The 72,089-nt window shown below is 37.6% G+C and overlaps 1 long non-coding RNA gene across 1 annotated transcript; it reads left to right on the forward strand.

The window, feature by feature from the left end:
* The first annotated feature begins 42,133 nt into the window (after window positions 1–42,133).
* On the forward strand, window positions 42,134–45,755 carry LOC114463880 (uncharacterized). The gene is made up of 3 exons (XR_003674129.1): window positions 42,134–42,315; window positions 42,540–42,764; window positions 45,625–45,755. It is a non-coding gene; the product is annotated as an uncharacterized LOC114463880 (long non-coding RNA).
* The last annotated feature ends 26,334 nt before the right edge of the window (window positions 45,756–72,089 follow it).

The following is a 72,089-nucleotide window of genomic DNA, read 5'->3' on the forward strand; positions in this document are numbered from 1 at the left end:
TCAGGACTAACAAAGTCTCCCATTGCTCGCCTCCTTGTCAAGAAATTCTAGTAGAGTAGAAAGATGTTTTTTGGATAATTGCAGAGAGAGGCTCCTGTCAGATCCACAAGACAGAGACAACAGGGAGAGATGGGGAGGGAAAGTGGGGAGTGAAGAGGAATGCGACTACCTCTAGCAGAAGCAGAAGATATATCCAAGACCAAGTCAAAACCACGACCAAGACAAGTCGAGACTGCGAAAAGATCAAAACTATAAAATTCTATTTTCAAAACCATGACAAGAGTTTTCTTTGATTTTACTTTTATTTTAAATACATTTGACATTAAAAAAAAGGGTTTCTTCCAAGCAAGAAAAACTCTTTCAAAGCACAACATGCAAAAATATCAAATCTTCACAAATTTATTCAACTAAATAATAAAAGTATTTGTTTGTAACTAAAAATGCACGGAAGAGTAACTGGCACCAGAAAAAGTCACTTCTTGAGAACAAAAAAAAAAAAAAAAAAAAAAAAAAAAAAAAAAAAGTAGCTATGGGCGTGTTGGTTAACAAGGAGAGAGGATTAGGGGACAAGTGTCAGGTTTGATTAGTTCAGGTGTGGCCACTGCACTGTGCAGCCTGCTTGACACCTACAGAGGAAGCTACGTAATAGAAGCTTGTGTTAAGCTAACCAGAGCTAGCTACAGTGAATAAACTTTGCTTTTGGACAATAAAAGACACAAGTTATTATCACTCTAATGAGGAAAACATAAAACCAATGCACTCCCTTAAAAACTCCCCATCGACTAATTTAGTACCACAATCATTTCACTTGAGCCAAGATTCCATCTGTTCTTTTATACAATATTGTATTAAATTAGAGTGACCGTATTTTATTAAGAGGATACCAATTGAGCCAATGTCAGCGTACTCAAAAAGTACTCAAAACCTAGTATTGGCAAGATACAATATAGTAGATAGAAAAGTTGTTCTTGTCCATAAGGTTGAAACAGCAGAAAACATGTAAAGACAGGCTACAGAAAAATAAAACATTTATTCATTCAGAAATTAAATTTGTTTTACCCATAACTTCCTACATTCTAAGTTTCTCCCAGTGGCTCTTGAAACCTCTCTCTGAACCTCTCAGGAGGTTTTATCATCCAGGGTCTTCCTGCTTCGTATTTTTCATTAAATCCACCAGTGTTTGGTCTCTTTCAATCCATCTTATTTCTCTTCTCTCTGCTGCATGTTTGACCATTTTGTCAAAACAAAGCGTCGTCTTTAATGATTCCATAATGACTCCTTAACTTTCAAAAACTGCGAAAATTTCTCCAATACCGCAGTAGTTATGGTATTTTAAATCAACTATTCCCGAGATGCGTTCAGGGTCCCTGGGAAACCTGGACGGTTTTTAAAATCCGGTCGGACGGTCCGGACAAGATGTGAAAAGAGGACATGTCCAAGTAAAACCATACATATGGTCACCCTACACTAAGTGGAAATCTTGTGAGTATTATTAGAAATGAATCTCCTCCATATAGTTACATTGCCCGAATAATGAATATTTGTTATGACTCAAAAACAGTTTGCATATCAACAGAACACTGGGATCGGCAGATACTCAAAACTTAAAAATCTGTTTGGGACCAGGAGCCAGAAATGGTGTTAGGACATCGTCACTAATTACTGATGAACAGTGAGCACATTTATACAACACGGAAACTGTAAAACGGGCTTTAAGTGAGGAAGACTTCCTTGAGAGGACTGCCAGTATGGATTTACTAGATTAGTGTTTCGGGGCAGTGATGCAGAGTGGCTGAGTTTGTGTTTGTGGCCAGAGGGAAGGTAATTAATCAAAACCTCATGTTGTAACACACGGTGCTTCATTATCCAATGCTTAATGCATGTTATGAAGGAGGAGATTATGGAATCGACCCCGTCTATAGGAAAGAACTTGTTTAATTAAACCCAAACAGGTAGAATCTTTTTTCTATATCTCTCTTGCTCTTAACATTTATCTTTTCTACACAACTGGAGAACGTGTTTTCTTAACAGTCTCCAACCTCCACTACTTAAGATTCATCCCATCAAAATCCAAAGCAGTCGATTTACTGGTGTGCTTTAATAGATGAGTCAGGAGGCAGGACATAGCAGGAGATCGGAGCTGATTACACCCTTGTTCTGTTCATTTGCACAGACCACAGTTAATTGACTCCCGAGCAGCGATCCGTTGGACACACACTCTCTGCAGCCAACCTCCTCCTGACCCGACGAGCGGCATGGGGCAAAAACAACAGCAGGTGTTTGTGTAAATGTTTTCGTCCATGGCGATGAGTGTGTGTGTGTGTGTGTGTGTGTGTGTGTGTGTGTGTGTGCGTGTGCGTGTGTGTGTGTGTGTGTGTGTGTGTGTGCGTGTGTGTGTGTGTGTGTGTGTGTGTGCGTGTGTGTGTGTGTGTGTGTGTGTGTGTGTGTGTGTGTGTGTGTGTGTGTGTGTGTGTGTGTGTGTGTAAAACAGAGACGGGAGTGGTGGAAATGGTGGAAAAGCCAGAGGCTGCAAGTTGATCTGCTGCAGGAAAAGTCATGGGAAGATGAGCACAGACTCAGAGTGGGAGGAGACTGATGTGGGTTGGAGAATTCAATTAATTTCAGACTGATTATTGATTCACAGCTCTATAAAAGAAGAGTATTCAATTAACTCTTCCTTCTAATTTTCTGATGAAGCATACAGTAGATAAGTGCGGTCTCTTTAACAGTTTTTTTCCAACAGCTGTACATGAGTCAGCTGACATCGCAATAGAAGAGGAATGCAGCTTCTTGTTTTCACTTCTTGTAATTTTCTACAGTAATCCATTTTGTTGTCAATGGTTTTCTTTACCTAAAGTTGAGTTCACGGTCAAGGGCCATTGTTTTTTTTTGTTTCTTTAACAGGCACATCTATGTCCAAAGAAAGTGAGAATATTCTAATTTCCAGTTTCAGAAGAGAAATTCTTTCTTAGGATCAGATGCTACAAGGCGATTCTGAAACCTTGGCGTGTAAAGCCAGCTCAGTCCAACAAAGACTTCAAGGATCAAAGTCAGACTCTAGCAACTGTCTGAACTGCCGTCTGCAGTACTTGATCATATCGTTAATAATGTGTGGAGGACAGAAAATTCCTGTCATTGATTTGACTCTTATATATAATTTGGTAAGACTATCTATATCAGTAGTTCATGCACACCATTAAGAGCTAAAATACTGCAACTTCTTCCAATTTATGACAAATTATGTTCTACCCAGCAGGTTGTAGCCCTACCCCCATAGGCGGAGTTTGAGATTATTGCCATGGGGGGGCAAAGAAAAAAGAATCGAGTTTTCACGCCAACCACAGTGTATGTAACATAAACAATAATGTCAAAATGATTAGTACCATAATTGATAATGTTGACTACAAAAAATTGCATCAACGCATCGTTTAATGTTATAAATTCATGATAAACTTTGTGCTTCGTTTTTGCTGCAGTACCATGCATGAACTGCTGCAATCCAAAAGGCAGCTTGAATTGTTGAGCATCCTCTTGTAACTTGAAGAATAAGATAGTAAAGTTGCTGAAATTAAGCAGTGTTATTATTTATGATGTTCTACACATGATATATGATCCAACACTGGATAAATGTGCTTTAATATGGGAGAAAGACCTTAACATGAAGCGATAGACTTTCTGGCACTTGTAAATCACCAAGTTAGACACAGGTAGGATAGAATAAAGGAATATATGAGGATGAAAAGCATTTAAAAGACCAACAACGTAGACGATGGCCTTCGCTGAACGCATGCGCACTCGCATGGTGGCCAGGGGACGCCAATTTTGTCGGGGAGGGGGGAGTAGATTGGACCAGCACCGCTCCATCCACCGCTTTTTATCCGAACAAACGCGCACTGAGTGAGGTGTTTGCTCGTTCTCCAGATGGCTTGTTTTCTCGGTGCATCACTACAAACAACAGACTTATGAGTCTACAGCATCCACGGTGTCCGCCATGTTGTAAGCAAAACTCTGAGCTGCTACAGGAAGAAAATGTCAGTGCGCTACTGAACTCCTTTAAAACTTTATTTTGTGAACCTTTGCATTTTATAACCCAGTTTTTTTTTTTTTTATTTCCTAGTCACTGTGGTTTTTGTCACTTGAAATATTTATATATGATGTAAATCATATTAAGAATTGGGAAAACTGTAATTAAAACTTTTGACCACTGGGGTGGGGGGGGTGATGCCCCCTGTCCCCCGCAAACTACGCGCATGCCTACTCCAGTTTGGTATTATCTCGAGGATAGTGACCAAAAAGAAGCTCAACTAGTTTATCTACTTTGTGCTCCTCCTTCAAAGCTGAATGGCACACACAGGATGGAAGGAAGATCTGTTTTGCTGCTTGTACTCACTATCTCAGTTATGACCCAATGTTCAAGACATTAATTGAGATAATTTAATAAGGTACAATATTCAGTACATAAAGTTCTTGCCTCGGGAGTCACCTCTATATTTACCACAATAGACCAGTACAGTGGTTGCATCTTCATTTAGCTTTACAGTCTCACAATTTAACCCTTCAACCTTAAACAGAATCATTTTCATTCATTCTTGTTAGTTCTTAACACTGTAAAATACAGTATGGAAGCCTTTTTAGACTTTGAGTGCTTTCACATATACTGTACTTCTTTGATAGTCTGGTCCGTTTGCGGTGGTGTGAAAGCTAATTTGGAGTCTTCCCCTCTGTAAAGTGCGTTTCTGGGTTCGCCTCAAGTGAAGCCTGGGGCAGTTTTTCGATGTGAGAACACAAACCCGGACCACGTATAGGAAGTGGGACCAAATATAGGACGTGATGTTGAAACGTAAACAACTATGGGGTCAAGATAACATGTACAAAATTGCACGTGTGCTGGAATGAGTGTGTACAGTAAAGAAGAAGGGCATGGAGTGCTGCACCATTTTTACTTGTATGTTGACAGTATGTCATTTTGGCAAAGAAGGCAAAAGTATTCTATCCAATAGGAGAGCGTCCATTTTTCCTGTGTGCCGTTGTTTAGAAAGTTTGGTATGCTTGGCAAAGAGCCGTGTGAAAGCGAACCCAGCCAAATTATAATACAACAATGTTGCAGATTCACAGCCTGAACCACACCGAGTCCACAGAAATATATGTGAAACCATCCTTAGTCTTAGTTTTGGTCTTAAGAAGAAATTGTTTTCTGGTTTCAGTCACATTTGAATGCTTCATTGTTTTAGTCTAGTTCTAGAAAAGTAAATCCCTTTTTACGTCACTTTTAGTCAAACTTGGTTGTCCGTCTTAAAGTTATGAAAGACATTTCATTAGCTTAACACTTGTTTTATAAACATTGATAAAAAATAAATTCATATAATAACAACAGTATTTTATAGTACGGCTTCAACGAACCCAGATGTTGGCCTTTTGAGATTAATTTTCTTTTTAGATTAAACTGTTTCACATTAGCACATTAATAATAGTTCAAAATTATCAGGCATGATAAGATTTTTTCTAATTAGCGCAACAGTGAAAGGTTGTGGGCATGGTGAGTGTTGTTAAACATTTTGTCAAGGCCCGCACATCCAGCCTTTGATTGCCACCCAACCGACCCACTATCCATAGTGTCACATTTCTCCAGTGTCTGGAATAACGGCGTTTAAAATAACGGCGTTAGGTAACGGCGTTTGTTTTTCAGTAACGGGGTAATCTAACTAATTACTTTTTACGCTGTTACAACGCCGTTATCGTTACTGAATAGGGATGTAACGATTAATCGTAAGGCAGTTAAAAATTGATTCATAGGTATCACGGTTGATATTGATTTTCTGAAAATTGAATCACAGTACTTTTTTTAACCAGCAGAGGGCGCTATCCACAAGTGTAGGCGGCGGGCGGAGTCTGCTAATACTTTCTTTCTGGCTGCCTTCTACTCTTAAATATGTTAATAAATGATTCCTTACCCCTTTAGCACCAAAAGAATATCTGTAATATTACTTGAATATTTGTAAAAGTCACGTTTTTCTATTAGCTCTGTCTGCTAGCATAGCTTCTCTTCTAAACTGCAAGATATCTACATGCCAACCGACCACTGGGTTACCAGCGCCCTCTGCTGATCCAAACAAATATGATGTAAATCAGTGTAATCACGGTTTGTTTGTTTTTTAAAGTCCAATTGTTAAGGCACAAAATACATTTTTAGTTGCACTTTTAAAAGAAAAAGAACTATTATGCAGTTTTGCATTGTTTATTATAGAACCAGAATTTAAATTTATAGGCTTCATTTTCATTTGTATTATTCCTTTATTTATTTCATTCAAGATTTATTTTTAGTTAAATTGCATTGTTTTGAGTAGTTTATCAAGGAATTCTTTTGACAATGAAAAATAAAAGGAAAATAGTACAGTATTTTCTAGTATTTTTCCCAAAAAAAAAATTTGTCTACAGTCCCATTTTGTAAAATAAATCGTGAGAGAATCGTATCGTGAACCCAGTATCGTGAATCGAATCGCATCGGGAGTTGAGTGAATCGTTACATCCCTATTACTGAACGTTAAATGCGGTGCGTTACATGCATTGATTGAATCAAATGTTATCCGAAAGCATCCCCGGCTTTTGAATCAGCTGTTGTGAGAAGGTGGGTTAAAAACAAGGTGAGCGATTATGATTGGCTAAGGCGACGTGCCAGCACCCGCGACACACACACACACACACAGCAGATTTGATGAATCAGCAGAGATGGTGAGCGTGGAGCAGTCTGATGAAAAGTTGACATTTTTAAGGTGACGATACAAACACTATTTTAAATTAATTGTGGTCAAAGTTAAGAACGTACATGTGAAGTGTACATTATATCCAGGAGTGAAGACTTTGTCCACATCTGTTGTAAGCAACTCAAATTTAATGAAGCACCTCACGACAACACACTTATATAAAAAATCTGAATTCTTTGACATAGAGCATTTTTTTTTTTTTTTTTTTTAATAGTAATGCAAAAAGTTACTTTCCTTGGTAATGAGTTACTTTTATTATAGAGTAATTTAGTTACTAACGCAGTTACTTTTTGGAACAAGTAGTGAGTAACTATAATTACTTTTTGAAAGTAACGTTCCTAACACTGCATTGCTCAGTAGTGTAGATGCTTCTGTAACTTGTTTGCTATATAATCATGTAACTGGTTTGGTATCTGCACTTATCCCAGTCATTCAACCAATTTAACCAATGACCAGTAGTCCCGTCTAGTCTCATTAACATTTAGTTATAACATTTAGTTGTTTTTTTATTATCAAAGATCTATTTGTACCTATCATCATTGCGTTTATTATATATATATTATAGAGTGTGTAATAAACCTGTAATTGTATTATGTATGATATAAAATGTATATTTCTATATTGGTAACAAAAAAAGAAAAAAAAACACAAAGTTCTGTCACCTTCCTATGAATGTGCCTGACATCCAAAAAGCCTATCTTTTCAAGCTGTACTGATTCATACTTCAATCAATGTTTGCTTTGTGTCTTTGCAAAGTCCAAACATATTTCACTGCATTGTGCACAGTAGAGCACTGCTACTAAGTAACACAATTTTTAGGAGCATGGCATCACATTTCACTCATAAACATTTTAAAATTCAGAAATATTTATGATGATCTACTTTTATGGCTAATCTATAGTGGGGCCCATTAGGCATGCATTAGTGAGTGAAGTATATTTGACCCAATCCTGGTCCTCGCGGAGAAGTCAATAGACTGCATTAGGCCTGCCCAAATGAAAACTATGGGCCTTGCAATGTTTTTAGCACTAATACCACTTTGAAGAATCTTGTTTTCCCCTGTCTCCTGCTAATTGGGACATTCATAATTTGAACTTGATCCCTGTGTGACTATTTTAAACCTCAGGGTTGGAAATAAGGGCAGGAAACAAGAGAAGAGACAAAGAAGAGAAGGTCAATAAGAACAGATGTATGACTATAAGAAGGACAAAAGGAACTTTCTCTACTGCTAATTGTAATTCACTGTATTTCTAACTGTGTTAGAAATGTCATACTAATGTACTACTCATACTAAGTTTGACGTCAAAATGAGTATGTGTGACACATTAGATAGTATGAAAAGATTGAGAATGTGAGAAATACCCAGATGTATACTATAATGGGACATTTTTTAAGTATGCAATGTGGGCACACTAGTCATACTCTACACATGACTAGTGTACACTTCATAATGCATTATGAGGGAAATGTAAAATTGTCCTTGGACCAGCTTCAAGCTAAAAATCAAACATCCCCTTTTTTCAAAACAAAAACATCTCTTCTTGTGTTCCATTATTTTTTAAAATACGGCTCTTTTTTTTAAGTTAACCAGAATTTTTGTCAGTAGCACAATGACGGGTCTTCGAAAATCTTTGTAATGTCAGAATTAAATGTGCATAGGCAAGTTTTATTGATCAAATGAACACATGCTGATATTCTACTTGGTCACTTTCTCACTTAAATAGCTTTCAGAATTTTAAAATCAATAGAGATATTTATATATACTTCAGTGGAAACACTCATCATTCAATCATACTTTTAGTATATAGTAGACAGTATACTCATTGAGTATATAAATATATATATATATATATATATATAGCATAGCGTATAGTACGGAGTGTGCTACTGCACAGCCTGTCTCCCACAAACTATGTTTTATGGGGACTCACTAACTTTTTATGTTCCTTTAGCCACAGTGCTACTGTTTTGAATTTGTGATTATATAATTACATTAATGCAAAAAGCTAATATATACCAGTGTGTGGCGCTACAGAGAGAAATTGTCAATTTGTCCTTCTTTGTGCAAATGGAATGTAGAAACTAAACAGAGAACACAGACGTTTCCAGACACATGGGGTTCCTACTCTTTGCTGTTTACCAGCAAGACTGTGAAAACTGTGAATTACAACAAAAGGTCCAAAGATTTTTTTTAAAAAAGTGGAATTTTCTCTATTTACTCAAGAAGAAATCTGTCAGGATGCTACTATGGTTTCTATTTTGACAGCAGTCCGGAACAAACCAAAGGGCAGATTCACTAAAGGTTTAGGAGTATTAAAACGTGTGCAAACGTCACTCCACGTGCTAATAAGCCATACAAACCCTAGGGAATTTGGAGTGCGCTGCTGCTGCTCGTCACAATATGCCCTCAATCCATTTAGTGTGTTTCCCTTTAATGAATATGTATAGTAGGCGGAGCTCACGAGGTGAGCCAAAAAATGGGAGGAGGACATGCAAATAAATTAATGCAGGGGACGCAATCCAATTCATCAAACCTGGACTTCATTGCTGCCTCTGTTTTTCCGTATAAATATAGCACGGCCCACAACCAGGTGGTAACTGACTGTCAAAGCTTTTTGCGCAGTGATTACAGCAGTGATATTTGTGAGGAGAAGGGGCAGGGGAGAGGAAAGACGACCGAGGGGAATGGCTTTTTTAGACCTCGAGTTAATATATTTGGGATGAATGAATTCACAATTTGAAGAACGTGTTTGAACCATTCCTGTATCTTCTCCCCACTGTGGCTGGGAGGACACAGCCGAGATCCGCATGTGGGGATCACTATTGTACGCTTGTTAAAGATGGAACCGCGTAGGAAGAACAGGATGTTTTGTTGTTGTAGAGCTGCACTTTATTACTCTATCTGGCTACACTATAAACATAAGCTCGCTACCTGTCCCGGTTGCCTGTCGGATTCTACCCATAGACACGCACACACTTTTCTCCTCCGCGGCTCACTCTCACACACACACGCGCATCAGCTGCCCGCATGCACCCCCACATCCACGCACATTTCATTATCTATCTATCTATCTATCTATCTATCTATCTATCTATCTATCTATCTATCTATCTATCTATCTATCTATCTATCTATCTATCTATTTGTCTATCTATCTATCTATGTCTTTGCTGTAATTTATAATTTTTTATTAGCTTCCTTTACCACCCTTTATTTCAGATATTAGTGAATCCGACCTCAAGAGTGCTGGAATATAGTTGCTTTGGGCATGTGTGCTGTGTCTGAGAGATAAAAGTAACACAGGGAAGATTTTCCACAACACTCCACCTCCTTTGTCACCTAGTCAAACTCTGGGATTGCTCTGGATCAGCCGTCTGGCGGAATAGAACGAAGAGACAGAAGGATGGCTGTCAGGAACGGTTCCCAGCAGCCCCTTGGCCACGGTGGCTTATCTATAACGTTCCCATCATGCCCAGGGATCTGTTGACGAGTACAAAGGAGGAGAACCTTAAGCAAAAAGATTGCCTCAGTTTAACAACGAGTTATGGATGTTTTTCCAAAAAGGCACAGGATAGATTTAGGTTACGATGACATTTAAGAGTCAAACTAATAAGAAGCGCTGCAATAAAGTGCTCAAAGTTGCAGCCTCTTTAGTGGTTATAAAGTATGGTAATTGTTGCTGCAGCTTTTAAGTGATTTCAGATTTTACAACTTAAACCAAATATATTGACATGTTTTAAAAATGAAATTGCTATGCTCGAGAGATCAGTCATGCTCTGTCTGGTTTAGTCTCATGGGGTATCATGAATATGTGACTTAAATGGATAAATCAATTGTTCTGTGCGTACCAACGGTCATATTTTTGGTGCTGCTTGAAACAAAAATTTTTTTGTGCTGCTTGGAATCAATTTCCAACAGATGTCTGTCTTTTTAACAGGCAGCAGGGGTTCGATTCCCGTTGTGATTTTTTTCCATCTGAAGCATTTTTTTCATTTAAAGCAGCACAAACGGTATGGGAAAAATTGTGTTGAATGCACAAAACAATAGATGAATTAACTTCACTGTACGACAAACCCCGGTGAGATCAGGTTGGGTTTTGGTGTTTTAAACGACCTGGACATCAGTCAATTTCTTTCTTTCATCACCTCACACAGATGACTAGAATTATTAACATAATCAATAACCCTTATGTTGTAATAAAATACTCTGATAAATGTTGCAATCAATAAACTGATACATGTAAAGCGACAAGCTCGATTGAGGGTCTCTGCTTCCTTTGCAGCAGACTGCTCCGGATGTCAGACATCTTCCCCTATCTGACTCCCTTGTTCTTCTGGTGATTTTCAACTACAGTTGTGTGGTCCCCCCCACCCTTCCCACCACCAGTCCTTCTTCAACGTTTGCTAGTCCTGTGATAATCAACAGAATGACCACCTTGGTCTTTGTTCTCTTCTGGTTCCGGTTCCTACTATCATTGTCTTCACCTCTCATTGACTCCTGATACAATTCTGTGTGTATGTGTGTTTACACATTTACCAAGTCTAGTTCCCCCAATAATTATTCTACAAAAGCATTCAGGTGTACAGAATCTGACAGTTTAGAGGGAAATTCTGGCAACAGGTCAGAAGTTTCAGGTATAGCCAATGGATGGCTGGACAAGAGCTGCCTCAGACCCTGGGCTCTTGACTCTGACTAGAATAGAAATGCTAACTGGTGAAGAGCAGGCACTGGGTGCCACTGAATGGCTTTCTGCTCGGCCTCTGACAGCAGCATGTTCCTAATGGGTTCAGCCTGACTGGGTTCAATCATGTCCCCTGATACACTCAGTAGACGATGCAAATTGTCAATCAGTCCCCCTTCTCTCTCTCTCTCCCCCTCTCTCTCTCTATCTATCGTTCTCTCCCTCTCTCTCTCTCTCTTACATGCGTCTTCATCCTCTAGCTGTCTATACCTCGTTCCTGCAATCGTTTGCCATCATTCTCCCTGCTTTTACCTCTCATTTCCTCCTTTCACAGTTCTCATGCATTAGCCCCACTTTCCCACTCTCCTGATAGCTCTAGAGCTGGTCTAACAAATTGAACATCTTCTAGTATAGGTGACATAACAAGCAAAGAGAAGATGGCAAATCCATAAAATCCATTAAAAGCAAGTGCTTGAAGAAATTTGCGGTGAAAACCAGATCTTTACATACACTATGTAAAAATACACATACAGATTTTTTTTTCTCACTGTGTGACATGAAATCAGAATAAACTTTTCCTATTTTAGGTCAATAAAGATTTTTAGAATTATTTATATTTGCTAAATGTCACAATAATGAGATAAAGAATTGTTCACGGTTTTTTTAAATAAACATATGTAAAGATCTGGTTTCCACTGTATGTTTCAGACTTTGTCTTTGATGTGAGATAATGCCAAAAGTAATTTTCCTATGATAAAAGAACAGGGATCAACATGAATTGTTTATTGATAGTGAGGCGTAAGAGGTCCAGACAAAACGACGATGCAGTCCACAAAAATTTGCTTCATTCCTTTATCACACCAACTTGGGTTTTTAACTGGAGACAAATGGCATTCTTGAGTATGTAAATGTTCACATTTTCACTTGAATGGCTTGAAGTATTAAATTATCATGTGAAAAGTAAGGTGAGAAAGGCTCAACAAGAAATATTTGGGACACATGCTTCACACCTTGTGTGGCCTTCAGGTAAATATAAGTTATTGTCTTCTTGGACAAATTTCACCATGATTTTCTATTTTAATTGCTACAAAAGTCTAAAAAGTAAATAATTGGTGATTGTATGGTTGGATCATGATAATCCCATTGAATCCAGCACCCTAACGATTACTGTATTTGTTTTGTACATTTTCTTTATTGGTATATTTTTATTATTTTATTTGGGAGGGACAACACACATTCACCAACATACACAATGCAAGTATTGGCAAAGAAGGCTAATTTACATTCATAGTCCCTTACATTAATTATGAAACGTCACAAAAACAACATTAAATACGTATGATGTAAAAATATACAGATAGAACTAAGAAAAAGGCTAGGTTATAAAAAACACACTGAGAAAAAAATATATCCATCAGTGAGTCTATTCATTTATCTTTTATTGGTTATAGGTTGATTCTTCCTGACATTCGGTCCATTTGTCCACTTTTTTATCCTGCTCATTTTGATCGAACAGATTGGTAGAATCTACTGAAGCTTACGCCGGTTTTAAGACATGCTTAAAGCAGGACATAGTTTTAATCAGGTGTAAATTCCAACAGATGCAATTTTAGGCAGAAAAACTCTAAGAGGAGTGTTATATCAATTACTGCCACCAAGTCGGACACTGCAGTCAAGTCCCATGTTTTTGCCCACATGACATGGATATGATTTTTTCATGTATATCTGAACAGTACAATTATGATTTTTTCAAATGCTACCCAGACCTCTTTTGTATGCAGATATGTATCCGATGCGACTGCAGTCTGGACCCTTAGGTCGTGGTCATCCAACCAATATGTCATCAAAAGGCAACAAATGTCACAATTGTATGGGCGCGAAAAGCAATGACAGACAAAGGAGCAGAAAAGTCAGTCATGCTTTAGAACTGTTAAATATATGGGGGGACCGGTCAGCTCAAGTAAAAATAGAGGGATTATGGGGTATGTGGGACGTATGGGGGCCATAATTACTTCCGCAAACACACAGCACCTTGAGTTTTGTGCAAGTTCACATTGTTTAACTAAGTAAAAATATGGGCATCAAACCCTACAGTGTGAACGTATCCTAATGGTGCGTTCACATTGAACAGGACACCAGCGACTCTGCCAACTAGATTACATATACCTATAAAAGCAAGGGAGGTCTGTGTGTGTGTGTGTGTGTGGATGTGTGGATGTTTGTGTGTGTGTGTGTGTGTGTGTGTGTGTGTGTGTGTGTGTGTGTGTGTGTGTGTGTGTGTGTGTGTGTGTGTGTGTGTGTGTGTGTGGAGCAAATATCTCCCCGACGTGGTTTGAGTTCGACCTGAAACTTGGTCAACCGGTTCCAAATACTCCGAGTGTGTGTATCTGTTATTTTGGAGTAATTTGGTCATTTAAAATTATTTATTTTAATTTTATTTCACTTCTGGATGGTCCCGAAATGAAACCTATTCAGCTTTTGACCTCAGGGTGTGAGGGGGCGCTAGCGCACCATCTGTGGAGAGACGACTTCCGGCAGCATCCGTCTTGATCACAGTTTAGACGACTTCCGGCATCCATTTTGAAAGCGAAACAGATGAACTGTGAATCAACTGCTATTCATCCACGTTCCAAATACCCCGAGTGTGTGTATCTGTTATTTTGGAGCAAAACGGTCAAAACATTAATTTTATAATTACGGCTCCCTTGGTATTGAGCTCGCTACTTCCAGTTATGGGTTCATGACGTCACCGTGTCGCAGGTTGTTTGGGTTAAAAAAAAAAAAAAAAAGGTCAATATTAAAAACGTTTTGTGCTAAAAGTCATTAAAGTTAATATTTCATGGTTATTTCATATTATTCCCGTGATTCCAAACTTCCTTTAAATCTCCGGTCACGGACTTCACTTCCTCCTTCGTCTCATGACTGTGAGCAGTGGTTGTGCTAACGGACGTTAGTCGACCTTATCACAAACTATCTGATTATTCAGACAGAGGAATGTATCGTTTTTGTGGGTCCACAACACGGCTCTACTTTGATGATTGTTTGTTCTGTGCAAGGGTAAGTGTTCTTATATTATTCTATGTGCTAAGAAAAGATGCTAGCAGCTACAATGTAAAGCTCACAGAGCCGTTTAGAGAGAGTTGCGACTTTGGTGTTGCAAAACGTTTTTTTTTCGCGGTACTTCCGTGTCTCTCTTAGCAAAATGCGTGCATGAGTGTGAAGATAACGCACGGAGGATGATGGATGTAGACACACGTACACGTACACATACACATACACATACACATACACATACACATACACACAGTATTTATAGTAAAAATATACTAAATGAGTAAAATAAAACAAAAAACTAAACAATATTTATACAAAAAGTACACAAAATTACAACAGAAATGCATAAAAATATACAAAAATGCATAAAAATATACAAAAATGCATAAAAATATACAAAAATGCTCCAAAAACACACAAAATTACTCCAAAAAACATACATTACAGAAAAATACACCAAACAAAAAAAATAAAAATGAGTATAAAGAAACAACAAACACATTTATCATGCACATGTCCCATAAAATTAAACCATTTGCAAAACTTTTATTTTTCGTGGTACTTCCGTGTCTCTCTTAGTAAGACGAGCGTGTGTGTGTGAAGATAACGCACGGAAGAGATGGATGTAGACACACACACACACACACACACAGGTATTTATGATAAAAATATACTAAATGAGTAAAATAAAACAAAAAACTAAACAATATTAATAGAAAAATGACTCCAGAATAACACTACAATGGCACAAAAACAATAATTATACAAAAAATGCACAAAAAGACAACTGAAAGATAAAAAAATACACAATGATGACTTCAAAAACATACATTACAGAAAAATACAACAAAAATATGAAAATGGCTCAAAATACACAAAACTAAATATTATACAAAAAATACACAAAACTAGATATTATACAAAAAATACACAAAACTAAATATTTACACAAAAAAATATACAAAATGACTCCTGAATCATACTACAATGGCAAAAAAAAAACAATAATTATACAAAAAATGCACAAAAACACAACAGAAAGATACAAAAATACACGACTCCAAAAAACATACATTACAGAAAAATACACCAAACAAAAAAATATAAAAGTGAGTAAAAAAACAAACAACAAACACATTTCTCATGCACATGTCCCATAGAATTAAACCAGGAAAATTGCACCCACATTTTGCACCCGCAATTATACCCCTTATGCTCCCACATGAATGCATACTTCCGACGGGCACTGTACTAGTTCAAAATAAATGTCAATGACCCGACGCCAAGCGACTTGCATGATTCCTGCAACTCAATAGCTCAATCTGTTGATCAAAGTTGAAATATTTGAACTTTTCAAGCAACTTCGAGTGACGCTGTGTTACGACATCCAATCGCGCAATATGTTCAAGTGACTCATCATGGGCAACTAGTGGCTTAAGTCGTATTCAGTGTGAACGCACCTTTACTCTGCCACTTGTTTATTGTAAAAGGACTTCATTCAATGTGCAAGAAGAACGTAAAAGCTTGGTGTTCCTTTAGGCTTCCCAGTGTACTGGAATGGAAACTCATGTGCTGTGTGATTTATTTCTGTTCGTTTGACTTCAACTGAAGGGAAGTCAGTTCACTCACTCGACATTAGGTTATTTGCATGACGGGCCTTTCTTAGTTGGACTGCCAGTGAACAGTAAACAATGTAAAATCAATGACTGCGAGTACCATCAAAAAGGCCAATGATTGGCAGACACTTTTTTGCTCTTTCCTTGCCTAATGGGGCTCAAATGGATGAAAGCTAAATTGCTTGGCTCACTCTCTTCCATTTCACAGTTGACAGTTACAGAAAACATTCCCTACCTGTCTGCCATTTAAAACAAAGTTGAAACCAATCAAGATGGGGATGGTGTGATCGATGACAGAGGTGGCACACTGCAATTAGCCCTGATGAATTGCAGGACTCTTTAGATACTCTGTGAATAATTGATTTTAAAAGCAACATCAGTTGTAGGCATTGTAAAACTACAAGCATCAGTGTCAGGGTGATGTATGGAAACATGGGGCCCATTTCCCTCTCATTCCATACAGAGACTAGAGAGCATGGTAAATAACCACTCCATTTTCAGAGGGAAGAAGAGCAGAGAGGAGTAAAGAGAAGATTACAAAATCCCTTTAACTCTCTTTCTCTTTTTTTTTTTTTTACTGTTTTCTACTTCTACAATACTTCATGCATTCATTCCTGCCCACTTCTTTCTGCCCCTTCATCTCTTCTCAGTCCATCTCAATCTCCTTTGCTTTCTTGCCCTCTCAATTCTGCCTCTTTCATTCCTGTGTGCCTGTCAGATGATTGCTGTGAGGAAGGTGGAATTGGATGCCTTCGTGAGAGAGCTTCCCTTTGAGACTTGTAGAAGATTTTGTTTTACTGGAGAGAGTTGTTACAGCTCACTGGCTCACTGTCAACCAAAACCTCTCCTGTCAGTCACAGCGAGCAACGGCTTTTAGAAAATTCAAAGCATCCAGTACGACAAAAACTGTCTATTGACCATTCAAAATGTGGACCCAAGAAAAAACACCTGTGATGATATGAAGATGACATTTTCCAAGAAGTTTCAATTGAGCTCTGTCTAGTTTTGTTGGAAAAATATTGTTAGCGATACAAAGGCAAGTCATGTAAACATTTATAACACAACAACATCCTAGGACACTGCTAGAGGTCGTACGGTCCATCTATGTAACCTGATTGGATACTTCATGTACCATCATACGTAACTGACAATGATTGGAAGATGAACAATTCATGAAAACTCGGTGAACTCAAGTGTCTGTTAGACCTCCCTCCCACTGTAAGTAATCAACATTTTTTTCTATCAAAGATTACATGATTACCAAAACCCTACAACTGTTATAGTCCTTGTAATAAGAGAGAACAAATTGACCCTCATTTATCAACTGTTCTTTCATTCATATCTGAGCATATGATATGCTTTTGAGCTCATATTCGGTATTTATCTATTCTGACGTGAGTGAACACAAATCTGAGTGTGTGTATTTGCGGTGCAGCACAGCCAAATCCAAGACTGAAAATAAAGTTTTAAACTAACTGTAGCTGTCTTTTAAGTATAAGCAGACACACTCAGAAAGGATTATTAAAACAAATTAAACAAAATAAATTGAATTTCCGAAAATCCCACATTATTTTGTTAAGTTCTTTTAACGTGTTATTTATTGCCTAAAGCGTGCAGACAGATGCAGATGTAAAATGTATATTTTTGTGTGTATCTCCAGGATCTCTGCGCACACAGGGGGACAGACATTATACGGTGGCCGATACGGGCAAACAGCAGAACAGCTGCAAACACAGGAATGGTGCAAAACTATACCTTTAAATCCAGTTTTCACACTGTCAAGAAGCACGTCTTTGTTTTGCGCCACCTCAGATGTGAAGATTTCCTTTCTTTTCTTGCCAATGTTTGTTTGACCCCAGTGGGCGAGGCTTCTAAACCAGGAAGATTTAAGGGCGGAGCATGTTAATGATTATCGAATTCAGCCACTGCATTTATCAACATCTGATCATTTGTATATTTTTCATAAATCATACGTTGGTCCTGTCGTATGAATGTATACTCAAATTTACACCAGTATTTACGCAAGGTTGATAAATGAGGGCCAGTGTGCTAGAAATCTCCTGATATACTGTAAAGCTATCATAAAAATGTAAATTAATTTACATTGATTTTGTGTAACATCCCTGTTTTATGTATTTCCAAAACTACAAAGGCATATGCATTTATTCAAAAACATATCAAAAGAACTCTCACCTTCTTTCTTTGAATTTTGTTTTCAATTCAAGTTAAAAGTTTCTATTGTTTTCATTTATTACTACGAAAAACGCAAAAATGTGTGTCAAAGTACTTGTGATATACCTAGAGCTGTTATTAGAATTGTCACCTGAGTAGGCCATAGTTTCGGGACATGCTGCTAAATGATTTGGACCAATTCTAGTGATTCTGAGGAGGAAAATTCCACCAGAGATGTGCTTGATGGCAGATCTAAAATAACAAAGGTTTGATCGTTTCAGACTAAACCTTTATATTCTGCATGAGCCTTTGAAAGAGCTTGTGATTAAAGTTCACTACAAGGCCTTGTGGAATAACATAAATTTGACTTTTTATCAAAGACAGCAAATAATAAATTGAGTGTAAGGAAATCTGTTGTACAATCCCCTTTAAAATGTTTTTTAAATGCAAAAAATCAATAAATGATTCTGCCTAATATGAATTTGCTAATGTGAAGCTGCACCATTGTCTCCTATACAATTCTAATGAATGTAGTTGCAGAGAAAACCTTCAATCACAGTTCACTTTCAGAGTTCAAATTTTAATGGCTCAAACTTTTCAATGAAATCATTTATTGAATAATTACTGTGTAGGCTTCTTATACTGGATGAAGGACATATTCAAATCAATGTCAGTGCTGTGTCCTTAATATTTATGAATATATTGTGGTTAAAATGAAACAAATTAACTTCAATGATTTTAAAAGAATAAGAACAATAATCGAATGTAAAGTAGAATCTATCCATATATTTAACTTCTAGACTTACGTACTCCTGATCAGGTTTGAGGATACTGGTGGATGTTCCAGTACAACCATTAAACAAGTGTGTAATGTTACTTATTTGTTCAATTTAGTGACACTCAAGCTAAACATGTTCCTCTCAGGAAGATGTATGACTTAAAACTGTAGTATGTAGAATTGTGAGAAACAACCACGCTCCACCTTCCCCTCGCTGTTTCAAAAGCTATCGTCCCTTACTGGTATCCTCGTGAACTGTGGAGTTATTCATTCAATTCAATTCAACTTTATTGATATAGCGCTAATTACAACAAAAGTCATCTCAAAGCGCTATCAAAATATAAACTTTGTAATAAAAAGGAAAAAAACAACATTAGCGACTTTTTTCTCAAGAGACTAGTGTCAAATATAGGGACTTTATCTTGTGTTATTGGAGAGTTTTCCGATGTTTCAGAGAATCTGACATTATTTCAAGTATCGCTTTGCAGTTACTGCCCCTGAACAACTGGCCCCACACACACACACACACACACACACACACACACACACACACACACACACACACACACACACACACACACACACAGCACACAGAGGCGATCTCTGTGGTTGAAGCTGCCTGCCGCTCAGAGCAGATTGACAACCATCACTCCGCATTCAGACTGCAAAATGGATTGTGTCTGTTCTCTCCACCTTGGATGAGTTTGTCTTAGGTTAACACTTTTACTATTGATGGTACTTGAACTACTTGACTTCAGTCAAGCAGCCAATAGTAATGCCCAAAACGGCTAATGTTTGTTGAACGATCTCTGATTGGTTGAAATCCAGCGTTACACTACTGGATTTCTAAAGCTCATTTACAGGGCCAAGAGAAGAAGAAGGGATTCACTGTCTACTTAGAACACTTTGAATCACAATAGGCTCAAAAAGGATCATGGATTTTTTACCAAATGATGCCAAACAATTTACAAACTGCAGCTTTAATGCTTAATGAGACTCCATTAAACACTAAAAACTGAATATTCAAATACAAAAATTGGTGACTTAAAACCATCTAATAGCACCTTATCTGAAGGTGTCCTCTCATCTCCACTGACCTGAACAGGAAGGTGATATGTGGTGTGAGTGGACGTCTGTCTGAATGTTTCAGTTACACTCCTCTGGGCTTCCTTTGATGGATCATAATTGTCAGCCCAGATAAAATGTTCAACCCTCATGTCTTACGGTAAATGAAAAAGATCACTTGAGTTCAATCACATTACTCTAACCTACTGAGTCGTTCACCAACACAGATGGTGGCAGATGCAGCAGGTGAGAACTTCAAGTTTGCCTTCTCCAAATAAATGTTGTTTTTGTTTTGTTTTGTAAATTGTTTTAGTAGTTGTTTGTGTTGTTTTGTTGTGTGATGTGTTATATGTAATTGTATTCTCCACTAAAAGGACAGTGGAATTGGGTGTGGACTAATGGAGATCCAAATAAAAAGATACAAAAAAAGATTCAGTTTAATCCCAGTCAACAAGTAGAACCCAGACCCAATAACCCATCCCTTCTTTAATCTCCCTCCTCCTCTGCTTATGTTTGATGGTGGAGAAGCAGACTAGTATCAAAGGCAGGCAGACAGGTTCAAAGGTGGCAGAGTGAAATAATCCGTTTATGAAACCCTCCCTTGGTATTGTGGTGAATGCGGCTGTATAGAAGGTCAGCGTATGTAGGCTCTGTCCCTCCTCAGCATCAGCTGAGGAACTTTTCTGCTCTATTCACTATCTTACCTTGAGACGCGCTCCGCTGTCTTATCGCCCTGGAATTGGCTGTGCAGCATGAATGCAACAGACGAGCGCAGGCTGATGAATGTCTGAATGGGGTTTGAGTGTGAATGCCATTCCTCCTCCTCTGCTGGCTTCTCATGCTTCTGTATCTCTTTTTTTTGCTCTCTACATTGATCTCATCCTGTTCTTCCCTGTATTCACCTTTTTCAATGCAGTTTAATCCATCACACGTCTCGGATTGTGTGGGTTCAGGATGACCTAGAATGAGAACAGTTAAAAAAAAAGAACATAGCTTTTTGTGCTGGTCAGACCTGAATCAAACCTGTCACACTGTATCCAGAGTCAACAAAATGGACCAAACATCATAGAGAGGATAAAACAGAGGAATGACATTGAAGAACAAAGGCGGATTGATCTTGATACCATACAGTTGTATTGAACGCTAACCTACAGTTAAGCAAAACCTAACACTGCTCTTCTGCAGTGTTAGAAATTCTGTGGGCGCATGTAAGGTGTGCCCACAGACACTCCATTGACTAGTTTGCAGCTGTGTAGAGTTGAATGCAGCCGGATCATATACACAACACACTCCTCCCTGCCTACCAGCTGAACCAGCATGGACAAAGACAGGTAGGACCCATTTAAAGCACTTTTCAGAGAAGGCAAAGAAACATGAACAAACTAGGAAAAAAACGAAATTTGATGATTTCAAATCTTGAATATGTCCATATTTTGTAAACTAGGTCTTAAATTACATTTAGTCAGTTTGAAATAATGTATATTCATTTACCACTTCCTTTGTCACCCTCGTTTGTATTATATTACTTGTTAAACTAATTAAAACAAAAAAAAATTGTTAAAGTTGAAAAACAAAATTAAAAAAAAAAAACAAATTACATTTCAAGAAGTATAATAACCCTGACACACACTCACTCAATCTATTGTATATACCAGTTCCTCAAATTAATAGAAATAAATCTATTCATGAAGCACTAAATACTGTTTCTTTCCACTTATTTACAAAATGAGAATCTTTAAAATTTGTGTTATCACTCATTAATTCCATCATTATGATCTATAGTTGTTTGTTTTGACAGTGTTCTGAGCAAAATGTTGCAGTTGGACATAAGGGGGTACTTAGATTCAGGAATGAGAGAAAGGGGTACTTGGGCCAAAAAATGTTGAGAACCACTGGTATATACTACATTTGTTCTAGCTTGTTTATGGGTTTTGTAGAAATAAATGTTAGTTTGAAAGCAGTTCTGTGACTACAATTTTCCTAAAAGCTAAACAAACCCTGTTTTTGGTGTATATCTTTTTTGGAGTTGTAGCCCCCCCCTGAAGAAATATGCACCAGCCTTCACTGATCGCTTCATCTATCCCAGTGACTTAGCGACCGGGCGAATGATGTGGAGAGAAAGTCATTGCCGATTGCATGTCGTAACAAGTTCTAGACTTTAGACTCAGAACGCGTCACTAAAGGGAGATCACTTGACGTTGTGCTATTTGTTTTGATTTTGAATGTAATCTAGTTGCCAGAGTTACTGAAGACACGTTCAGTGTGAATGCACCTTTAACTCAACTCAACTTCATTTATAGAGCGCTTCAACTGGTTGGGGTTAGTGAACAGAAGGGCAAACAGAACAGGATAGAAGGATAGTCCATTCGAGTGCTCCAGACTAGTTGAGCATTGAGAGGAAGACTGTTTTTAATGAGTAAGAACCAAGCTTTACATCATTTAATCAATCAATAAAACACAACAAAAACAAGAATTAAAAACTAAGTCTCACAGATCGATCTGCCCCATCCTCATAGTCCTCCGTCAAACTCACACCTTACTTGCACACAAATATTAAAATATTAAATATTATATTATATATATATATAAGGACATGGGTTGGGAACCAGAGGGTTGCCGGCTCAAGACCAAAAATACGGAAGTTGTTCTGGCAGCTGGAGAGGTGCCAGAGCACTTCTAGAGCACTGCTGAAGTGCCCTTGAGTAGGGCACCAAACCCCCACACTGCTCTACGGACTACGATGAAAAATAGCCCTTAGGCTAATTCTGGCATATTTGCAGAAATCTATATTAATATGCACTGTCCCTGTAATAAATGTTAAAAAAAAAAAAAAAACATTATGGAACACAATAATGGAATACACCAATAGATGAATAAATACATACAAATCACTCTCGAGCAAACAAAAATGCTAAATGCTGTGGTTGGCTGTAACAGGATCATAAAGAAGCCCCATTGAAGGGAGCTGACTGCTACATGACATGAAAGGTTCAATGTTGTTTTTGGGTTTTCATTTGGAAGAATATAAGTCTCCAAGCCTCGAAACCAAACACAACATAAGATAAATCAAAGATGTCAGAGTTGTTGATAATAAGGAGTTCCTTCACTGTCTCAGGCAGAAGACAGCACATATTTAATTGTACAGCATAAAAAATACATCCAAAAAATGCCAACATAGCTCCAAAGGTGTCATGATTTAGTGAACAACACTTAATGCTATCCATGCTAAAGACAGATAATGACAGCTTAATGTCAGCCTTATGTATAAAACTTCAAGTAAAGTGTTACCAAAAACATTCCTTGGATTTTTTATTTTTTTCTTTAAAGTCAGAATTTCAGGAAATAAATGATTGATTTTTAATTATGGTTTTTGGAAGAACATTATGTGTGCCTTCCTAAATTAAGTGGGTGACCTTTTGCTGCTCAATCAGTTCTAGCACTTATAAGGAAACCAAATAAACCAGAAGTGGCCACACTTGTTCAACGTGCAATCTACATTTAAACAGCTGTGGCATTTGATCTGAAAATGCACACACATCAATAACATCAAAAACAGAACCAAAATGCTTCAGCAGCTTGGCATTGGAGCAAAACAGATGTCTCAATCTGAATAGAAGGGTACCATTCTGTTTATTTCCAGAATTTGTCCTATTTTCTCATGGGCCCGTGTGGCCGGTTTCAACCCAGCGGTTGGCAACCTTCAGGCTTTAATCAGTTCTCAGCGGCTCTTAACAATTCCTGCTCTAACTTGGAGTTTTAGGGATTAGGCTGCTCTTCTCGTTACCTTCAGCAGCTGTAGGAATGATGTGACCACTGTGACTCTTCAGAACACGACTAATGTTTGTTTATACCAGTATTATTTTTGACTGCAAATTTTCATTTAGTTTTAGTCACTAGCTGGATTCAAAATGAAGTCATCAGGACTATTTCAGTTATAGTCAATTCAAGTTTTCATCAACTAAACCTGTCACTAACATAGTTGACTAAAATGCAAACCATAAGGGTTTATGCAATTTTTTTGAAAAAATTTAATTAAATCTTCAATCCAAAAATCTGATGAAACTTCAGATGTTACGTGTCTTAAACCCATCCATCCATCCATTTTCATACCCGCTTATTCCTGTTTAACAAGGTCGCGGGGGTCTGCCGGCTCTCATAGGGCGCTGGGCGGGAGTACACCCTGGACAGGGCGCCAGTCCATCACAGGGCAACACAGACAACCATTCACTCTCTCATTCACTCCTATGGGCAATTTAGAGACTCCAATCAACCTTACAGTCATGTTTTTGGATTGTGGGAGGAAGCCGGAGTACCCGGAGGAAACCCACGCAGCACAGGGAGAACATGCAAACTCCACACAGAAAGGACCCAAGTCCACCCCAGGGCTTGAACCCAGGACCTTCTTGCTGTGGGGCGGACGTGCTAACCACTAAGACATTGTGCGCCCTGTGTCTTAAACCATTTCTAAAAAAAGATTTAGCTGTGCGGTATAGTGCATTTATTTTTCTAAGAGGCCCCAGGACTAGTGTTGACCACATTATCTGAGAGCATGACATGGTTGAACATTGTAAGGTAATCCTCTTTACTTTTTTTCTTTTAAAATATGTTTTACAGACAAAAAACAAGGTGCCTGCAACATTTTCAAAGCACAACATGAAAAATCGCAAACCCGGACAAATCATACAAAAATAATCATTGTATATATTTAATAGTCATTGATAAGTTAAGAATTATTTTAAATATCTGAAAATAAGATGTTTATTTGTCAGTTGAAAGTAAGTGTTCAGAGGTATTTCTGACTAAAAATAAGATGAACTGCTGTCTCAGTGTTTGCAGGTTTCTGACACACCAGGCCCTGGAAAACAGGACAATCAGTGAGATAACGCTAAACATTTTAAAGTCAAATTACAACATGAATTAATCAGAAATGGTTCCATGTGATTCTACATATTATTACATTAGTGAATTTGAAGAATAGCAGATCAAAGATCAATGTTGGTAACGACTGGTCTTGACGGAAAATCTCGAGTTTGGCCAGGCTGAGACCGCAACAAGACCGAGTAAAAATGCTCTGGAGGCCTAGACAAGACATAGACTCCCAAAATGTGGTCTTGAAACTGGTCTCGAGACGAAGACTAGTCTTGAGTGCTACAACCCTACGTAAGACCCAAGGGGAACCTCATCAGCAGCAACGTTAGAAAGTTGCTACTTGTCTTTTTTCTTCTTCTTTTTGACCTTGTCTACACATGCTGTTGAAGGTCAACACTACATGTAGTGCTATCCTTCTGCAACAGGTATGCATATTTTATTATTGTAATAAAACCAATAAATCTATTTTATTGCTTAATTGTGACCATTACCAGCCCTCTCTCAAGACGCGTAAGCAAAACTTTAGGAAAAAGCATAAAAAGAGAGTTGCTATTTGTCAATGTATCAATCACATAGAAAACAAAGTTTATTTGCAATAACATGTCGCTGCCACTTTCTTTCATTGATCTTGATGCTGCTGAGATGATGAGTATTGACGGCTTTACTGTAACCTGTTTTTTTTGTAAATGAACTACTAAAAAAATGAATCTGATTTCTCTGCTTCTTTGAGGTAGTCCAACAAATAAAAAAAAAAAGAATCTTATTAGGAAAAGGTTTTTTAAAATATGACTTTTACAAGGTTTCTAGTAGTTGGTTGTATTGCTTTGTAATATGACAGGAACAGTAGTTGCAGTAGCAGAAAGTGAGAGGAACCAGGTTTAATGTTTTCCCATAAAGTTCATGGCTTGTTCAGTTTCTCCTTGATAAAAAATAAAATCTGATTAGTTCAGCTAAGAAATAAATGTTTTGCCACTAAGTGTAAAACCGATCAAGTGTGTCTTATCTCTAACTCTATTACAGTACATCATCAGAAAATATCCAAAGTGGCTGTCACTAGACATTCCCAACGCTAATAAGAAACTCATTTAGGTCCTTAGAAAATGATCACATTAAATTTGTAGTGAAGGATAATTTAATATATGTTTTACTCTAGTGGCTTTGATTGAATTAACTTCTTCAAGCAGCAGAACAACATTGATGGAGAGCCCATGAAGTGATTAGCCACAACAATAGAAATAGTGACAACGTAAGTAAAAAAACACAGGTAATATCTAGTAAGGATTCATTAGGCAGACATTAACATTTCATCCCCCACAAGGGATCTGATATGTTTTCACATTGTACAGATGTTTAAGAATTCACTTTTAGCAAAAACACTGAGAAAATGATTCAGGCACAGTTAACTAAGCTAACAAATACTTATTTTCTGCATGAGTAGTTTTTCCAGGGTTCATTTTCTCTCTGGGGGATTAATTTACTTTTAATAATTTACTACAAATGTGATATTTACGAGCATGAAAACTTAACTACTTAAAGTAGAGTTGGATGTAAAAAGAAAAAGAAAAGCCTAATTGGGTCAAAATGCTGCATCAAAAAGAGAGGATTATTAGTATCTTATTATTATTACTAGTTTAACTGCATTTATAGTGCGGTTTTCGCATCACTTTTTTTTAAATCAAATAACTTTTCAGTGCTTAAGCTACTTTCGTGGTCACATAATGCTGTACGGTCCACTGAAGCTACATTTTCCAATGCATTTCTTAACCTTAAACGCATCTCTCCCATGTAACGTCATGCATCTATCCTCCTATTGATGCCCACCCTAGACTACAGCTGGAATGAAAAACACTAAGCCGTAGATGATGGCAGAGACGTGTTCACTTTGTACATCCCCATGGCTAATCGACCAAAAAAGTGTTGTGGTCAATTTAAATAGATAATTTGATATCTGTGTATGTGGCAGTAGTACAGTATGGGGCTAATACACACATATTACTAAAAGCCAGGGTTGGTTACCTTGTTAGGCTTCCTAAACAATGAAAATATAGATTTTAATAATTTTGGTGGGGGCGTCTGAGCCTTTTTTGTATCAGTACACTCAATTTAAATTTTTTAAATGGTCAAATGTGGGAAAGCTTGAAATGAAACACGTTCTAATAATTGTTTACTTCATATGTGTTTAGCTGTACGTAGAACCGTAACATGGTTCCAGAGTTTAGCGTTAAGTTATAATTTATATTTTTTATAGAACTTTCATGACAATTACAATTACAAAGTCAATTATCTGAACTCAATTACAATTTAATTACAACAGCAACAGATTTTTGAAATTACAATTACAATTGAAATAAAAGCTGCAAGCAGCAATGAACGGGCCCTCACAACCACACGCATGTTGGGAAGTGACACACGTTGAGGTGTGTTGCATGTCGGGGTGTGGCAGAAAGTGTTGAGACGTAGATGACCATTTTCCATCATGGGTTTCTTGTGTGCACTGCGCCCCTGAAAGACTGAGTTTTTCACTGTTGGGTCGGATTCCAACAAGAAAATGTTGCTGTTCGTGTGACTGTTTACTGCGAGACTTGTGCACGTGTCTCTGCGTACATCTGTGGAATGTAAACAGTAGTTTAGTCCACTGTGCTTGTCTCCAAGCCGTCTTTTTCTCATTTTTTTAAATTTCCGAGTTATTGGAATGCCTCTCCAAGCAATGGGTAGAAATATGTGAACTCATTCTCTTTGGTTTAGAGTGCTTCATCACTCATTAAAAAAAAAAAAAAAAATAGAGCGGAAGTTGATCTGGTAGCTGGAGAGGTGCCAGGGCACTTCTCAAGCACTGCAGAGGTGCCCTTGAGCAAGGCACCGAACCCCAACACTGCCCCCTTCATTGTAAAGCAACTTTGAGAACCCAGAAAAGTGCTCTATAAAATTGACGTGTAATAATAATAATAATAATAATAATAATAATAATAATAATAATAATAATAAATAGCATTAAAAAAACTTAAAATGAATGTTTGTTTTTTTCCAAATGCTGCCTTACGCTCCTTTAATATTGGTATATTTTGTCACACAATATATTGTCCAATCTTTAATACTGAATATTGTGCCAAACACTATGATCAGGATGATTAGTTGTAAATGACGGACAGAACAGTTGGTGGATTGTAAAGTACTGGGGTGTAAAACAAACCCTGGATTGAGATTAGATCATTTAGCCTGTTTAGGAAAATCAATCAGTTTGTCTCTGTTGCATTTTGCTAACTTGTCCTCATCAGCATCACTGTTTTAAACCCATCTCCCCTCCTTCAACCCAGTCCCCCCCAACTCATCAATGTAATAGTAGTGTATTGAGTAAAGCATTTCCACAGGTAGTCCCACAGGACCAGAACCCAGCCCCCACTGTCCCCGGTCCAATTACAGCAAGAAGTAGAGGACATTTTTATTGGTCTGTGAGGGGACATTTCCATGGCTGCCATTATTTTCAGGAGTAGAGTCGTCTAGCGCTCAATTACCCCTCCTCCCTTAACAGGTGAGAATAAGAACATGTTCCCTGTTGAGACCAGGCGGGTCCCAGTGCATTACCAGCACAGAATTTCTGACCTACTTCACAAACAAAAATCTACCAACTTTCTTTGCTGGTGCCTGTAGCTTGTGATTGAACATGGAGAGAATAATTTCTTCATAAGCTTAGCTCTGACCGGAGATTTTACAGGTTTTTCCAAACAACATATCAAAAATGAATAAACTCCAAACGTTCAAATTCGTGCAAATATTGAGTTGGTAATAACTCATTATAGGGCCCACGTTACGCTAAATCCACTTTTCTGTGCTTTAAACATCATAAAAGTGCTATTTGAGTTTCATACACACATTGATTCACTGAATTGTTAGTTAGAGGGTGATTTGCTCCTTTCTTACTGCAGGGCGAGCCCAAACACCTCGCTACAATTTGATGACGCGTTCCCACTTTGAAGACGAATTTGCCTCCAGGAAGCTCTCTGCCGTGATTGACATATAAACAGACACGCCCACAAAGGTGAGCATTTCAGCTTCCTTTGTATGTATTTTCTACAGTCTATGTATGTACAGGTGAACGCCACGCCCCACACTCTGTCTCGTGTTTATAAAGCGGCATGAGCTCAGCTACGGAGTGGGTGGGAGGAGGGCGGGCTGTCCTCTGGCCCTACATCAATGTATGAGGAGGAGGAAGTCACTGTCCCGTCTATAGACTGTTTGTGTAGAGTTGGTCAGAAAGTGACTTTTCAGAGGCTAAAACTCTGGAAAACTGGCGAGTTTGGGAAAATAAACCTCAAATACTATGTTTTTGGGGTTCTTCGAACAAATGGAGATGGGTGAAAAATAGCATGACATGGGACCTTTAAAAAAGGCCAAAATGGAAAGGGTAAAAGCTATCCACTTACATGTCAGGAGATCAACTATTGTCTGAATAAATGAAACTTTAACAATAATAATATCAATGACACAGTTATAATAATCTAGGTATGGATAGAGTAGCAGTTTTTTTTTTTACCGTAAGTTGGTTATCAACATAAATGTCATATAGTGACAGCTGTGACAAGAAAAGTACCAGTGTTATATAGGAAAAAGATTAAATGTGTAATTCCACTTAACATTGACAGTTGTGCCATTCACATACAAGAATAAACTTGTTTTTTATCTAATTATACATTGATTTTCTCATAAAAACATGTTTTTATGGTGAGTTTCATACTGCTTTGGTGATGTAAGCTCTGTGAAACAGTTTCTGTCATTCCTAATGAAGGCAAAGCGTTAATGGTTCAACAACAAACAGGAGGTTTGAGAGACTTTTCACAGCAAGACTTAAGATATCAGGAGGTTTTGTGTGTGAGATGAGGGAAATCTTTGGCTTTTTTGTGTTTCCTTCTGCGTGCTCCCAATCTACTCCTTTGTGAATATAAATACTGTTTGGAATTAATGCAGTTGTTGGTACATTGTAAGCAGTGGCGGCTGGTAACAAATATTTTTGGGGGGGCTTATCATGTGACAATACATTTCTCTTCCTAGTCCAGCATATGAATTCAAATCAACTGTCAGATGACAACCATAATTTAAGAGTAATGATTTAATCTCCTTCTCAAAATCACCAGTTCCACAGATAAGTAAATGAACAATTTTCAATTATATAATGCTCCATGCATGCTTTAGAAAGAAAAAGTATCAAATACAATAATCAACAGCCATCTATGATCAGCTGAATCCATACACATCATTTCTCAATGACTCTGGTGTTGAAATCAAGGATGTCTCATGTCAGTTTTTTTCTATTGAGATCATTGCTAGAGCATTGAGGCCATCTTATGCCGCAATATTCCTAAGGAAAGATTGTATCATCTTTAAAGTTAAGGAGCACCTCTCTGATTATGACGTTGTCAATGGTGTCGTGATGAGGACATTAAGACGACTTACAGTTCCTGTAAAGGAGAAAGAACAGCCTCCCTGCTGATACAGAAAAAATACATTACACTTTCAAAAGTCATTACTGAAAATTGGTTCATATATAACCAGTGTTGGGCATCACTTTTGACAGTAACTAGTACTGTACCGTAACGCAATATTTTTTTTAAAGAAATAACGCCGTTACCGTTACAATATGGTGCGTTTGTCCGTTACTTTGCTAGCTGCAGTGTGCTTCCTGTTTACAGTGGCGCTACATTTTTGAGGGACGTCGTGCCAAACACGGTAAAACAGAAGAAGAAATATTGTCAGCGTGTCTCTGTTTACATCACGTGCGCCAATCATGGCGAGTCAATGCGAGAGCAGGACGAGCTTCTCAGAGTGGAACTAAGCGTATTATTTTACTCATCTGTCTCCAAAAGATGCATCGGTGAAACTAAGCTAACGCTGCGTTGGTGGACGTGATGGAAGCCTCTGCACCGAAACAACAGTGTATGGATTTTAACGGATTGTGACTGTTATCCAGGGACAGATCAGCCAAACTATTGTATGGTATGTGGTTGTAAATAAGAAGCCTGTCGCTGTTGCTGAGTCACTGCTAACAGCAGCTCATTAGTCTGATATGTTTAGCATTGTGTAGCTGAGAAAAATGCTGTGAATTTGTTTTTTCACATTTATTTTATTGAGCATTTTCAACAGCAGAATGTGCACCTGGAATATGCACAGCTTACTTTACATTACTGTGCTAAGGCTGAAAAATTACTGTTTTAATTTTGGAGCAACTTTTTTGTTCTTTATATGCACATCATTTATGGTTGTTTTATAGCAGTTTTTGTAACGCAGAGTTGATCAAAATTTATTCTGAATGTTATTCATATTGCTTTCATTTATTTATTTTAAAAGGTTTTTGTGTTTATGTTGAACATTAATGCTAGTTTTTGTACTTAAGCTGTAAGGAAACATTCTAAGGCTAAACACAACGTTTTGATGCTGAAGCCACTTTAATTTTTTATCTTTGATTTTGAATAATATTCAGGTTGTTTTGTGTTTTATTTATTTCACAATTCCTTATAACGTTTTCAGTTTCTGCTGGTCTCAGGTAAATAAACTGGTATTGAAAGAATAGTTAGTGTTTCAGTCAGATTGGTGTTTGTAAATGACTAATACTGAGCAGAGTTTAGTACTGTTAATGTAAATGATTAGAAACTGTAGGGTTGGATACAATAACATTTCATTTATCAGAGGCTTTTATCCAAAACAATGTAAATACAGGGGCACAGATGATCAACAGTGAATTATTATATTATTACAGCACTGATATGAAGCTGTATGGACACAAATTACCCCGAAAAAATAATACATTCTTTAATTCTCAGTAACTCAAAAGTTACTTTTTCCAGTAACGCATTACTTTTTGGTGTAAGTAATCAAAATAGTAACTGAGTTACTTTGTCAATCAAGTAACTAGTAACAGAAACTAGTTACTTTTTTCAGTAACTAGCACAACATTGTATACAACACATAAGCCCAAGACTATTAAATGAAGTTATTTTATTTAAGTATTTCAATTTAATTTAAATATTACAGATACATTCATTGTTTTAATAAGATGACAGATAAATAGTAAGGGCTATATATAGTCCATTCAAAGAAAATTAACATATGACTAACACTGTACACAGATGCATAGCTTACCTGGTTATACAGCATGTGCAGGAAAAAACCAGCCTCTCTCTTTGTAGCTCTGTTCCGTCTCCAAACACAGCGTTGTGCTCATACACTGGCTGGGTCCGAATAGTCCCTCATATCTCCTTTCCTATCCACTTTCACTTAACCCTGTGGATGATGTCAGGGGGTTAGGGACAGGAGTTAAGAGAGGAGTCATCACCTTTATTTTGACAATCAGACGCACTTCAATTAGGTGACGTAATAATCTGACGGCCGCAAAGGTTAGTGACGTCTAAATCAAAGAAAAAGAGGCTACCAGGCAACAAGGGACAAAAGTGAAACCAAAAAAACGTCTCATTGACAATGGTTGCTCACACTCACCTTCCACTCAGAAATATGAATTATGTTGAATAAAACATAAAGTTGCTAAAAATGTCTCTGATCCCTTTTTCTTGAACCACAGTATATGTCTTACATGTAATAATATATGGGTTTTAGATTATTGAAAGTTGTTCAAGGCATATTATTGCTTTGGTACGGTCATCGTGAGTTTCCGTAAGTGCTCGGGTGTGCGTGTCCCTTTAAATGTTGTCGCCGCAAGGAATTGTGGGTCAGCATTATCTTGTCTCCTTTGGTAAAGGATGCATCTGTGTAAATCAGGTAAAAAAAGGAAGCATTGAGCCTATTTTCCTGACCTTAAAGAGAACTCGGACACTCTTTATCATGGCCACCACTTAAACACTTCTGGGGGTGAAGGAACAGTGGATAGGAAAGGAGATTGGAGGGACTATTCGGATGCAGCCAAAGTGCACAAAGCTTCAATCAAAATAAATTCAAGACTTTTTAATGTCATTTGAAATTAAATTTAAGACCAACTTCACAATTAACAGAATTGGGGGAATAAAAATGCCACATCAATTACATACGTAGGGTTAGGGTCAATTCTTTCCAGTGCCTAGTGGAGACGCGCAACTTGCGGACCCCAAAGTAAACACGCAAAAATACACAAACACACAAGATGACTACAAAAATAGCCAGAAATTTATGAAACAACAAAAAATACAAAATATAAAAACCATTAAGAAAAATCTTTGTTGGACAGGCAACTTTCTTTAAATGTACATTTCCCCTGTTGTTAAAAGTTGCGACAAGCATGACGCGCATCTGCACAACGTCACACTGCAACCACGTCACAGTTTTGTAGTTAGTTCCGCTGTCGTGATAGTGCGATCTTACGGTAAATTGTACTTTTTTTAAAAAACGAAAGTTACCATTTATTTTGAAATATGAGACTAATTAAAATCATAAAATCATACTTATTTTGTGTTCAAATCCAAGACTTTTGAAACATTTATTTAAGACATTTTAATGACAATCAATGCCTTATTTTTAGATTCTTAAATTAAATGCCTTTAAAGACTTTTTAAGGATCCACAAAAAGTTGCAAACAGGTTTTAATCACAACACTAAAAGGCAGCAATGGAACGGTAGCATGTCCTTCACCATCTTTTGCCCATCATCAGGGAGAGATGGAGCCCTGCTGTGTAAGTTTGTATGTGTGAAATCGTGCTTGTTTGTGAGGATGTCAGAGGATACCTTTTTTCGCTAAGCGTGTCCTAAGAGGATCAGAATGTAGACGTCCAGATGTCGAAGGAAAGTGTGGAAAATATCAGAAGCTGGCAAGAGCTGGAACGGCTTCTCCTGTGGGGGGATAATGAGAGTTTGTTAGTTGCATGCTCTGTGGAGCATTCGTGGTCCATATTAGAAGTGCAACGAAGTTAAGAGGCACGGGCTGATTCCAGATGGTTCGTGTTCTGAAGAAGTCCTTTGACAAGTTGGACAGGACAGTTGTATCAGATATTGAAATATTCAATAGATGCAACAAGATTGAGATAGTGGCATTGGATTGAAAATTGCTTGAGTCCTAAACATATTCATATTTTATTTGCTTGAACATCTGTTGATGGCAAACATGAGTAATGATAAAAGACTAAATGACAATCAATGATTGTTATTTTTCTGTCTTTGGGTTGTTTTTGGATCAGGATGTTTTGAGTCCACAGACTGGGATGTGTTCTTTACGCCACCTGGGGAAGACATTAACAGCTTGACTGAGTGTGTCACAGACCAGACAAAGTTCTGTGAACACTCCACTCTGCCCAGAGTCAGCCCAAGGGATAAAGAGGGAAAGTAGTTGCTCAGGACCCCGGATCCACCCTGGAAGACCCAATGCAATTTATATTTAGAATTTAAAAAATAAATAAAATGAATTGTTGAGAGATATAGGTCCGATAGAGGACAGCTCTCCGAAACGACCCATATTTATTCTACAGACTTGATCATCAATGGTAGCTTCTTGTTAACTGACTCCTGTTAGTCTGCATGCGTGTTTGTTCTGAATTCTGGGGGTCGCTTTGGTTGAACAAGTCTGCAATGTCCCAGAAAAGGATGTTTCCCTCTGGGCCAGAGAAAAGAACAAAAAGAACAGTGGATGAAATATTATTGAGTCTATTGTTTAGCTCCTCATTTCAAGTTATTTCCCCCTGAAACAGATGGATGAAACTCACGCCAGGAAGGATGGAGACCGGTTAGGGTTACAGTTTGGGATAAAACTTCCAAATTGAATACATCCGTTTGGAATGGTTTTAAGCACCACAAAAAATCGACTCATTCATGTGACGGTTTCATGATCCCCTTTGAGACTGTGTGGAAAGATCTCAGTCTTCTCTGGATGGTTCTTTGAGAATCACGTTCTTTGACTTCCCTAGTGCGTTCAACACCATTCAGCCAGTGCTGCTGAGGGAGAAGCCGCAGGTGATGGGATGGACTCTCCAACCTCATGGATCATTGACAACCTGAGCAGAACACCAAAGAACTTTGGGCTGGGTGGTGTTCTGTCCAGTGTGGAGGTCAGTGGAGCTGACAGTGTTATCTCCCTTCCTGTTGTCTCTACCTTCTTGCCAGTTCTTTTAATTGAACAGCTCCGAGGACAAATGACAAGAGTAGTATAATTTTCAATGTGGTTTATTCACAAGCCGAATTTAGAAGACCAAGCCCATGCGCAGGTGGCCGGAGAAAGAAAGCTTTGTCTCTCTACATCTGTGCGTCTCTGTTCTCTGTCTATCTCTATCTTCCATTACAGATTTTCGCAAAATAAAAGCAATATTTGTAAATGTCGACAAAGTATAATTGCGCATTGAACGTGTTTCCATTGAAGGATGTTTTGGAGTCTCGTAACTCCCGTGAAATCTCATCCCGCGATATTTCGCCACAGGATAACGGACTCTCCAAAACCTCGTTATAACACTTCGTATTCTTTTGTTGTTTCTAATGTGGCACTAATAATTTATAAAGTATAATGCTAAGAATTGTCCTGGTCTCTTCTTCTGTTTACACATACCGCGTCATGTTTACTCGGAGAAAAGTGGTCACGTGACCATGTACGTAATGTCCTGTGACGTGCATTTGCACTTTTGCGACATTTCAATATTGAAACGTCTGAAATACCTCCTCATGAAAGTTTAAAAACTTTTTTATTGATATTTGAGTGTTCTTTTTTTTAATTCAGGTGTTTCCATTACCAGTTTTTATTGTGCTATTTAGATTTTGCACATTTCCAAGGGTAATGGAAACGCAGCTTGTGTCTGTTTATCTAAGAGGTGTCACAGCCCTATATCACAGTGCAGTCTAGCTTTCCTCAGCTAACTCCATCAGTGACTTTGAGTTAATATGCACAATGTGTGAATGTTCAAACCAAAGCAACAGAGTTCCAGGGTCTACCAGACATACATTGAAAAATACAGAGATAATCTTTTCCTGTTCACTTAATAATACATGTTAGTCTTTGATTCAACCATGTGCCAGTTCACCTGCAGAAATTCTCTGATGTACTGGGTAGTGGTTGGTAGTTTGTGCTGTGGTCTGGTAGGAATCACCTGATTCTGAACTTAGTTAAAATCAAAGAGATGGTGATCAGCTTCAGGAAGAAGAGGACACTACTACAAATGCTGTTTATCTTGGGAGAGGATGTGGACATAGTTCATCAACAACATACTGAACAACATCAGTACAAGAATCAAATACCTTTACTTTCTGAGGAAGCTCAGATCTTACAACGTGTGCAGCTAGAGTCTGGGTGGGGATCATCTTTGTCCTATATCGCTTTAGTAAATTGTTAATTTGCGCTGTACCTTTATTGTATTTATTTCAATATTTATTTTTCTATTGCTTTTCATTATTTGTAGTGCTGTTGCTGTAATAAAAAGAATGATCCATGTAGATCAGGTGTGTCAAACACATTTTAGTTCAAGGACCAGTTTGATCTCAACTGGGCTGCAAACTTTCAGCAGGAAAACTAGCAATTTTAACATTATTCTGCCCTATAAATATTACTAAAGTAATTGAAGCTTTAAACAATATTCAATCTTTAAATTTCCTTCAGCTTGTGACCATTTATAAAGTTGCAGAACTTTTGAAATGGACTGCCATCATGTGATAAAAGCGTGGGAAAACTTTGAGCCCTGAAAAATATTATGAAATGTCATGGAATTGATGTAGTTGAAAGGGCTGATATAACGACAACTGAATTACTTTCTACACAATGGTTCGTGTGTTCTGTAATTTCAACTTTATCCTGTGGGCCGATTTGGATGCTCTAAAGGGCCAGAATTGGCCCCCGGGCCTTGAGTTTGACACTGGTGATCTCGATAAAGATTTGTGGGTAATTCAAACATGATAGCTTAGCTCATGTTTCTTGAAAAAATTGTGATTCGACTTTCCCTTATTTTCTACAGTTTAAAACAGACTTTATTCCCACTATATTCGCTGACAAAATAAAAACCTATTGCTAACACCTGAACATTTTATGCTTGAAGAGCTTTGCATCAACTCACCTCACCTTTTAGCTCAGATATTACAGTGAAGAGTGCTGAAAAGAGAAAAGGCATGCTCTGGTAATTGTGAAATAAATTATTATTTGAGATCAGGCGACTTTGCTTCATTAATCATCTTCCTTTCCTTCAGTGATCATGAGCAAGAATCTATTGGGTTTTTCTACATTCATTTGCTATCTTACTATTCCTCATCTGACTGTTTTTATTCACCAATTCTCACTAATAATATTTCTGACCTTATGTCAAAAAAAATCTGAAAACATAAAACCTGCTATTGTATGTTTTTTTTTTTGTGATACAAAAAAATACTCAATGTCTCTTCTTAAAAAGAAAAATAAAGTTTAGATTAGCTTTTGAATGCAGCTGGCATGTAATATTAAAGCGTGATTGTTACACCGACGGGAAGGATTTTATTTGCTAGAAGGAGAGACAGAAAAAACAAAAAGATAATGAGAAAGACGAAGTGAGCAAAAGCAATTCTGGCAAACTCTGCTGTTTAACAGGCCTGCCTGAATCCAAATCCACAGTTGGCCAGTGATTGGTCGACTGCAGTTAGGTTTTGGCATCGGCTATAGTGACAGCTGTTTGGAAATGATGGAAACCCCTGAGAAAGGGGACAAGCAGTGGAAATGCAACAACAACCTGAATTTCTGTTGTTCCAGTATGTGCTCCCAACACAGCTCAGGATGACACAAATTATAAAAGAATTTGGCAAGAAATCAATGACGGTGAAAAAAAAAAAAGATACATATGAGAGCGCTGTGTTGCTGAACGAAACACGGCGTAATTAGATAGCTTGAATCCTAAGTTCTCCTCCGGGTCTTGTTTGTAGGTCTGTTTCCTTTCATGCTTTCATCTCAGTCCACTGGGGATTTTATAAAGATATCAAGCACTGAAGACAAAAATAAAAATCAATCCTACTTGTTGTTACTGTACAATTAGTTTGCACAAATTCACCTATTTATTGGTATTAAAGTTTTGGTGGAAATACTGCAGCAAAGCTGATCAATGTTATAGTTGTTTCACATTCATGGTCTTTGTTTTCTTCTTTTTTGTTTATTTATTTTTTTACCTTGTTTTCACATGCTATCAATTTTTTTTTACAACAGCTATGGTTTTATTATTGAAATGAAACAAATACATGTATTTTATTGCTTAATTGCAACCATCACTAACTCTCACTAAGGAACATTAAGCAAAACATTATTAGTGGGAAAAAAATATAAAGAGGGGGCAGTTTTATGCCCTGGTGAAGGGGAAAGGAACAGGGGAGATGGAGTTAGGGTGGGACATTTGAAGGAGTCTTTGACAGTCAGAGATCAACATATTTTCTTTAGAAAAAAATGCAGCAAATTGCTACTTAAATTGAATTCATGGTATTTACTGTAAAAATACACATCCATCTCAATCCAAGACCTGTGAAAGAAAAAAAAATGTGTTTACTACAACAACAAGTTATAACCAATGCTGAATGTCATTTTGAAAATAATTTGTGGGAATGCATTTTTTACTACAAAAACAATAACATGATCTTAACTAAAAACCAGAAAACAGCATTGCTCATTAGCCATGAAGAGACAGTTGTTTATTCCAGCACTACAGGATGTCACAAATAGGAAAAATATTAGGTGATGTCAAACATTTTCTAGAAGATTGACACATTTTTAATATTTGTACGGTTGCCGTACGGACAACCCCCGGTACCATTGGTACGTTGACCGAAATACATGTACGTAGCGTCTTAGGGTTAGTCTTAGTCACGTGACCTAAACTGGCCAATGAGGGGCGCTGCGAACGGACAGAATGTCGGTATATTGATATATATTGATTTACCATACCATTTTTATATTGATACGGCAACCGTACGGATAGCCACTGCCTTTGATTAATTCCTGGATTATTTAAAAGGACTTATAAAGAAAACAATCCTAACGAAACATCTGGGATTATATACTGTATGCTCTTTTGACAAAGCTTGTATTTGAAATGTATTAGAGGTAGCCTTTAAAGTTAAACAAAAACCTAAAAACTTACTTTAAATGGTAGATACAAAGACAATTAATGGATTTTCACATTTAGTTTTGCATAGATCTTTACACTTACAAGCATAATTCGGTCTCACGCTTTGCTCTGTTTACACATAGCATGTTGCACTATGTGGACATTACTACAGCATTCCGGTTTAGACAATGATGGCTGTCTCTGGGCACCAACTATTGCCTGGCAACGCATGTTTTTGCATCTGAAAAAGCCTTTTTAAGCTTGTGGTGGGTATAGATTTTCTCAAAGCTAAATGTGAAAAAGCATTATGTACCATTTAAAATGATGTTTTTAAAATTGTTTTGTTGATGTTAATGTAGAAAATTAGGAGATGGATTAAATATTGAATGTGGTGTTTGGCTTAAGACTTTTATTTCAAGTAAAATATGGAATAAATCCACTTATAATTAATTATATTGAAGAATAAAAGCTTTGTTTACAGGTGAAAATGATTTTTTTTAAAAAGAGAAAGAGAAGAAAACAAGCACACAATATATTCTTTTTTCCAAAATGGGACTTTGGCGGGAGAAAGTTTTGCTCTACTGACAGGATATCAGACTCTTCCATGAAGCGAGAGAAAAACCTTTCCTCCCACTCAGTACCAACCTCATCCTCAATGTGTGCTGCATGGTTTACAAAGACCCTCATCTGTGCATCACTGTGCATAGCCTAGGATTTATTTCTAGTAAAATGTCAGTGATTAAGCTGCTGCTGCAGGTGTGCATGGACTGACGTAAATAAATGTACTTCAACTCTCTGGTTAACAATGTAATGAGCTAAAGTGGAGTTTCTGCATCTGGAAGCTGCTGTGTTTGTGTTTGGTCAGTCAGGCTGTGTTTACACGTCCCCACAACAAGACACACACTTGACACAAGGCAGCAGTAGTGGTCGTATACTCGATGTTTTCAGTGAAAACAAACAACTTTCTTTCTACAAGGCAAAAATAGGTGGTGGTTTCTGGGTAAATGTGAATAATACCGTACGCATCACTAGAAGCTTTCTCAAGTCTACATTTTGATGATATTTGGTGCAGTAGATCAGAGGTGAAAGTAATGAATTACAAGTTCTCACATTACTGTAACTGAGTTGCATTTATTCTTGTTCTATTTTGAGTATATTTCTAAATAAGTAATTTTGCTTGAACTTAAGTATGTTTTAAAAGAAGCAATTACATTTGTTACATTTCTACACCCAACCATTACTGAGTAAATTATATTTTTTGTTTTAAAATGATCAACAGACATTGTGACACTTGATTTGTATAGCGCTTGACGACGCGGAAGTAGTCACCCATTCACACACCAATGGGACTGAGCTGCCATGCAAGGTGCTGGTCAACCTCTGGGAGCAATGTAGGGTTCGGTGTCTTGCTCAAGAACACCTCCACAGGTATAGACTGAGATCGAACCCCCAACCTCTCAATCAGAAGACAACCCCTCTACCACCTGATCCACGGTCGTCCTAAATTATGGCACCTTTGGAGCTATGTTGGCATTTTGTGGGTTAGGTAGAGGGATTAGGTAGGGTTAGTGTTAAGGTTAGGGGTTAGGGTAACTAACGACAGTTAATGACACCTTTTTCATGCTAATGACAGGTGTCATGTCATGAAAAGACAGCGTGATGTCAGCTTTTATGTATAAACCTTCAAGTAAAGTCTTACCATCCTTTTTTATGAAACATTAAACCTGAACCATGCTACTGCGTCTGGACCTACGGCGTCAATATAAACATTTTGCAACATGCAAACAAAGTATAAAAGTGTAACACAGTTGTGGATCGAGTTGTAGACCTTTGTCTGTGACTGGACTCTTAGTCTAACCACGTCACGTGTGGTTCCAGCAACGAAAGGAAATAACAAAACGCTGGCACTTTTTGTCCTTCTCGGTTCTTTCTTCGACTCAATCCATTTTTGAAACAACTCTCGCACTGTTACTCTCGCACCGCTACTCTTGCACCGTTACTCTCGCACAGCTACTCTCGCATTGCTACGCAGTTGAAACATGGCGGTATTAACTGGGAAAGGCAATGACCATGGATGAGGTTTAAACTGGACCTTGTGGTTCACGTTGCGTAGTTAGGACTTTTAGGACGTGCACATAAGGTTACAGCGTAGGGGTTTTTTGGGTTAGGTGGGGGGGTCTCGTGGGGTTAGGTTGGATAGGGAACTAGAGATAATACATGGGCAACAGGATGTCTATACTATATATATATATATTAAAAAAAAAAAAACCTTTAATTTTGTTTAGTATTCTCTATGTATATCCTTTGGGGTTCTTGAGGGTTAAGGTTAGGGTAACAAAGGGTTAGACTTAGGTGGAGTGAACTAGTGGGGTTAGGTATAGAGCTAGGGTTAGGGGTTAATGTTAGGGTTAATGTTAGGGTAACAAAGGGTTAGGGTTAGGGTAAGAGCCTTCATAACACCTTATTCATGCTAATGCTAATGACAAGTGTCATGTCATAATAATGTCAGCCTTATGTATAAAACGTCAAGTGAAGTGTTACCCAGTACTTTGACTTGAGTAGGATCTATCAGTATATTTGCACCTCCACAAGTCACACACTTGGCACAAAGCAGCAGCAGTAGTACTAGATGTCTTCTTTTACAGATGCTTATTTCAATAAAAGGTGGGGGGGGGGGGGGGGGGGGGGGAATTCCTCTAAGAGGCTGAGAGTTAGAAAAACAAAACAAACAACTTCTCTTTCTACAAGGCAAAAATAGGTGGAAAGAGCAAAGGCAGCTTGTAATGGATCATATGTTGTTTGCAGAGCTCTGATGAGACGCGTCTTTACTGTCACTGCTGGAGGAGGCGCGTGCACACACGCACACACACACACACACACACACGATGCAGGCTTGTGGCTAGTGTGCTGATGTTGGGAGGCAGGGATGTAAAGAGGGATGGGTTAATTAATCATGCTTCATTTACTCAGGGATCCTGATGCTGAAGTGGGTAGTCTTGCTTTAAGACATGTGATCTGACTCTCTCTCTCTCTCTCTCTCTCTCTCTCTCTCTCTCTCTCTCTCTCTCTCTCTCTCTCCAGCTGGGCTACATTGTAACACACGCGCACACGCACGCTCACTCACACTCGCAGTGCCTCCCTGACACACAGACTCTAGTCTCTACTTAGAGCTGGAGAGAGGACTAAAGCTGCACACTATCAGCACTGCTTCTCAATGGGGGGATGCGGCCAAGAGAAGACAGAGCTCTCATTCCTCCGGAGTGTTCAGCTGCGCGTGTGAGGAGAAGAACAAGAAGAAGAGGAGGAGGAGGAGGAGGACAAGTAAGGAGGTTAAACTAGCTCCCTGTCATCATCGCATTCGCAGAATAGGACTTTTACTGATGGAGAAGGAAGACTAAAGCTCTGTGCGTTTGTGGCTGATGCTGCCGTGACATGATCATCATCATCATCATCATCATCATCATCATCATCCTCTTTTCCAGTTTGTGACTCAGAGCCCTGGGGTATTTTCATTTTATTTTATTTTTTTCTGGCTGTTTCCTAAGGTTTCATAAAGGAGAATTATAAGCAGCAAAGATCCAGAAGAAGAAGAGGAAGGAGGAGGATTGTTTCCCATATTTGTGCTTCTTTGCTCCTGGATTTTTTTGGGGTTCGAGTCCCGTATCTGCGTTCAGAGAATGGATAGATTTGAAAGAGAAGTGTGGACGTGTTGAGCAGAAGAAGCACAGCCGCTGATTCTGATCGTTTCCCCGAGAATAAAAACTGCTCAGGTAAGAGTGGAACTTTCCAGGAAAACATCTTTTCACGTCATCTTTAATAAACAAGTTGTGTAGCTAATAAGTCACAACGTAAATGATTTAAGCAATTATACAGAAGTTTATTCTAATGCAAAGCTTATAGCCACATATTCTTCTTCATTACCCGCTCCACATTGACAAAGGCATCAGTCCATCACAAATGTATTTGTATAGCGCATTTCATACACAAGGCAATTATATGTGCTTTTACATTAATAAAAAGTGAACCAGAAATCATTTAACCGATTAAAAATCAATAAGAATGTTAAAATCAGTAGTAAAAACATTTAAAATCAGCAGTAAAAAAACATTAACCAACAATAATATGATTAAATCACTCATTATTTCACTCTTAAACAAAATTGAGAGATTTCCACGACACAAACCGATAGGGGAAGCTGGAGTTCAACTCCTGCAAACTCAGCACAGAATGTGACTTAAAATCACAAACTTTATTTATTTGTTTAACTGCAAATAGTCAGTCAGCAACCAACATTACCGTCTGTGCAGCAAAGTATAGATTTATTTATTTATTTTTAATAAAAACTCTCCTACAACTGCGTTTCATTATCAAGGAAATGTCTCTTATTTTGGTAAGCAGGTGCGTGTAGAGTAGAGAGTGAGGTGAGGTGCCCGCAGGTGTGCCTGCCTTAAATACCTCACACCATCACCCTTTGTTTATTTAGGACCGATGCTACTTCACTGCAAAAAAATATCGCACTAGTGGAATATATTGATTTAGAGGAGAAGTTTGTTCACTCCAAGCTGCTCCGTTTTATACTCTCCACTCATTATAAGTGAGAGCTGCGCGCGTTTTCTATATGAAAAGGCAGCGCGTGTTAATTATGAGCACGCACGAGCGCCCGTCGTATAACCATTTCCGTGCACGAGCTTGTTGTGAAAACTCTTTAACGCGGGCAGCGTGTGATCAAATAACGGGTTGAATTAAAAAAAAAAAAGGCGTCAAACTAAGGAAACCCCGGTTAAAGCGATTCACGTGCTTTTCAAACCGCGGGTTATGATGGGAGATGAGGAGAGGGCTTCACAAAGTGCCATTGATCGCGTTATGCCCATGTTTGGTGAATAAAGAAGCTTTATTTGAACTAAACAAGGACAGGAATTCGTTTTCAGGTCAGTGCAATAAATAAGCAGCATTAGAAGCTCTCTGTAGTCTGATTTACTGCACCAAATGTCATTAAATCAAGAAAAACTCAACAGTTCTTAAGATGTAAAGAACAATTGATAGATAGATGACTACTTTTTTCTGAACAATAATCAAAACATGAATATTTAAAGACATGCACTTGCAGAAATGGGCAACTTTTATCACAGTTGTGACCACAAAAATGTGATTTTCCTGAACAGAGGTTCACATTATCAACATCAATGACCAATCTGAGCATTAATGAAATGAAGAACAAAGAATTAGTGTATTTCTTTTGTTTTTTAAATAGTTTTGTGTTTTTAAGTTGTCATCTTGTGTCTTTGAAGTCATTCTGTGTATTTTTGTGTGTTTTCAAATTATTTTTGTGTCTATTTGTGTTCACCTTGTGTGTGACTATATTTTTGATGTCCTTTTGGGCAATTACTGTAATTTTGTATATTTTTGGAGAAATTTTGTGTGTTTTTGTTGTCATTTTGTGAGTTTTCTTTAATTTTTGTGCATACTTGTGTGTGAAAATGTATGGATTTTTCTTGTCCCTTTAGGGATTTTCTACGTTTTTTTGAAGTCATTTTGTGTACGTTTGCTGCTGTCGTGTATTTTTTGTGTCTTTTTTGCACATTTTTTATTTATTTTTTGTGCACCTTGGGGAATGCACAAATTTAGAAAAAAGTTTGGCATGAAATAAGCAAATGATCAATGAACCTGGATATAACTGAACTTTTGTTTTTGGGGGAACCTCATGATGGTGAAGTGATATGTCTCGTACAAATTGTTGAAAACAAAATTCAGAAAATTATTGATGCTCGTGTTCAAACTATCACTTAAAGCACGTTTAAAGCAGTCGATCAAGTCCTCAGTCAAATAGCACATGTATGCCTACATGTTAATATGATTATATTAAAGTTTTTGTGGAGGAAGTAGAAGTAAAAGTACACTAAATTTAGATATTATGATCACTAAAGTTAGTAGATCTTATAAAAACAATAAAAAATCCTGGAAAAAACAAAGAAACAAATAGTTACCCTCTAAAATTAAAACATTATTTGGGGAAATAAAACTTGAATATGACATAACGCTTTGAAACAACTCACTCACATTTAAGTTTGTGGGGTGATTTTTTTGCAACACAAGAATAATTTACCTCAACTTAAGGTGCAATGTAGAATTGTATTCCTAAAAAGTACAACATTTATAAAAGTATATATTTATCTTTATTCTGTTAACATATATTGTAATATCTTTGTCAGTTTTTCATCTAATTCTAGTCTGAAAAACCCAGGGAAGGCTCGTAAGGCTCATCTACTGATGTACATTGATATTTGATGAAATGCAGAATATGAACAACGCAAACATTCGCAGCTTTTATTATGAAGGAATTGAAGCGATTTCTTCCCACTGGGTAGATTGAATGGAGAGAAGTGTTAATAACACCTGGAAAGGAGAATGGCCTCATTACTCAACAGGGACGAAGGTGTCTCTCCATATGCTGGCTCTCAGCAGCCATTAAGCAGCTGCTAAATTAATCTACGTACAAGACGCGTGGTGAATAAGAACATTAAAAAAAGAAATACGAGTAGGAAATATCCTTGGATAAAATCAGTTTTTTTTTTTTTCCTCTGGAGATTGTTTTTAAAAACATTATTTGTGTTCCCCTGCTGTGTGATACAGACTCGACCTCACCATGTCCTGGCTGTTTGCTGTGTGGATTAGCCTCGGCTTCCTGCTGCTGTGCCAGGCCACCCTCTACCAGACCATCCAGCAGCACCACGTGGCCCGTCCTGGTCGCACCGATATCCTCACACTGGGTAAGTCTTCACTTTTAACTAAATAGGCTGTGCTGTGAGCGTTGTCTGATTTAAAGCTATGGGGACAGATTTGTGTCCAAAATATTTACTATATTCACAATTTTTTTACATGTGTTTTTCCAATTTTCATATGTGTAATTTGTGTCGACAATTCTTTAAAGAGTTATTGATGCTGGGAGTGCTAATCTGTGAAAAATATGAAAAACACGTGAAAATCTAAAAAACACGTGAAAATCTAAAAAAAAACACTTGAAAATATTAAAAAACACTTGAAAATATAAAAAAAACACATTAATTTCTGAAAAACACGTGATAATATAAAAAATCACAAGTGAAAATCTAAAAAGCACGTGAAAACCGAAATAATGCATGGGAAAATCCTAAAAACACGTGAATATTTAAAAAGACATGAAAATCTAAAAGAAAACGTGTGAAAATCTAAAAAAAAATACATGTGAAAATAAAAAAAACGTGAAAATTTGAAAAACATGTAGAAATTCTAGAAAACACATGAAAATTGAAAAAAAAAAACACGTGAAAATCGTAAAAACATACATATGTATATCAAAAAACAGGTGAAAATCTAAAAAACATGAAAGATTTTGTTAAAGCTTGTGTCTGCGTGTGCTATTCATGGTATAAATGTGGGTGTTTTTAGTTTATTTATCTGGCTCCGATGCTGATCTGTCTCCTTTTGTGTAGATCTCAGTGTAAACCCTGTTAGAGCATCCTTTAACATGGCCAGCATGTGAGAGCAGTGATTCATATGTATAGCGTTAGAATTCCACTGCATCCAGAAGCTTTCTGTCAGATTGTTAAGAGTTGGACCAGCTTTAGGCACAAATCCCTATTACTGTGTGAGGACCTTTGATCACTGTGGCTTACAAAGAAATGATTAGTACAGTTCTCTCTCTTTTACACGGGAAATATTTTTGCAACAAAACCCAACGTTTTCTGAACCCGAAGGACCAATGAGTCAAGACCACGCGTCAAACTCAAGCAGGGGTTCTCAACCTTGGGGTCGGGACCATATTTGGGGTCGTGAGACACTGGTAGGAGGTCATCAGATGCCTTCAAGAAACTAAGAGTATTTTTTTAACACTTAAAGCCCATTTCTGCTTATTTTTACCCTTTTTCTGCAACTACACCAAAATTTCCAAATTGCAACCTATTTTCATCACTTTTTCTTGCCATGTTTGTTCTCCTTTTAATGCATTTTTGCTACATTACTCCCATTTCTGCCACTTCTCCATCAAATTTCAATGTTTTTTTGGCACTTATAAACCCTTTCCACCATTTTCTCCACTCAGTGTTGCACATATTGACCTATTATTGTCACTTTTAACCTCTTTTCACCATATTTCATGCTTATTTTTACCAATTTAACCACATTCACAATTTATCATGCCCATTATTTGCCAGTTTAAACTAATTGTTCCAACGTTGACACTTTAAAACATTTTAACCACTTTTTCTGTCTGTTTTTGCCCACTCTAATTTGCAACTTTTAACCAATTTCTGTGGTTTTTTAAGTTTAATTTCACCACCTTTTCCATCATTTTTGGTCACTTTTAACCTATTTTATTTCTGATTAAAACAAGGATTTACATCTTTAAGATAACTATATACTATAGCCCAAATAATAATAAACTTCCTGGATAACAGTGGATATTATTCAGATAAATCAATAAATAAATAAATGTGGTTATCACAGATCCATAGAATGATGGACCATCATTTTGTTGATTTTATGGATTGTCCCCAAAAATCTCTCCCCTTTATCCCCCCTTATAGATGGCCCTGTCTCCACATGACTGTTCTTCAATGTTCTGTGTTCAACCACCTTCAGGTACAGTGGGGGTTCCCGGTCTCTGGAACCTTTATTTTGGGGTTTGCGAGCTGAAAAGGTTGAGAACCACTGATATAGAGCATGGATCTAAAATTTGTACGTATGAATGACGAAAGGACTGTTGCAGTGAAGTTAATGGTATTCTTCAGCTTGGCGTGTGCGTGTGCGGTGTTTTTTTTTCTCGCAAAAGTTCAAAAATTGATCCACAATGACAAAAAAGGGAAAGTATAACCTTGAGTTATCTACACTGGTGTTGAACGCACTGAGTTCTAACAGCTTGCTTTAGCATTTTGTTGTTTAACTGCGAACACGTAGAAATCCCAGCCATGATGGATGGAAAATGTCTCCCACCATCCCTGCTCCCGTTAATTGTGGCCAAAGTGTAAGATTGAAGCCACCGATGGACGGAGTGCTCGCAATGAATTTTTAAAGGCTGCCAGTTTCTCCCTGTTTTTTATTTTCTGTTTGACTGCTTTGGCAAGTCACGCTTGGCACCAAAGATGTACAAAGAAGTGCAAAGGCTCAGTAAGTGACTTTTTTGAATAATGCAGTGGCTGTGGTGGGTTTTTTTTTTTTTTTTGCTCCCTCTCTCACTACTGCTACACTCACCCAACCAAGGGATTGCAAAGGGTTAAGAGTTGTGGGGTGCTTCCTGTCACACAGATCAACTGACACACTTACCACATATCACACCAAGGAGAGCTAGATATACACTATGCATATTCACACATTTACATCCAATTCTGTCAGAGAGGCCGTTTTCATACTGGGATTTCCAAAGGACCACTGGGAACACTTGCGTTGAAGCTCAAGACATGATGTTGATGAGAGAATGTTGGCTTTAAACTGTGCAAATGGATTATAAAGACACTTTCTATATGCCTTATTCCTAGAAGCAGCATTAAAGATTAAATATACTTATGAGAGTAATTCTTGTGTAATACTCAGCGGCTCTGTCTCCACCCTTTTCTCTGCACACACCCAACACAGCATAATGTGGATGGCTGTTCATCATAGGAATGGGATCCACACAAGGTTCCTGCTGCTTAACAGAAGGTTTTTCTTGCCGCCATGATGAATTCATGTTGGGTGTGGGATACATATGTATGTGTATATACGTATATATGCATATGTGTGTATCCACAAAACGAAGAGTCCGTCCCTAAGACTGCTCTACTGTAAAGTGCCTTGAGATAACATTGGTTATGATTTGGCGCTATACAAATAAAGATTGATTGATTGATTGATTGATTGATTGATTGATTGATAATATTAGAGGTAGGAGCTAGAAAATTGTAAAAAAATTAAAATCAGAAAACAGAGTTTGTAGTTCATATCCATGGCTCTTACTGTGAAAATCCAGATGTAAAATTTGTGTGGAAAAAAAGATTAAAAAAAAATTGCAACTATTCTTTTTCAAAACTCATAGATAAAAATCTAATTTTTTAGAACACTAATAATGAGGTTTTTTTTCCTTCTGTTTTTCATCTCAATGCTCAGAAAGGCCAATATCATCCAGTCTGTGAACCAATGGTTAAAGTTAAAGCAGACATGAGCACCTGGTGGCACACAAAAGTGCAGAAAAATACACTAAGCGTGTAAGAACAAATTGATTCGGCGATATATTGCAGTATTTCACTGCACGATAATGGTATCGATACTAAAATGGCCAAGTAGATTTTTTAAATCATGTTTTTAAGTAAAAAACTAATTTAATTGCGCTAACATATGCATAGAATGTTAATGCTTTAGTTTAATTTGAGTTTGATAAACATACCACTTGTTTTTGATATTGGAACTTGAATTACAGTTAGTTACCATTTACCGTACTTGTTCTTGCAGGTTTAAGACTATGAAATAAATTGTATTTCAATTATTGGTATTGCGATATATAGCAACATATACCGCATTGTTTAGTATCGGTATATATGGTATTGTGACATGCAAATTTGGAATCAAATTGTATCGTCAGATTCATGGCAATGCACACCCATAATGCATAAAAGGATAAAAAAAATACACAAAACGACATGAAAAACACAGAAAAAAAGAGAAAAATACTCAAACTGACAACAAAATTACTCTAAAAAAACGCACAAAACAATAAAAACATGCAAAACCCTTTGCTTTTTTCCTGTATTATAATATGAATGACATTGTTCATTGTTCTGAATGCTGACATGAATGTTGATAATGTGGCCTGGATGCAACAGGAACACATTTTTTTTTTGCCTCTACTGTGATAAAAGTTGCCCATGTCTGAGCTAAAGAAACCTATACTGTACATCTTCTTTGTATCTGTTATCACACAGGGATTTGAACCTGAACTCAGGAAAAAGCTGTTCTAGGGATAAGGTTCAGATGTTTCTTGAATCATGAAAAGATTTTTCCGATTCTTGAGTCTCAGCAGCTCGACCTTAATTAGAATAACTAAGAGGTATTTAACAGGTGATGCACAGAAGTAGCACAACTATCAGTTTGACATGGATCGCGCTTAAGTTTTCATTGTTCTTTTTTAAGCAATGGGAGAAGTTGGTGAGTGCTAAAGCTGCTGCTGAAATCTGAATCTAAAGCTTCCTTGTGGACTTCGGTCTAATGTTTTGAAATGCACAAGGGCATAAAAAAAATAAAAATAAAAAATCCTCTGAAAAGACAAAACAAAACGACAACAAAAAAATTTCTGTTTACATATGTAAATATATTTTTATTTATTTGTATTCATTATTAATATTATTATTATTCGTATTTATGCACGATATCTTTCATTTGCACATTTCCTTTGTGTTGTGTTGCTACTTTTTTTTCTGAGTGTGTATATATTATCATTATTAGTTTTGTTTTTAAATATGCCACTCTTTGCCATTCTAATTACCCTTCGGGCATTAATAATAATAATTTTTCTGATTCTGATTCAAAACAGGAAAAGCACACAAAATAACAGAAAATTTTACAAACTGACAACAAAAATCCACAAAAGCACTCAGAAAACCACGAAAAACACACTGAACATTAAGAAAAATGCAAAAAATGACAGGAAAATATGCACAATCACAACAAAACACAAAAACCTTTGTTCAGTCAGGATCACTTTAGTCAAATGGCTTTATTTAGCATGCATTTTAGATTTGGCGGTAAGGCTCTGTTCTGGGACCACTCTGCCCTTTCCAGCAGCTGCTAAGGGAGCTCCCGTTCACTTTTCCATGAGCTACATGGAGAGGCATAAGCAGAGAGAGCGGTCAGCAGGAACCCCTGGAACAGAAGCACAGATGTTTAGATGGCAACAAAAGACAGTGTTTAATTAGACAGAAGAGGAGGAGCTGGGGTGGTGGTGGGTTGCAAGGCTTTGCAGACGAAACATGCAGAAGTCAGCATGTTGCCATGGTTTAAATGCAGCAACCCTAACCAATGGGAAACATAGAACATAATCAGCTGGTTGATTAACTTATTAGGGGATGGATGCTGTCAGTTGTTAACAGCTACTGACAGATGAAGAGGCTGGACTAGCTTGACTTACGTGCTTGCCTGAACTAACGCGATGCTCAATTTTTTTCCTATAGCATGTCCTTTGGATGGGACAGTCACATTGTTGTTGCCTCTACAGTGATGAAAGTTGCCTTAGTCTGAACTGAATAAATCTTTATTTTATCTATTTAGGCAGTGGCTAACCGTACGGTTGCCGTAACAATATACCAACATTCTATCCGTACGCAGCGTCCCTATTTGGCCAGTTTAGGTCACGTGATAAGGTAAGTCATTGGCCAGTTTAGGTCACTTGACTAAGACTAAACCTAACCCTAACACGCTATGTACGTGTACTTCGGTAAACGTACCAATAGCACCAGTGGTTGTCCGTACGGCAATTGTATGAATAAACACTTTGATCTATTTATCACATGGGAATTTTAACCTAAACTCAGGAAAAGGCAGTTCTAAGGATAAGGTTCAGATGTTTCTTGAATTATTGAAAGATTGTTCTGCTCAACTTTAAATAGAATAACTAAGGAGTATTTAACAGAGCTATCACTTTGACATGGATCGCTCTTAAGTTTTTATTGCTTTTTTCTTTTTTCTAAAAGAAATGGGAGAAGTTGGTGAGTGCTAAAGCTGCTGCTGAAAACCTGAATCTAAAGCGTTCTTGTGATATTTCCCATCCTCATCAGAGCAGGCTTTTTGCGCCTTACAACAACTCTCACATTTTTTTATTTGCCTGTTTTTTCCTTCACTGTTCTCCTGCTCTGCCCCTGCACAATTCACTGTATATCATGCTTTTTAAGAGGATTAGGCTGACATCAATCTTACTCAGCCTTGGAGTAGCGTTAACCGATCTAACCAGAGCGGCTGTCTCTGAATTGAAATGCTATGATGAATATTTGAATTAGAATTGATTTTATAATTTGAGAAGCGCTCTGGTTTCATTGAGGCCAGAACCCTTAGATATAAATAGATATAGCAGCTATGTAGGACGTGGAAGAAGCGAGAGAGAGAGGGAGAGACGTCTTTGAAAAATCTATTGGCTTTTATGTTTTGCTTGTTTTTCATAATCAAATAATGTCTCAAGGTTTCCAAAGAGCAGCGTGACGTACCGCCCGCCTGCTCCAGTGTAGATTGACTCGTAGAATTACTGACGACGAACCATGTGAAATATTGCATTAGCTGGCAGTTATTCTCTGAAAACACACTTTCTTTAAATTACAATGTTCCAAGCCTTAGACCAGTGGTTCTCAAACGTCTTTAGCTCAAGTTCCCACTTTCTTTTACTTTTGAATGCAAGTACCCCCTTATGTTCGACTTTTATTTTTTGATCAGAATTCTATGAAAAACAACTATAAAGCACAATGATGGAATGAGTGATGATAACACACACTTGAAATTATTTCATTTTGTAACAAATAGGGATGTAACGATTCACTCAACTCCCGATACGATTCGATTCACAATACTGGGTTCACGATACGATTCTCTCACGATTTATTTTACAAAATGGGACTGTAGACAAATGACTGAAAAATATTCCCTTTTTTTGGGGAAAAAAACTAGAAAATACTATACTATTTTTCTTTTATTTTTCATTGTCAAAAGAATCCCTTGATAAACTATTCAAAACATTGCAGTTTAACTAAAAATATATCCTGAGTGAAATAAATAAAGGAATAATACAAATGAAGAAGAAGCCTATTAATTTAAATTCTGGTTCTATAGTAAACAATGCAAAACTGCATAATAGTTATTTTTTTTTTTTAAAGTGCAACTGAAAATGTATTTTGTGCCTTAACAATTGGACTTTAAAAAAAAAAATGCACTGTATTAAGTCAGATATTTGTTTGGACCAGCAGAGGGCGCTGGTAGCCCAATGGTTGGTTGGCATGCAGATATTTTTGCAGTGAAGAAGAGATGCTATGCTAGCAGACAGAGCTAATAGAAAAACATGACTTTTACAGATATTCACGTAATATTACAGATATTCTTTCGGTGCTAAAGGGGTAAGGAATCATTTATTAACATGTTTAAAAGTAGAAGGCGGCCAGAAAGAAAGTATTAGCAGATTCCGCCCGCCGCCAACACTTCTGGACAAGAGAAGGATATATAGCGCCCTCTGATGTTTAAAAAAAGTACTGCGATTCAATTTTCACAGTATCAATGTGAACCGTGATACCTATGAATCAATTTTTAACTGACTTACGATTAATCGTTACATCCCTAGTAACTAAGTGTAATTAAATCCTATTTAGTGTCTCCTGAATATATTATTATTAATTCATTAATTAATTTTTTTAATCATTTTCTGTCACTCCCTCCTAATGTGAGACCAAGACTGACTCCTTTATGTTCAGTTCATGTTTTATTCAAGATAATTTCAATCATCATTTTGTCTGTTGGTGTTGTCCTTTTCTTGTTGTTTCTGTTCTTTTTACAATACAGTTTATTTTTTGTGTTGTTTGTGTTATTTGCAATATTCTATCTCAGTGTGTTTGTTTTTGGTGATGTTTTGTTGTTTCTTACGTTGTTTTGTATGTTTCTCTGTTATTTTTGTGCATTTTGTAGTGATCTTGTGTATTTTTCTCTTTTGGTGTGTGTTTTTTTGGTGTTATTGTGTTGTTTCGTTTTTTTTACTATTCAGTATATATTTCTATTTTGTGTGCTGTTGTTGTTGTTTTGTGAGTTGCTTGTAATATTCAGTGTGCCATCACGTACCCCCATTTGAGAAACACTGCCTTAGACATTAGTTTTTTATAAATTGAAGACATTTATGACATAGTTGGTCATATTTAGAGTGAAGCCGCTTTCCTCTGGGAATCTGAACACGTCGTATTCTGTGTCGTGACAAGTAATTAAAGGTTTATGTTTGGTTAGAAAAGCCTCGTGTTTGCTTTTGTTTTTTTTTCCCGCAGGCTTGTGCAGGAGCAGCTTTGTGCGTTAGCATATGCCCCATTTGCCCCCTAATGCCCCGAGTAGCATTTAGCCAAGGCTAATCCGAGGTCAGTCGGACTCAAAAGTTGACGGTGCAAAAACAGTACCTTTAAGCCACAGGGCTTTAACAATTACTACACAGATATCTGACCTTATGTTTCCTAATCTGTGCTGGATGGATTATTATGGTGTGAGAATGTTGATGGTGTAGCATTTATTATAAAAACACTATAGGAACTCTATATATTTACCCCATTTTACACTTTAACATTTTGTTTCTCCTTTTTAGATGACTTTATTTGACAATAAACATCCCAAAAATCTACCAAACATTCTAACGAGGGTTATTAGAGTCAACTACTGTTTTTAATTTTACATTTTATATGCTTAAAAGGACTTAGGAAAACAGGAAGTTTACTCTGCAAACACCCATGAAAGTTTAACATCTCAGCTAGCAACACTTTCGACCCTCAGCCACCCGTTTTACTGGAAAATATCATGGAAACGGTGATATGGTTGCACAACATATTTTGTGAAACCTTTAATTACTGCGAACCGGTGAATCAGCCTCATGTTTTGTACGAAATCGCTCCCAGCCGTGTGAATGGAGGTGTAAGGCTTCTGGACATAATTGACATATTCTTACCTTTGTCACATTTTGGAGTCTTTCAGTCACTTGTTTTTCAGTAAAAAACAGTGTGTAAATTAGGGCCTGGACTTTAACGCGTTAATTTTAGATTAATTAATTACAGAAAAATAACACACAAAAACTCCATAATACTGATGCACATACTGTAATACAAAAGATGGGATAGCCTGAGGAAAAGTCATTCCTGTGCTTTGTGGGTGTTAATTTTAGTTTATAATAACACTGGATGGAAAACAATAGCCCAGTTGTGTGGAAATTGTGCAAAAAGGAATGTTAAATGCTAAATATGTAGCGGCTAGCACGGGCACTTGGACAGTACTAGCTGCCACATGCTCCTAGCAGACTCTGGCTGCGCCCGAATAGTCCCTCCTACCTTTTCCTATCCCTTAACCCCGTAAATGACGTCACGGGGTTAAGGAAAGGTCTTAAGAGAGGAGTTAGCAAAAGCTGATCACGTTTGTTTTAACAATCAGACACACTTCCATTAGGTAACGTAATAATCAGACGGCCGCGTAGGTTAATGACGTCTGCAGTAGTGAAAAAACTACAGATTTCCAAAAATGTACTAAAAGCACAAATAAAACTTTCCATTGATATAATCTAAAAAATCACACGGTTTGAATGTAAATTAACGGAAAAGAGCCCACCAGGCTACAAGGAACAAAAGTGAAACTAAAAGAATGTCACATTGAGAATGGTTGCTCACACTTGAATAAAACATAATGTGGATAAAAATGTCTCTGATCCCTTTTTCTTGAACGACAGTGTCTGTTTTAGATCAGTTATCATCTGATAATATGGCTGCTTATCATAAAATATAGGTTTTAGATTATTTAAAGTTGTTCAAGGCATATTTTTGCATTGGTAACTTATATGATCTCCATCCCTTGTCAGTCATTGTGAGTTTCCGTGAGCGCTCGGGTGTGCGTGTCCCTTTAAATGTTGTCGCTGCAAGGAATTATGGGTCAGCATTATCTCGTTTCCTTTGGTAAAGGATGCATCAGTGTAGGCTAAAGGAGGTAAAAAAGGAAGTATTTAGCCTATTTTCCTCAGCTTAAAGACAACTTGAACACTTTTAATCATGGCCACCACTCGGACGCAGCCAGTGTCTCCAATCCACACTGGACAAGATGACAGGGATCAGAGCCAAAATGAATGTCCATGAGTGACATATGAACAGTGGATAAATGACTGTAGTGGACAGTCGACCACTCTCAGTGGTTGAGGATGTGGGCGGGGCTAGAAGAGGTGCTACAGATTTATTTTATTTTAATACACAAAAATCAATTTTTTTTAGAAAGTTTACAAAAAATCTTGAAAAGCACGAATATAGCTTACTTGTGCTTTGTGAACAATGCCAATCATAATATTCTTTATTATGTTAGCACTCAGTGACGAAAATAATAAACACCATTTTGTTGTTTTAGGTAATTTGTTTTCTTTGATTCAGTCATTTATCAAAATCCATTTAAACTGAAAACGTTGCCTCTCGTCTCAAATATTGTTCGGCAATTAATTTAGATTAATCAAGATGAATTGCAAAGTCTCTAATTGATATTGTTCCAGAGCATGTATGTGAGGCATTTCCGTGTAATGTGGAGGCCCTATGTTTAAAAAAGAAAGAAAGAGAGAGAAAAACCACGTGTCAGATGGCTTTTTCTGTTTCAGATCCTCAATTTAATTTTTTCCATCCGTTTCCCTGATCACAGAACATTGAAGGCCCTAATTATAGCACTCAGAGGTGTACAGAGTACTGATATTGCCTACTCAAGTAGAAGTACTGTTACTTGATTGAAATTGTACAAGTAAGTCATACATAAATTACTCAAGTACAAGTAAAAAGTAGCTCAGTTGAATAGTACTCAAAGCACCCCCTAGTTTATTTTTCGTAATAAATCTTGCCACGGTTCTCTTGCATACAGTAAACATCTCATGTATAAACTTAAAAAGATAGTGACCAAATCTTGCACAACTGGAACTAAATTTATTTTCCATAATGGCATCTGTATAAAAGAAAAGGTTTGTCAAAATGTACAATTATTTTAATAAATTTTAATTAAAATATCACCAATTAATTCAATTCAAAATAAAAAAATTCTCAGGCTGAAATAACTGGCATTCAATGCTGTTTTGGCACAGTGCATTATGCTTAATCTGGTTGGTTGGCTATGATGTGAGGCATTTCATTGTTGTCTGGTCATTTCATTTTTTGTAGCTTTACACTGTCTGTTGATCATCAACAGAAAAATAATAATTTACTCAGTAACGGTTGGGTGTCGAAATGTAACAAATTACTTCTTTTAAAACATACTTAAGTACAACTAAAATGACTGATTTAGAAATATACTAAATATCCATAAAAGCAACTTAATTACAGTAAAATGAGTGCTTGTAATCTGTTTCTTTCCCCATTGATAGCCCCCCCCCCAAAAAAAAAGAAGGTCTCTATGCCTTTTTTCCGGACTGTGAGAAGAAGTGTGACAAAAACCTACACAGGTAAAAGTACAAGGTCTGTGTTGGTATCTGAGGAGGTCATGTCCTGCAGCCTGTTAAAGCATCTCATAGTGTTTGAAAAATCAGCTCATCAACCTCCTGCAACAGTAAGCTGACAGTGCATCCTATAAAAACACCGCCGCCGAGGTCTCAACACCGCATTTATTTGTTTTTCTCCAAGTGTTTCTGTGACAAATCGGCATAGTCATCACGGCCAAAGCGGAGATTGAGTAACGAGTTCCCTGACTGCTTCGTCACCTGCTCAGGAAGCGGCTCTGCATTCTTTCCCATGAGCCTCTGTGCTCTCACCGTCTCTCTGCTCCTGCGGGCAAAAGATTGATGGTGTCCTGATTCTGGGGCAGCCAATTCAGCTCTCTCAAGAAATAATCCACTACATTGACAGATGAGCAGAATGTGACATGACGCGCACAAGCTACGGCTATGTGCTCTCCTCACCTGCCAGCACAGCGAGCTGACGGGCGCGCTGCCAAGAAGACGGGCTGCCGTCGCATAAACCAGGCCGTAACAAGTCAGGAGCAGTTTTAACAATTTACACTGTCAGAGCTTCTCCGGGTGACATTAATGCAAATGCATTGTCCTCTAATGAGAAATGAATGTCTTCTGGAAAGCGTTGTCTGCTAAGCGTTTTATCGTTAAGGTAGCTGTTGAAGTATTCACAATATATAAATACCCAGAGGGGCCAGTCGGAATAAAACAACACTTTAGCTGCTGCTTTCTTTTATTATGACTCTGACAAATGTGGTTTAGGAAGGCTTTAGATCTAAGACAGGCACACCTGTGAAACTGTAAAGGCTTTGATTGCAGCCAATAATGGCCTTTTGTCTATTCCTGTATGACATTAGTAATCTATGTTTTACACTGGCTGTGTTGGAAATTTCACACTCCGTACTATCCACTACAAACTCAATGACTATAGGGTCATTTCATGTCCATTCAATACATTTTCAGGACATTCCACGCACTTCGGTCTAAAAAAAAAAAATCTAAAATTTTTTACCAATTTTTCCTTAATAATTCAATAGGCACACTGTGACTTTTTAGTTTGATTGGATGAATGCTTTTTGATGGATAATTTAGTGAGGGGGGGTTTGTGTAGATTTTCAGGCATCCTTATTCTTCTTCCATTTTTAGCTTCCAATATCTCAGGAACTACATCACATAGGAAATTTGGTATAGTAATAGAGCTCCACCTTCTCTCTCAGAATATACAGAAACATCTGCTATACATCCTGTCTGGTGAACATGCCAGCACCTCAAAATTGGAAAAAGTTAGTGTGTTTGGGGCTAGAACATGTTTGGGCCTTCAGTAAACAACTTAGCATATGCCTCAGCTCCCTGTAATCAACTATGGGCTATGCAGACTGTTCACATCACTAATGATTAGTCACATATATGCTTTAGTTCTTTGGTGACAGTCTTGAAATCCAAAAAAAAAAAAAAAAAAATATATATTTTTTTATTTTTTTTTTTCATTGGCCCATAATTGTATGTGGGAATGTAAGAAAAGATCTGATTTCTGTTTTAATTTGTTCTAAAAAGATTACTCTTTCATGGGATGGAAAACAATTTTTCTTCATGCAAATTCTTTGTTTTTATTTTGGACACAAACTTTATTTCTCCATTTGTGAATATTGAAAATGAGGCCGTAGCTTGCCTGTGTGTCCTATAATCATTTATTATTTTAGTTTTCAAGAAGAGATGATTTTGTTTTGAAAAGAGGATGTTTGTTTTTTAGTTTAAAGCCGGTCCCAGGACGATTTTAAGTTCTGCTTGCAATGCATCATGGGGTGGTTAATATGACAAGTGTGCCCACTGTGCATATTTCAAAAATTTCCAAATATACTATACATTCAGGTATTTCTCGCATTCTCAATTTTCTCATACTATCTAATGTTACGCACTACATACTTTTTTTGACGTCAAACTTAGTATGAGTAGTACTTTAGTATGCTATTTCCAACACAGCCAATTTCTGCATATTTATGCTTTTATTTGGAATGATATAGTAAAAAGATTGTTGTATTTATAAGATGTAAACAAGCTGCAGACAAACTTGTTGTATGCACGTGTGTACACGCAGTGATATGGCAAAAAGTGTTTGTGATGTAGCTCAAAAGGCCGATCACTAATGTACTGTTGTTTTCATCCATTGATTTGAAATGCCATGTAAATGCTAATCCCAGATGATGGAATGCATATTAATGAGCGTGTTGTTCAATGTGCCATAATGTTCCCCCAGTGGAGAAAAAGCTTTGAAGTGGAACTAAACATGTAATTACTCTGATTAGTCCAGATGCATCACATGGTCAAATTGAGGCGACGACATGATTTAATTTCAGAGGAAATTACAATTTGAAATAACTTTAGGTATTTATTGAAATTTTTAATTCATTAGTCGCTGCACTTTGTTTACAGTCTACTGAAGTGTGCGTGAAAGAGGGAGTTCATCCAATCCAAGTTTGGTTTAGTGGCAGTCTTTTTAATTTACCTCTGTACAAGTGTATTTGATTACACAACTTTCGGAAAGCTACACTGCGCTACGTTCCAGACCGGACCGTTTTCATCATTGCAGGTAAACTGTAGCACTCTGGTGTTACTTGCAGTGTAAATCATACGTGTAAATGGATAAGAAAGACACAATTGAAAGCTCTGACGTTGTATGCGCATGTCTCTGCTACAGGAGAACAACGTTCATGGACACAGAGGCACGGTTAGCATAGCATGTTGGCAGTTCGGCAGTAATACACAAAAAAAGAGAGCAAAGGATCGCAATTTGTAATTCCTATTGCGGAAATAAGTCCTTGTGGAGCTGCAAACAAAACACTGCCTTATTCATCATAAGAAACCACCACACCACTGAGTATGCAGCGTTGAAAAGGGACATATTTTGCTATTTTTCCACCCATCTCTATTTGTTCTAAGAACCCCAAAAACATAGTATTTGAGGTTTATTTTCCCAAACCCGCCTGTTTTCTGGAGTTTTAGCCTCTGAAAATTCACATTTCTGACCAATTCTGAACCGGGCTGTTTGAGTGGGCGTATCTATGCACACGGATTCTACACAATAGTTGATCACTAGCAACTTTCTTTTGCTATCTACACACTCTTGTTATTGTTTTCAGCCAAAAATCTGCACATTACAGTAAAACACATGACTATTTAAGCGGCTATTGCGATTGTGAGTCAGAAAAACAGCTGCTTGTGCTGTTGAAGCTGCTGTTGCTGTTTCTGCTGCTTCAAACACTTACCGGAGCTGCTACGTTGCTTTACTGTTATCATCTCATGTAGAGATTACAGGAATAGTCCAATCAAGGTGATAGTTCACTCTTTTGTGCAGCGGTCGCATTGTGTCACAAACACAGGGTTGCCAGATTCGTGGTTTGTGTTTGGCCTGTTTCTATTGGAACGGGCGGGTTCTCAGATGATCTGATCTGGCAACACTTTTATTTGTGATGTCACAAATGTAGAAAATCTGAAACGGAGCAATCTTTTGTGTTATCAGACCTACACAGACCACAAACAAACAACTGGATGGTTTTATTTCATATTTTGTGTGTTGGTGGACACTCAAGTTACCTCACGTGATAAAAAAAAAACTGCAAAAGTAGATTTTTCATTATGTCTCCTTTAAAGCTAGAAATCAAGCTAATGCTAGCGCGGCAAAGAGCCATTGGGCTGCTATTGCAAACTTGTATTACTACTAGTGTGGTGGTATTCTTCAATATTCACTCATCATAACAGTAAAATAGACCATCTTAAGTCAATCTACTGCAATAATTCCTCTCAGTAGCAAATGCTGTGAACACCTGATTATGCTTGCAAAAAAATACCATCATATTCCATTAAACTGTTAAAAATACTGTGATATGCATTTTTGATCATACCGCTCAGACCTAGTACTAAGCTCACTAAAATCAATGCAATTGCTTAAAATAATATTAATCCTTCAAAGACTAAATCAAGTTAATATATACTGTATATGAAAATATGTGTTCAGCACTGACATTCCAACAATGCACAATATCAAATAAAATAGAAATAGATGGGTTATGGTATAACTGCTTGACATCAACCTAAAGTATCTAAATATATATATATATATATATATATATATATATATTACTCTTTTTTTTTTTTTTTCTTCAGCTAAGACAGACCTACTGACACTGGAGCTGCAGTCAATAGGGTTAAGATACAGGTTTTGGACACGGGTTTCTGCACGGCATTGATTCTGCAAGGCTGAACCGAGTCTTACTTAGCGAGGTAAAGCTGAATTTCCTTTGTCAAAGAATGTCTGCAATTGTCAAGAAAATTGCGTTAATAAATATAACTGATGTTCTTCAAAACCTTTGCCACACTCAGATGACTAAACCTCCTCAAAAGTGCATTCTAATGTGCTTTTATTTTGGAAATTTAAAAGGTAATAGTTCATTAATACTTCATTTACAACTATTAATATCTCCATTCTGATGCTTGACACATATTTCAGACTCATTTGTATGACAACACGATTCTCCTCAGCCTTCCTCTTTGCGTCTGAGTAACTGCCTGGTCCCGAAGATTTATTCCTTTTCACTGAAGGCAGAGAAATTAATTCCACCAACTCAATAGCTGTCCACTCGCATGGTTTTAAACTCTATTTTTGCATATTGGTCTGATAGCTTTACATCAGGAGTACGGGAGGGAACATGTGCGTTTCTTCCAAAGTCTTCATCGGTGTAGTTAATCTTCAGTGCTGCCCACAGTCATCGCGCTCTCTTTTCGTGAGCTCTTTTTTTGTGATTTTATTTTGCCTTTAAATCAACTTTATTTACATCCTTATTTAACCACGGGGACTAATTCGCTTAAGAGCTGATGTTGAAATGAAGTTCAATAAAAGTAGAAACACTTGAATGGATAATGGTTTCAATTGCAATTTTAAAATTGATAAAAAGGGATTGTTTGATGCTTTGTCCTTTCTAATTCATTGGCTTTTCATGTAAAACACTAGAGCTGCAACTAACAATTATTTTCATAATGATCAATCGGTCAAAAAATTAATCGATTAATAAGATTTGTTTTAAAACATTGATTAAACTGAAATGAAATTGTCTCTCACGCACAAAGAAACGCGTGCACGCATATGCCACAAACACTGGCACGCTAGCACACACAAATACTTGTGCGTGCACACGAACACTTGTGATGCATGTACACACAAAAACTCGTGCACACAAACACAATATTACTCGTGTGCGCGCACATAAACACACAATTACTTGTGTGTGCACACAAATACTTGTGCACACACACAAACACTCGTGGTGCGTGTACACACAAACTCGTGCGCACACAGACAATATTACTCGTGTGCGCAAACACAATATTACTCGTACGCACACAAACACTTGTGCGTGCACACAAACACTCGTGGTGCATGCACACACAAACATTTGTACGCACACAAACACTCGTGCGCGCACACAAATCTCTGCAGGTGAAGCAAACGGCCACACATCACATAAATCGCACGAAGCAATTAATCGATAATTAAATTCATTGGCAATTATTTTAATGGTCTGTTTTTATGGATTTTATGGATTTATTGTTATAGCCTTATAAAACACCTTTATCTGAATTTAAACTACAAACACAAGACAAACTTTTTGTAAATTGTATGTCTGTTTAAACACCGGTACATTCTGTTCACCAAAGAAGTGCAATGACCTACCTAAGCAGTAGGTTTGGGTTGAGAACTCATTAGCACTATGTGATCTCCCACAATTCATTACTTTGCATGCCCTTCAAGGTAATGATGAAACATCCTTTCTGAAGGAAAAAAAACTGGGCAGTAACAGGCTGATAATTCAGGTGCTGCACAGATTCTCCTGCCCCTTCATCTCTGCGTCTCTATCTGCTCCCTCAGACGATTTGTCATGGATCAGATGAGACAATTTGTCATGGATTAGTGAACTTAAATGTCTGTGTGATAGTGGAAGCAGTCACTGAAAAAGCTTAGGAATCCTATTACACTGCCTTAGATGGCCAGCAAAGAGAAGACGAGAGAGGGAAATGGTGGCAGACTTGGTACGGTACTTTCTTTGGCATGTGTTCCATTTTTTGACTTTTCCTTCCACCTAATCAGAAATTCACTTAAAGGTGAGCTCCAGTGATGCATCCAAGGAAGGAGATGCAACAATTTCTACATGGAGTATGGTAGATTGAACATTCCACTGCAGTGTGACCGATGCTATGCCAGGCAAAGGAAAACATCATCCATCCATCCGTCCGTTCTTTCATTCTGTCATTCTGGAGGAGGTGGAATTGAATCCCTGATCTCTTAGCCAGCGCAGTTTCAACCTTATTGTGTTGAATGCACGATGTTGCTCGATTTCCAGTGTGACACTGGCCACGTTTACATGAGAGCTTTAACTCCCCTTTAATTCAGAATACAAAATTAAATCCTCCACCTAATTCCGAATGAAAATGGGAATTCTGAATTAAATTTAAATCAGAAGTGTCTGGTTTATTCAGATTTCAATTCCGAATAGAGTAATTCTTTGATCTTGGATAGGTTCATTCCGCTTGAAATTAATTCCAGTCGTTCTGCGTATGCTTGTCCTGTCGCGATAACGCGCTGTTGACAACATAATCCAAGATGGCCGCCCGAAGCAAGGGTTGGACTCAAGCCGAGTGGATGGGCGGAAGCATAAACATGCAGATATTCACAGACATATACAAACTGACATCGACAAACGAAACAGCCTTCAACAAGGAACATGAAGCCTTGCACCAGGACACAGAGCTTCACAAATGATGTGTGGGTCTTCCGAAAGTTCTCCTTTCACTTAACATCCTATAAAGTGGAGGTAGAGCAGCTCAACTGACCAAAGTAAAACAGTATGTTATTGTTGAGCTGCTGCTTCAAAACTACAATCAAAATAAAAGTCACAATAGTACTTAGGTGGTCTTCTTTTATGTTATTGTTTTTATGCTGATTTTATGTTTTTTCGGTAGACATGAATACGTCGAGTTCGCCTGCCGTCCAATCAGAACGCTTCCCAACCCCCAGACCTAAAGCGGAATTGAATAAATGTGTTTTCCATGTAAACCTCAATTCAGAATACCTTAATTCCGAATTGTTTAATTTTTAATAATTAATTCTGATTTAAAAAAAAAAAAAAAAACTCCATTTAACCATTGCCATTGTGTGGAATGCTAGCTGTTGCTCGATTTCCAATGTGACATTTAGCTATCGGCAAGTGTGTGAGAGCTTCTCATGTATTTGTGTGATTATTGTTTACCTTCACAGCAGTCTGTCTCTTTTTAAGCTCTTTTAGGGATTGGCACCACCACCTTTTCTCACAGCAAGAGTGATTAGATGGTAGATTAGATCTACTTCTTCTCAGATGTCACAAAAAGTGAGTCAGTCGGAGTGTACAGGTGCAACTGAACGCATGCAACTCTGTCCCCAATTATTTTCAATAATGTGAAGAGCATCAGAATAGACAAACGAGGCGCACCGAGCGGAATGTATTAAAACAACCAAGCTGTCGTACAAACAGTCTTTTTGTGTACCTGTTTCTGTCAGATTTTATTCACTGCAGAAACACACACCACACAATCAGTGTCTGTATACACTAACACAACGCTGCTGTCATGCAATGCTGCCACCTTGTTTTATACAATATCTTGCTGGGGCTTTTCGTATCAAATTGCTGAATCGAATATGCTTGTTTATGCTAATGATGTTCAGAGACACCTTGCCAAGTAATAGTAATGCAAAAAGAGCCAGTCTTTTTAAAACCACTGCGAGGGACTAATGTTACTCTTTCAGTGTTTTGTTTTCAGAGGAATCACTTTTCCCGAAGAAAGTAATTTGCACTGCGGCTACTGAATTAGGTTTTCAAACATTCTGCAAATTTACTTGATCAAATTGTGACACCCAATAGTGGGTGTATTGACTACAAATTTGAAGAAAGAAATTCAATGTTTTGATTATTTATTTTCCAAGAAACCAATCTCAACAGAGCGTCACACAAATACATGTGGGAGAGGGAACACCTCAACAGATAAAAGGAGGAGTTTGAAGAACTGGTCAGATTTATTGGCAGAAACATGGAGAAGGGGAAAATGGCAAGATAACTTTATGCACTGAAGACAGAAAATTATTGATTCAATCTTTGTTTTTCTAGCTGGCAGCTGTTTGATTTCAATGACAAAGCTTTCATTTTCATTTATGTAGAAGTACCTCAAACATGTTGGTGACACGGTATAGGTTGCAGCTAAAAGACTGGTTTTTACTTTGTAAACCTCATGTCCAGAGTAGATGTATTTTATTTATTCTCACATTCAAATGAAGGTATATTGATTAGAGGTGAGACGATACAGAGTTTGTGATATGATAGACCATAACATTGCTATAAAAATATGATATTTTTGAAGTAAGAAAAGACAAAAAAATGCAGTTTGAAAGAAATATCCATGGTTTTACTTGACTTTAATTCTGGACATACTTACTTACTCTGGGTATGAACTTTTCAACGAAAAAAAATACAAAAACCACAACAACAACAATGTGTTTGTTTATGCAGGCAATATGTCATCCCACTTTTAGTATTCGTTATTAGATACAGAACAATGAACTTTAAGCAAATGTATTACCGTATATTTAAAATACTTGTTGTTGAATTGAGTCGAAATGTACCTCTTTTCTGGAGGTTGTCTTTGTGTATTAGCCTTGGATTGGGCTGGTAAACTGTTTAGGTCTTAACTGTCTTGCAACATATTTTCATTACAGCAAATGGAACCTAATAATATGAGTATCATGGATGATGATGATTAAATGGATGAATCTTCTGTTTCTTGTATGTAGATGAAAAAAGAAAGAATATGCATCCATGAAACAAATAGTTCATATTCACCAGTCTTTCCAATGCTGCCGTTATTTTTACAAGATACATACATAGCACGTACTTCCCCTCAAACCTCCCCTCCAGCTCAGGCAGAGTTCACATTATTTTTCATTGCTAATAGCGGGGCATTTTAGATGCACATATTCAGCTTCAGGCTAAGGTGACATCCTATCTATGTCCATTCCAGTTAATCACTCATTCAAGGCTTGACGGGACAGAAATGGATTATGGGTTTTGAAAATGTAAAAACAGAAATCCTCTCACTTGACTATGTCCCCACTTGTCAAAACCAGTGATTGAAGTTCTGTCTAAATTCTCCTCCCGGGATGCTCTGTCAGCCTTTAGCTGAGGTCTATTTGTCTTGGTTTTTGTGTCTAGATGACTCTATGCAGCTGCTGAGCCCAGACAGCCCCGTATCGCCTTATTCCAGCTTTATCTGACAGCAGACCTTTTTTTGCAATGGCAGTTTGGTTGAGAATGTCACAAATAAGTGTTTATCACACCTGGACAGGATTCAACTCACTTGGTAGACACAGCGGAATAACTGAATATACAGATGGAAAAGACCTAATTTAATCCAAGGTGCTTGTGTGTGTATGTATGTTTTACTTTTGTGCACCTCGTGTTTTTCACGGCCGTCACTCAGTTTGCTACGCAGGGAAAAATAAGGTGATGGACTGTTGAAGATGTGGAAGGACAATTAGTGTCCACAGGGCAGGCACTGCATCTTCATTTGCCACAGCATCTCCAGAACGTCAGGATTGAGGAACATGGCTCAATGACTTGGTGCCTTGTGGCCGCGACTGTGCGACAATGAAGGATGATGTGGCTCCTACATGGGTCCTTCACTCACCTAATGACCTGAAGGAGCGTCAAGTCCCACACACCTTCCTTCTTCATAAGTCGTTCATCTTTGTCACGCTGACAATAGCTTGTTTGCCTATTACAAATCTCAGAAACCGACTCTTATTTTTTACTAACTCCCTTACATGTAGCAGGTACTCGTGTTGTAGTACTCGAGACCGGTCTTGTTTTGGACTCATTTTTACTTGATCTTGTCTGTGTCCTTAACAGTCTGGATTTGCGAAAAGAGCAGGATGATCAAATTTAACTCCATAAATGAAACGACATCAAGGCTACTGCTGCGTTCTGTTTCTCCAAGAGGCCAGAAGGTGATTTCTTTGCCACCGCAGCCTCAGAGGTCAGCAGACTTGGCTGGATTTTGCCTGGTCGGTGTGGTCACTCACCTGTAATGGTAGCCTACATGGTGACAATAACAGTTCTCTCGAGTGGATGTGGCCATCATCATGATGTTATGCCACTGAGTCTTAAGAAAGAATCAGAAAGGATTTTATTCGCCAAGTACAGTTTAAAACAGCACAAGGAATTTACCTTGGCAGTTGGTGCAAAGAACATGCGCACCAACACACTGAGGCAGCCATCTGTGGCGCCATCATGTTTAGATGAAAAGTGGAAAACAGGAGGAAATGAGAGGGGAAAAAAGCAGCTCCTAAACTATGCTCTAAACTATACAACACTAGCAGGTACCTTTGTAGCCAAGAAAGAAAGCAATGGTCATTAACTTGAATTGTTCTGTGTGTTTAGCACTTCTCTCTCATCTTACATCTTAGAGGTTTAAGTGTTGAGAGCTTCCAAGTTTTTCCAGCAGAAGGAACCTGGACAAAAACGTGTTATAGATGAGACATACAGTATCTTTATTTGAAACAGGGATGTTCATCATAATTAGAGGCGTCCTGATTTGATATTAATGTCAGATATCAGCAAAAAACTCTGATACAAAGCTGTTCATTCCAGACTCAGTTCTACTTGTAGTATATTGGTCAGTTTTTGTCATATCTACTCATGCTAAATATTTTTCTCTGTTTCAGTAATGTAACTTGATAAAGCCTTTTTAAAAAAAAATTGTTCCACACGACAAAATAAGTAATGAAAGTATGTATGATTATCGTAGCTATTGGATTTATATCGGTATCAGCCAAAACTCAAGGTGGAAATATCTGTATTGCATCATAAGTGAAAAAGTTGTGATGTGTAATTACAAGCTGTCTCCTGATCAGTTCTGATCAGAGTGCCCTAAGCAGGCCAGATACATCAGCAACATACAAAACCCTGAGAGCACTGAACAGCAGCAGACGCACTGAGGCACACGCGCTGAAGGCTAGTTTCTCCAAGTCCCAGACAGGTCAGTTCCCCAAAACCCTTTTGACCAAATAAACCCTGTGTCCGCTTCTGACCAACAACCCTAAAGCCAATCAACCAATCTGATATCAGCAAAAAACTCAGATAGAAGCAGTCCATTCCAGAACCAGTCCTACTTGTAGTAAATGGGTCAGTTTTTCTCATAATGCCACTTGATCTTGAAGCCTTTTTTTTTTACTGTTCAACACACACAAAAATAGTAATTAAAGTATTTATGATTTGCGTTGATATTGAAACAGTATCGGTATCGGCTGAAACTTAAGGTAGAAAATCTGTTTTGCATCGTAAATGATCGTGATCAACTGATTACCTTAACAGTTCGATTGAGAGTTTCTTGTTAGTGATCACTTGCCGGCCATTTAAGTAAGGCATAATTATGTAGCAAAGGCTTTGCATATGCAGGGTAAATGGCCTGTATATATTGCTTTGCGCTTCCAGGAAAGGTTTCTTTGAGGCCTTTCTGTGTGACTCTGCATGAAAAGTCTTCTAAGGGTGGCGGCACGGCGCTTTGCTCCACTCAGTGCTACTGTTACCCTCTCAGCAGATCCAAAGACGTGCTGTGACCATGTGGCATTTCGCCACAGAGACGAAAATCCTCCGTCTCGCTCACTGTACGTGAAGATTTTAGTGTTGCACTCCACCTCTTCATGTTTTCTGACGAGTACAAGCCTTGCATTGAGATTTGCTTGCATCTCTAAAGAACCCCTTTTCGTCCTCTTTAGTGCAATCACAGCATCTGTTGTTGATTTTACAATAAATATGTTGTGTGATACTCTAAATCGACTTGAGTAGCCCTTGTGTGTGGATTGATTGAAAAACAGAATGTCTGTCAAATGAAAAGGGATAAAGCTGGCACCGTTTCAGTACTCTATATTAGTCACACTTCTTGTATTAATCATTCACTACCTCAAGTCTCACTTATCTGCTGGCTGCTTTTATGTTGCATGTGCTCACCCTCTGTTAGCATGACAGTGTGTATTCATAGATCAGACGGAAAATGCCTTTAACATGTTTCACGGCACGAGTTGCATTCTTTCAGATTGTGTCTTGTTGTTGAGTGGCGTCCTGTCAAGGGAGCCAGTTCACAGTCAGAGCTGCATGTTGCTGGAAGTGATGGTTTTACAGTTTGGGATGATTCATGTAAGAGAACAGGCACCGTTTTTTCCTTTTACAAAACACTCGGTTCTTTAGTGAATTATAAATGTCACCCACAGCTGCTGCTGGGGCAAGTGAGAAGTGCTGCAAATTTATTGTTGTGGCTATTTAGTTAGTATTGACCACAGGGTAGAGGAATAAATGTTTGTGGCAGTTAGAAAAAAAGGGGAAGGACAAGCACGATTGTTGTGTGTGTGTGTGTGTGTGTGTGTATAATTGGCAATGTTGAACAACTGTGTGCGAATGCAGCTGCACCAAACGTTGGGATGAAATGTGTAAACAGAAGGTTTAAAAACAGTCACTGGTTTAAAGACATCTCTTTTCCAAAAAGGAAACTCGCCTCCGTTTTGTTTATGATTGATGTATTGTGGAGAATCCAGATTTCTGTTTCCAAATTTCCCTAAATTTTCTGTTTTCGAGTTTAATCATTTCCATGTTGCTTTACTAATTTCACTTTTCTGTCGTCTTCCTCTGTTTACATGACTTTACTGGCTTTTAAAGTTCCTGAAATCGTACCAAACATGCTTATTCGGGTTAATAGAGTCGACTACTGTTATTAATTTTATATTGATATATGTAGGGCTGGACAATATGTCAAGATTGAAGATTTATTGAGTTTTGCATTTTGGCAATATAGAAAATTGCAATATTGATATATTATAGCTTATTTTGTATAGAGATACATAATGTAGGAGTCGCTACTTTTGCTGCAGCATGAAAATCACAGTTAGATGGATTTCTGTGCGTCCAGGTAGGGCTGGATTAATATTTTAATCAAAATTATCAATCCCAATTATTTATCATTTTAGGGAAAGCGTCTGTATTTTTATTTAACTACTTTTTTTTTTTTTTTTTTTTTTTTAAAGAATAAGTGAACAGTTTACAGTGCAAAAGAAAAGCTTTAAACAAGAATATTGATAAATACTAACATTTACCCAAGAATTTGCCAAAATCTACTATGGGCTATAAATACACAGTTACAGAGTGCAACTCCTTGAAAACAATTAAAATGTATAAAGAATAGTTAAGAACATTAGACTTAAGCCTATATGTTTTGGACAAGAAACACCAACCTGTCAACATTTTCTGGCTTGATTAATTGATTAATACTAATTGATTAGGTACTGATGTCAATCAACTCATGGGGGCGTGTCGACACAAAACTCCAGTTTTATTTCATTTTTTATCCATCAGAGGCTGCATTTTAAAAGTAAAAAAATGCAGCCAATCAGGTTGATTAAATCGCGGAGGCCAAAATCAGAATCACAATTAAAATGTGATTAATTAACACAGGGCTCTACACTAACTTTTCACCAGCACAGAATTTGGTCACATGCTTTTTTCTTTTCTTTTTTTGAGCAGGAGTGGGGAGAGTGTGTATGGAATCAGAACAGAATCATAATGAATGAACTCTTGCAGGGTTTTTCACAAATGCTTTGTTTCGCAGTTGGATTTCAGATTCACAAATGCACACGATCTGTTTCGCAAATATATATTTTATGCAAACTTGTAATATAAATTCTGAAATGCACACGCTCTACTTCACAAATATTATTTTGAGGCACACTTGTAATACAAATCCACAGATAATGCAAATTGCTGAATGTGCATTTACAAACTGCGTCTGTGCTGTGAAACATCTGCACATTTGTGAGAGAAATGTGTGTGGTGAATTTTGAGACTGCCCTGACGTCAACGAATGTCACCATTGGCTGATTAGTGATTGACAGATTAATCAGCCAATCAGGTGTGTTTGCTGTCAGCCAATCATATTGCTTCTTACATTTTCTCCACATTCTTGTTTGAACACTGCACATGCGCACACACATCAGTAGCTCTGCAATTGGTTTAAAACTTAAGGTTAGCCACAGGTGCAGGAAAGTTGATGGTCTGTAGATGTTGCAGGAGGTGAAGTTGGAAGGTGCTGAGTCATTGCTTAACATGGTTTATTTTAGGTTCACAAATTGTTATATCTTGATTTTATTTGTCATTAATCATTAATAGCTTCTGTAGAAAAATAACTATTTATTTCAATAGTTTTTTTTAAGCTATAGGCAGCCATTGCAAAAGAGTCAAAGGGCCACATTAGGCCCCCGAGCCGCAGGTTGCAGACCCCTGGCCTGGGAGAACAACAGCTGAATATCTGGCCTGGCATCATAGTCCATCAGTTTTGGCCCCTCCATGCTGATCCTGATGAGCGTGTACGCTCTACCACTGCGCTACGTTCTTCCCTTTTACTGCTGCCCTCAATGTGAGCGCGCTCTCAGTGAAGGGCTTGTTATGCCTGGCTCCGTTCACGGACCGCACGCACTCCAATGGAGCGCATTGGTGTTTATACTCTGCACATAAATAGAGAGAGAGACTATAAGCACTGATTTTTGGTCGCATTGTCGAGCCCTGCTACAGAACTCACTCACACGTGCTGTCCCTTTGAGGAGCAAAAGCCAAATATGTCACATATTGTGCAGCTGTTTGTTCCTCAGTGTGCCTGTGTGGCATTTTTTATGAGCAAATTTAACCCAGAATTGTATTTCTGGTCAAACTTGAATTATTTATATCGTATATTGTCATTTTGAGAAAAAATATTGAAGTATGAATTTTGGTCCATATCACCCAGCCCTATTTTTATGCTTCAGATG

Source organism: Gouania willdenowi, chromosome 5 (assembly GCF_900634775.1).
Source record: "Gouania willdenowi chromosome 5, fGouWil2.1, whole genome shotgun sequence".
In the NCBI taxonomy this organism is placed as follows: Eukaryota; Metazoa; Chordata; class Actinopteri; order Blenniiformes; family Gobiesocidae; genus Gouania; species Gouania willdenowi.